A 69,648-nucleotide genomic window follows, 5' to 3' on the forward strand; every position below is an offset into this window, starting at 1 on the left:
ACTTCCATCAACAAGGACCTGGAGAGACAAACAACAGCGCACCCACACAATGGGGTACTTTGCAACCCAAAAGAGAACGAGGAAAAGGTCCACCAGCTGACACAAAGAGAGCCCAGGACACCTGGCTAAAAGAAGAAGACAGCCTGGGGATACAAAAAAGGGTGTACGGGGTACTCAAAAGCAATGGATTATCTAAGAAGGGAAGAGAAAACCATAAATTCTAAAGTGTAAATACATGTATTCTTAAAACCAAAAAATGAACCCGGGTGGTTCCAACAACAAGGAAAGAATGGTGTAGGGAGAAAAGAACAGAGGCTAGATGCCTTCAAACGGATCTTATTTTTAAGATTTTGACCACACACCTATTTTATATAATTATAAAACTAAACTACATTTTTAAAAGAAATTCCTAGGCTTGGGGTGGAGCCCAGGGGTGAGCTTGCACAAGGCCCAGGGTTTGATCCCCAGCACCAACCCCCACGGGGAAAAAAAGAAAGAAAAGGAAAGGAATTCTTAGATCTGTAATCAAAATGAAGCCAACACCCCTGGCTGGGCAGTGAGCTGGCAGCCAAGTACGGAGAGAACGATGCTAAAAGGCTTTGACTATGTGTCCCTCGTGGGACTTGCTACTAGAAGAAAACTACAAAAACAAAATATTAAGCTGCTGCCCAGGTAGTGGAGAGATAGGTAGATGCATAACCAGGCAGGCAGGCGTCCTTGAGCAGCGAACAGGAAAGAAGCAATTCAGATGTAAAAAGCTACAAAATCAAGCAAAAATTCCAGAACTGGATTTGAATTGAAAGTCTCAGTATAAGCACATATTTTTTTGTAAAATACTGATTTTTTTCATCCTCTGAAAAGGTAAAAGGACTCAGGGGTCAGGGAAAGCAGGCTGCCACTGGATCCAAATACAGACCATCTGAAAATCAGTGCAGATGATAATTGCAGCTAATTGGCACACATCAACATATTAATAAATATGAGTTCATAATGATTTAAACTCATTGATCACCTTTGGGGGATGCTATGGTTTTATTTTTATTTTTATTTTTTTTTATTTTTATTTTTTTTTGCAGTACTGGGGATTGAACCCAGGGCCTTGTGCTTACGAGGCAACCAACCGAGCTATATCCCCAGCCCACGATGCTATGGTTTTAATGAGTATCCCCTAAAGGTCTGTCTTAAAGTCTTGGTCTCCAGGGTGGTGTTCTTGGAAGGTAGGGTCGTGTGGGAAGTCTGTGGGTCACTGGGTGGGCCCTTGAAGGAGACTGTTGGACCCCAGTCTCTTTCTCTTCCTGTCTCTCTCTTGCTTCCTGGCTCATGAGGCAAATGATTTACTCTGCTACACGCTCTTGTCATGATGTGTCACCCTCACTGGAGACCCAAAGCAAAGGGGCCATTGGGTCTTGGAATGTTACTTTCAGTACTATGAGCCAAAATTAACCTTTTTTTTTCTTTATAAGTTAATCGCCTCAGGTATTCCATTATAATATTGGGAAACTGATGACTACAGTGAATACTAGAAAACCAACTTACTATTTGAAAAATAAAAAGAAAAACCAAGCATTTTTTTTCTGCCTTCTCCTTAAGAACTACATCTCAGGGTAACCAAATAGCTCACGAAGGGAAGTCCTCTCCATACAAATATCCCACATCATAAATAAAGAAGGAAGGACAGATTTGAGTATCACCATTTTGCACATCCCAATAAGTTAATAGATCAACAGTTTCTAACAAATAGACAGACATTATGCACCTCCAGATGGAAGAACAAAATACCACCTGAAGCATGACTTTGCCAAAAACTATGTCCAATATATCTGATCAAGTCTCTAGATTTAATGGCCAGTTTGCATGAAATTCAGGACACAGAGAAGCATGTTGAAAAATTCCACAAAAATGTAGTCGGCAAGATCCTGAGTGGAACCGGGCACAGTGTTGCGTTCCTGTAATCCCAGCGACTCGGAGGCTGAGACAGAAGGATCACAAGTTCCAGGCCAGCCTGGGCAAATTTTGAGACCCTGTCTCAATTTTTTTTTAATTGTTTAAAAGGGCTGGGGATGTGGCTCAGTGATAGAGTGACCAGTACAAAAAAAAAAAAAAAAAAAAAAATCCCAATGGGGTTGGGTATCAAGAGAGGAGGCAGAAGACAGGGGCCTGGGTGGGGCAGCTCAGTAGCCCAGCAGCAGAGTGTTCGCCTGGCATGTGCAAGAGCTGCATCCCCATCACCAAAGAAAGAAAGAAAAAGAGAGGAAGAAGAGAAAAGAGGAGATGCAGGGAAATCTATGGAAAGAGTTACAATGCATGTTAGCCACTCTGAAATCTTGTTCAGATACTGATTCAAACATCCAATTTTTTTTTAAAAAAAGGACAATTGTCGGACAATAGGGAAATGGGAATACGGACCAGAGTTGACGGTATGAAGGGGTCAGTGTCCCCTGTGGTGTGTTCCAGAAGCAGAGTCGTCCCCTTTTTAGAGACACGTAAACAGATGGCAGGATATTGTCTGAGATTTGCTGCAGAATAACCCAGGGTGGAAAGTGGAAAGTGGGTGAAGACAGAGAAGGGCGGCTGCGGTTGGTGACACGGAAGCTGCACAGTAGGAAGTGGAAATTCACTGGGTTCTTCTATTTTGGCAAGTTTTAGAAATTCCCCATAGTAAAATGGTTTTCAAAAATTAAGTGAGTCCTTAACCAAAGAAGCAAGAGGCGTGTGCACTGAATCCCACAAACACTGTCGGAATAAATTACAGAAGACATATAAATAAAAAGACACCCAGTGGTCATGGATTGCAACCTTACCATCCTTAATGTGCCCTTCACACCCAAAGTGGCTACAGATTCAAGGCAATAATTGTTGAAATCCCATTTGCAATTTTGTAGAGATATTTTTTAAAACTCTTAAAATTCACATGGAATCACCAAGGACCCTGAACAGCCAAAACAATTTTGAGAAAGAACCAAGCTGGAGGCCTCACACGTTCTGATTTCAGAACATGTTACAAAGCTACAGTGATCAAAACAGTATGGCGCTGGGGTAAAGACAGACAGGCCTATGGAATAGAGCTGAGAGCCCGGAAATAAATGCTCACATCTGTGGCCATATCCGTTTTCCCCACTGTGTATCAACGAATGACAAGGACGGCCTCTTCAACAAATGGTATTGGAAAAACTATATATCTATGTGCCAAAGAATGAAGAGGAACCCTTGTCTTATACCATAGACAAAAATTAAGTCAAAATGGATTAAAGACCTTAAGTATGAGAGCTGAAACTGTAAAACTCCTGGAAGGAAATGGTGGGGCTGGGGGCAGGGGAAGCTGCACCTGAGAGGGCAGCGATTTCTTTGATTTCATTTGTTACCATAAGCACAGGTAGCAACAACAACAAAAATAGACAAGAGGACTGTCTCAGACTTGAAAACATCTGCACGGCAAAAGACACAATCACCAAAGTGAGACAGCAGCCAAAGGCCTGGGGGGGAATATTTGCAAGCCATGTATCAGATAAGAGGTTGATATCAAGAACAGATAAAGAATTCCGACAACAAACGGCCTGATTTAAAAGTGATCGAAGAAGGATACGTTGGTTAGCTTACTCCTTTCTGCCCGTGGATGCTGCCGAGAAAGCATCATTGAAGTCTCTGTTCCTGCTGCCGTCATGTCTAAATCAGAGTCCCCTAAAGAGCCCGAACAGCTGCGGAAGCTATTCATCGGAGGGCTGAGCTTTGAAACAACTGATGAGAGTCTGAGAAGCCATTTTGAGCAATGGGGAACATTCACGGACTGTGTGGTAATGAGAGACCCAACACCAAGCGCTCCAGGGGCTTTGGGTTTGTCACTTATGCCACTGTGGAGGAAGTGGATGCAGCCATGAATGCAAGACCTCACAAGGTGGATGGAAGAGTCGTGGAACCAAAGAGAGCTGTCTCAAGAGAAGATTCTCAAAGACCAGGGGCCCACTTACCTGTGAAAAAGATCTTTGTTGGTGGCATTAAAGAAGACACTGAAGAACATCATCTACGAGATTATTTTGAACAGTATGGGAAAATTGAAGTTATTGAAATCATGACTGACAGAGGCAGCGGAAAGAAGAGGGGCTTTGCTTTCGTAACTTTTGACGACCATGACTCTGTGGATAAGATTGTCATTCAGAAATACCATCCTGTGAATGGCCACAGCTGTGAAGTGGGGAAAACCCTGTCAAAGCAAGAGATGGCTAGTGCTTCATCTAGTCAAAGGGGTCGACGTGGTTCTGGAAACTTTGGTGGTGGTCGCGGAGGTGGTTTTGGTGGAAATGACAGTTTTGGTCGTGGAGGGAACTTCAGTGGTCATGGTGGCTTTGGTGGCAGCCGTGGTGGTGGTGGATATGGTGGCAGCGGAGATGGCTGCAATGGATTTGGTAATGATGGTGGTTATGGAGGAGGCGGCCCTGGTTACTTTGGAGGAAGCAGAGGCTATGGAAGTGGTGGACAGGGTTATGGAAACCAGGGCAGTGGCTATGGCGGGAGCGGCAGCTATGACAGCTATAACAATGGAGGAGGCGGAGGCGGCTTTGGCGGTGGTAGTGGAAGCAATTTGGGAGGTGGTGGAAGCTACAATGATTTTGGCAATTACAACAATCAGTCATCAAATTTTGGACCCATGAAGGGTGGAAACTTTGGAGGCAGAAGCTCTGGACCTTACGGTGGTGGAGGCCAATACTTTGCCAAACCACGAAACCAAGGTGGCTATGGCGGTTCCAGCAGCAGCAGTAGCTATGGCAGTGGCAGAAGGTTTTAATACTGCCAGGAAACAGCTTCACAGGAGAGGAGAGCCAGAGAAGGACAGGGAAGCTACAGGTTACAACAGATTTGTGAACTCAGCCAAGCAGTGGTGGCAGGGCCTCGCTGCTACAAAGAAGACATGGTTTAGACAATACTCATGTGTATGGGCGAAAAAACCCTCGAGGACTGTATTTGTGACTAATTGTATAACAGGTTATTTTAGTTTCTGTTCTGTGGAAAGTGTAAAGCATTCCAACAAAGGGTTTTAATGGTAGACTTTTTTTTTTTTTTGCACCCATGCTGTTGATTGCTAAATGTAATAGTCTGATCATGATGCTGAATAAATATGTCTTTAAAAAAAAAATGGTCTAAGGAGCTGCATGCACTAGCACACACCTGTAATTCCAGGGACCAGGAGGGTGAGGCAGGAGGATTGCAAGTTCAAGCCTAGCCGGGGCAATTTAAGCAAGGCCCTATCTCAAAATCAAAACTAATAAGGGCTGGGGATGTAGCTTAGTGGTAAAGCACCCCTGGGTTCAACCCCCAGAACCTAATAAATAAACAGATAGGAGCTAAGAACATGAATTGCCATTTCTCTGAAGAAGACACACAAATGGCCCAAAGCAAGTGAAAAGATGCTCAACATCATTAAGAATTGAGAAACTGCAAATCCAAACCCCAAGGAGACATCACCACAGACCCATTAGAAAAGTTACTATCAGAAACCAGAAAATAACAAGTGCTGATGAGAACGTGGAGAAAGGGTAGCACACACCTGTAGTCCCTAGGAGGATCCTTTGATTCCTTAGTTCAAGACCGGCCTGGCCAACAAAGTGAGACTCCCTATCAAAAAATGAAAACGAACAAACAAAAAACAATTGAGAATGATGAGAAATTAGTACTTTTGCCCACTCTTGGTACATCTGTCCAGTGGTGCATTGCTACAGGAAACAACATAGAGGTTCCTTCAAAAATTAAAAATGGAACAACCCTGTAGGATCCAGCAATCTCACTTCTGAGTATATGTCCAAAAGACATGAAATCAGAATCACAAAGAGACCACCTGCACTTCCATGTCCATCACCCCATTGCCATAACAACCAAGATGTGAAAGCAGCCTAGATGTCCATTGGCAGATGGGGATCTGGGGGTGGGGGATGAAGAAAACATGACATACCATACAATGGAATATTACTCAGCCTTTAAGAAGAGGGAACTCCTGTAATACCCTAGGAACATGGATAAACTCTGAAGACTTCTGCTAAGTGAAAAAAGGCAACTGAAAAAGACAAAGGCTGTATGATTCAACTTACTTACATGAATTATCTAAAGCAATCAGATTCATGGAGACAGAAAGTAAGATGCCATGGTTACCAGGGGATGGGACAGGGAGAAATGGGGAGCAATTGTTCAGGGGTACAGAGTTTCACACAAAACAAGATGAAAAAGTTCTGAAGAGTCGTGGTAGAATGATGTGCATATGGTTAACGATTCTGTAATTTGAACTGTTAAGGGGATAACCTCACCTTGTTTACCTCAGTGGCTTTTTGGTATTTTTGTTTGTTTGTTGTTATTTTGTTTTCTTTGGGCACCTGGGATTGAACCCAGCGTCACATAACCATTGAGTCACAGTCCCTGTCCTTTTATGTTTTATTTTGAGACAGGGCCTTGCTAAGTTGCCGAGGCTGGCTTTGAACTCACGATCCTCCTGCCTCAGCCTCTTGCGCTGCTGGGCTTACAGGCGTGCACCACTGTGCCGGATTTACCCCAGTGTTTTTCTAATGGATTCCTATGCCACGGAGGCTGCTCCTTATCCTCGGGCTGGTTATCCCAACCCTTCCCATGATAACCAGTCCACGAAGAGGAGGCCTGGCTGATGAGGCTTTGAGGAAGAACGGTCTCCAGCTGCAGCCAGGACGCTGCTGGCCCGAGTCCTGGGTGGCCGGATGCACCGTGAGCGGGCAAGCGGCAAATCCAAGAAAGAAGGGAGTCACCGCCCTGGGACTGAGATAAAAATGAGGCTCCTGTGTCCTCTGAGTCCTCAGTGTCCCTGTGCTTTGAAGGAATGGCCTTGCAATGGCACCATCATCTACTGTCACTGAGCAAAGGCTGGATGGAGGACGGAGAGAAAGAGACCAGCTCAGAATCCGGGAGGTCGCCACAGAGGCAGGATGGGGACTGGGGTTTGGAGAAAGGCTTGGTCTTCGGCAGGTAATAGGGGTCAGCTCTGGGGAGGAAAGACTTGAGGAAGGGACAGACATGGGGCCACGCCGAGCCGTGGAACCCCCCAGGGACTAGTGTGCAAGAAGCAGAGTACTGAGGGGATCCCGTAAAGGCAGGGTGCCAGGGACCGGGACCTCAGGCGGCCCCGGCCGGCTCTGCCACCTGTCGGGCAACTGTCTGGCACCAGGCGCAGCTGCTAAGAAGCAACTGCCTGAAAGACAGAAGGGACTAGCTGGGGCACCACAGAAAAGGGAGGCCAGGTCTGGGCCACAACTGCCATGCCTCAGCGCGTTCCTGACTGCTCTGGTTCCAGCCCCTCTCCCTCCCAGTCTGGCCTTTGGAACTCCTTCTGATCAGTGTGAGCAGCTTCAGCCCCTCCGCTGCGGCTGCCAACGTGCTTGCTCAGAGGTCCGGGCCGAGCGGTAGACGCCTGGGCGGCGGGCAGCCTGACCAGCAAGCAGGTGTGGCTGGCAAGGTGGCTACTAAGACGTTTAGATGGAATGTGCCTTAGGCCCACCAGGAGTGCCCGAGGACAGTGCGGTCTCCTACCCGGTGTCCCCAAGGCCTGACCCTGGGCTCAGGGCTGGCTCCTCGCTAGGCATCTGCTGAATGAACAGATGGTTCGGTTGATCCCTCCTAGTCCTTCTCCCCGGGGACAGGGAGGCTGAGATGTGACTCTCACGTCGATCTACCGACAAGCACAGCTGAACAAGGACACAGGTTCCAGTGGGAGAGTTCTTAGCCAGTTTCATCGTCATGCGAGTGACACGGAGCGTCCCTGGCACACCTGGATGGTCTAGGGCCATCATCAACGTGGTCTCTGATGCTACGGAGAGACGGAGTCACGCCAGGGCGTGAGGCAGCGTCCCGTGGCCTACTGCTCTACAGCAAACCTTCTTAAGCAGGAGTCGACCCTAACACAACGGTGAAAAGCAGCATGATACACACTGGCCAGGAACCTGGCGGTTCATTATCAAGCACCACAAGCATTACACACAGTGCGTAATTGTAACGGGCATGCTTTCGACGACTGTCACGGTGCTGGGTTTGTTTATTTTACATCAGCATCACCACAGACGCGCAGGTGATGCCTTTTCACTGTGACGTCACTAGACAATGAGAATGTCTCAGCTCCACTCTAATCTTATGGTTTCACTATCATATGCAAGGGCCTTCCTTGACCAAAGGGTCATTATGCAGCACATGACTTTGGGTGTGTGTGGGGGGTCCACATTTTTCACACATGCTGTTTTTATCCTTGCTACTTTTTTTCTTAACGTCCCCCCTCCACCCTTCTTCTTCTCCCCTCCCCTTTCCTCCTCAGTTTTTACCACTTCTCTTTTGCACGGAAAAAAAACAAAGATAACTGCTTGGCATATACTGCTCCCTGCCCTTTCAGGTATAAACACTGCCATAGAAATTTAATATGGAGGTGCACAAGGTGACTCCAACCTGTAATTCCAGTGACTTAGGAGGCTGAGGCAGGAGGATCCAAAGTTCAAGGCCAGCCTCAGCAACTTAGTGAGAACCTCAGCAACTTAGCAAGACTCTGTCTCAACATACAAAAATAAAAAGGGCTGGGGATGTGGCTCAGTGGTAAAGATCTTCTAGGTTCAATCCCAAGAAAGAAAGAGAGAGAAAGAGAGAAACAAAGGGGGGGGGGGGACGAAGGGAGGGAGGGAGAGAGGGAGGGGAGGAGGATGAGGAGGAAGAAGAAGAAAAGAAAAGAAAGTTAAACCCAGGAAGCAAAGGAACAGCACAAAAGAAGGCTGAATGTGGAGGTCAGAGGCCTTGACTGGGTCACCAACTTTCTGTGCAGTTCAGGCTGGTCCCCTCTTCTCTGTGGGTCCCAGTTTCTTAATTTAGCCATGGCCAAATACAAAGTTACCATTTTTAACATGTTAATTGAATGGCTCCATGAAAGTATTTAATTAGATAGTCCCAAAGGCTCCTTTCTGGCTTAAAAACTCTGTGACTTAAGAAGGAATTAGTTTCCATTTAAATTATTTTTAAAAAAATTTTTTTAGTTGTAGATGAACACAATAACTTTATTTTACTTATTTATTTTTATGTGGTGCTGAGGATCGAATCCAGTGCCTCATGTGTGCGAGGCAAGCGCTGTACCACTGAGCCACAACCTCAGCCTCCATTTAGATTATGTAAATTACAAATTGATTGAAAGATTTGTTGCAAGTGACAGAAAACATGTCTATCCCTGAGTCGGGGGATGGTGGCAGTTCCAATTCTAGCCCACAGCAGGGGTGGAGGGAAGGAAGCAGTTCTCCAGAGAAAAATCTGGATCCAGTATCCACAAGGGGGATGGGCATTAGGGGTGGATATTATGGATCTGGAAAAATCACCAAATCCAGAAAGAAAAAACAAGCATCTGAATTCCTGCCACTGCTCAAACATACCCACAAAATTGAAAAGGCAGGTGGACAGGTGGGAAAGAAGAAGAAGAAAAAAAAAAAAAAATAGAGCTACTTAGTTTCAAGTAATGATTCCAGCTTATAAAAGGTAGGATGTCGGGAAGGGGGTTAGAATATCATCCATGCAGCTAGGAACAGAGATGGGAACGGAAGCAGCCTACAACGGCTTCATTGGGAAGGCGCTGCCAGTCAGACTCAGGCCAACAGGGGTCTAAGGATGAGACCCCAGGATCACAGGAGCGGTGGGTGAGTCCTCCACAGAGAGAGCTCAGGCCCCCACCCGGGAGCTGGCGGAGCTGGCAGGGCCCCATTTGGAGGTGGAGGATCCTACACTCCCCAACAGGTGATCAGCTTCAGCTCCAAGTGCCCTGAGGTTCTGTGGGAAAGTTGGTGTGGTTCTCAGATCCCAAGTGGGACTGAGGAGATCCCCACCCAGGCCCTGGGGCACAGCCTCCCCCACGGGAGCCCTGGCGTTCTGAGGAGCCATTCTTGCTCCCTTTTAACAGCATGCTCCAAAGCACCACCAAGAACGGGCCTAGACCCAGCTGCCCCTGCTCAGGGATGCCACCAAGCAGCCAGAGGTCTCCAGGCTGCCCACTCACCTCCTAGGCCTGTCAGCCATGGACCAGACTCAGGAGGTAACTGGAGGTCAAGTCCAGGGTCTGAGCCTTGCCCTGGAATTCCCCATGGTGCCTTCTAAAGAATTACAAAATCTGCACCAAGCAGATGCCAGTTACCAATCAAGTCAGTCTATTCATTCTGCCATTTTTAAAGCTTTGCCACTAGCAAGATCAGAGCGAGTACTTTTTTCTTTTTTTAACTGAGGATTGAACTCACAAGCGCTCCACCACTGAGCTGCATCCCCAGCCCTTCGTATTATTTCTTTTGAAACCGGGTCTGGCTAAATTTCCCAGGCTGACCTCAAACTTGAGATCCTCCTTCAGCCTATCAAATTGCTGCGATTACAGGCGGGCACCACCACACCTGGCTACACAACAAATATTTTCAAAGTGCCAACTGCCAACCCAGGCGTCCTGAAGTTGGTCAAAGGTGAGAGCTGGCACCCCTCTGCCTGGCACTCAGGGCAGGAGCTGCTTCTCCACCTACTCCATGCAGTCAGCCTCCGTGTCAGCAGGTTCCGGGCCAGAAGACTCAAACACCCAGAGGTGGGAAACATTCGAGAGGAAAAAACATGTCCATTCAGAACATTCACAGACTTTTTCCTCACCTTTGTTCCCTAAACAATATAACGGCGACTTACATAGCACTTACATTGTATTTGCTGGAACTCGCTGCCCCCCATATCAAGAGAGGACTGTATCTCCTAAGCCCCCAGGAACTGGAAACTCAAGGGTCTTCTCCCTCCACACCTCTGGCCCAGTGTCCTGAATTTTGGGATGTCACCACCTTGGCTATGTCAGGGCACCGGACTGTAAAACTTCCCCACAATGAGAATCCAGGTTCCAGGCAGCCTCAGACAAGGCCGTCACCCCACCTCTGTGACATTCAGCTTCTTCCTTTGGAAAGGGACTCTGCTTACAGCACAGACGACCCGCCCAACCTACTCTACAGAGGTGTTGTCGGTTTCAGCCACAAAGGTGTCACCTTGCTTTGCGTGAACCCTCTGGCATGATGCCCAACGCATTATACACGGAATGACAATGACCCCAAGGACACCCTAGTCCATCCCCAGGAAGCACTTGGTGTTTTTCTAGTAGCGAGCTGGTCACATCCATCTGTCGCTACTTCCTCCCTTGGTCCCTGTGACAGTCCATAGACTCCCGCAGTTAAGGAAACACTCTGTGGTCACAAAGGGAACTGGTCATCAGAGTGGTGGAGCCTGTGACCATGGTGTCACTATCCCCATGACCCATCTGGTCCCAGCCCCGCTTGCCTTGTCCTAGGCTCTCCGCGGTGGTGTAATCTCCAAACCACGAAATGACCTGCCCAATCTCTGCATCTTCCTCATGGAAGCAGAAAGAGCTGGTCTTACAGAAGATGGAAAAAACCAACCTATGAGGCAAGTGGGGGGCGGCCTGTCCCTCAATAACAGGAAGGTGAGTAAGTGCTGGACTAGAGCTAAATCCAAGATAAACCTAGCCTCGCTTCTCGGTCGTCAGCCTGGTGCTTTGCTGGGTTCTGAGGAAGGGACAGGAAAGGTACCGCCAAGATGCACAGGCAGGAGCTGCCCTTCCAGCAGGGGAGGCAGGAGCATGACAGGTCGCTGCAGTACCGCGGGGCAGTGGAGACGTGTCCAGAAGCCTGGAAGCCACAGAGAATAGACATTCTCAGCTCTGCAGGGAGCTGGGGAAACCTCACAGAGGCTACTTGAGCTGGTTAGATTTTCAGACAAATTGGGGCAGGTAGGCTGGGCAGAGCGGCTGCACCGAACCCCCAGGTGTAAGGGCAACGCAGAGAGGCTGGAGAGAAGGCCCGGGGGTGAATGGCCTGCAAAAGGGACAGGCCTCAGGTCACACAGAGGAGGCACAATCATGTCCCTGTGAACCTTGCAGGATCTTAACTGAGAAGTGAAATGTTTGCCTTTGTGTCTCGCAAGGCAGGAGAGACACAGGTGATGGAGGGGAAGGCCGCAGAGAGGACAGGCAGGAGGTAGCCTGGGATGTGGGCAGCACCCCAGGCTGGGGGAGGCCTCTTCCATGCCTATAGCAAGGACTTTAGGGTCCTTGTCCTTTCGCAGGACACTCAAGTGTCCCCTCTGTGGCCCATTAAGTCCCCATCCGCTGACCCTGCCAAACATGCTGGTTTGCCTGGACTGCACCACCTTCACTGGTGGGAGGAGAGTCACCTGGCCGCCCACGCCAGCTGCCGCATTCTGTTGACTTCCCACTTGGTTGCCCCAGGCTGCCCTTTGCTTCCACCTGGCTTCGCCCCAGGCTGCCAACCTCGATTCCTATTGAGCTTCTGTGTCTTCTCCTCGCTTCTCCTCCCTACAGCCCGCTGCAAGGGAGTCCGGGATTCCCCACGCCCAGACTGTGCTCGAAGACCTCCCTCACCTTCTCCATCTCCACCAGCCTTCGAAGCACTGGGCTTCCACAGACTCCCTGGGGTGCAGGCTGAGGCAGCCAGAGTTCCTGATCCCACAGGGAATGCTCCCAGGCCTGGCTGCAGACACCCTGCCAAGGCTTGCAAATCACCTTTCTCTTTTAGCTCCCTCCAAGGCAGCCCACTTCTCCCAATCTGGCCAAAGGAGCAGAGACTGGGTGATGTTGGCATGCCCTGAGGCTGGGTACCAGCAGATGGCATGGGATATGCAGTGTGGCAAAGGGGGCACCCAAAGGGGAGGTGCTTGAGGAAGCATGGGCGAAGCCTGGCTCCAGATAAATACAGGAACCAAAGCTCAGAGAGGCCAGGTGGCTTCCTCAAAGCTTCTAGGATATGGGCAGACGTGCAGGGGACGGGGGTCACTGAGAAGGATATAGCATGAGCAAGATCCTCCATGCCCAGGGATCTGTGGGCCACAAGGAGGGATGATCCACTGGGTAAGATGATTCCAGAGGAGAGTCATCCAGGCTGCAAACTGCTGGAACTGGAAGGGCCCCCAGACTGGGCTGGGGACAAAGTGTAAAAAAGAGCTCAAAGTCCAGAGAAGCAAACAAACAGTCAGGGCCCAAGCGATACAGCCTCTGGCACAGGTGTGAGCACTGGCTCTCCAGCCAGGCTCTGAGAAGGCTTTCCTCAGGCAGTAAGGCCTGAGCTGCCTTTTAAAAAAAGAAAAGAAAAAGAAAAAGAAAAAATGACCCTTTCATTCAGTTGTTCTCTGACATTCCAGGTTGTGGATCCCCACCCTTAACCTGGAAGAGGAGGATTCTGGGTTCCTAGACTTAGCATCTACATGTCCTCACAAGCACTCAAGAAATAAAGACAAGCTTTCAGAATGAGCTGGTTGTGTCATCCAGAAATGTACCCGAATCTGATTAAGTGGTGTTCTTTCCAATTTCTTGAATTCCCGCACTCTAACTTCCGGCAACGCTTGAGTGCCTGGGCAATCCCGTGCTTTCACAAAACCGGTTCCTCGGTTAAAATATCACTCGACCCATTCTCCAAACCTCACCTAGATTCCCGGCCCTGTCATTTTTTCCCTTCCTTGTAATCAGTTGGCGGGAACTATTTTGGGCTGTGCTTTTTTGCATCACATTATTCTAGACACACCTCCCGCAACACAGTTAGCATTTCTAATGATCACGCGACATTCCACGCCTGCCCGTCCTACATTTTCAGCTTGTGTTTCAGCCACTAACTCTACGACCTTGAGCAAGCCTCGCCTTCTTTGAGCCTTACCTCCTTATCTGTAAAAAAAACAAAAAACAAAAAACAGTGATTTGGAAGTCCTACGGTCCCTCCCAAACGTCCACCATGGCTTTGCCGTGGAATCCTCAACTGTCCCTGCAGAGGCCCAGTCCCCAGAGGGGAAGAGAGAGGAGCAGCACCTGCTGGGAGAGCAAGTGAGGTGCGAAAGCACAGAGGTAGGAAAAGTGATGTCCCCTTTTTTGCCAAAAGACACCACGTGAGGCCCTGTCAAGGTGACCCAGAGGACCCCTTTGTCCCTCCTCCAGCCTCTCTTTGTCCCTTTATGAAATGGAGGCGCTCCCTCCTCCTCCTTCCAGGCCCTCTGACTTGGCTTCTCTGTGACTAAGCACTTTTGGAGCCCGAGCCCAAGCCCTGGGGATCAGCAGAGTGCTGAGTCACGGTGGGGCAGCAACCTTCCCCGCCACCTCACATCACCACCTCACTCCCCCCCCCCACCCCCACCCACCCCACTCTGCTCTGGAATGAGCTGGTATCCTCCAGAAACAAGCAGTCTGGCTCGTGTGTGGCCTGCCGTCCCTCCCTCTGCTCCTGGCCCTGGGAGGCAGCTGTCCTGGGAGCCCAGCCAAACTCCCAGCCTCCTCGAAGTCAAGAGGAGCCAGGGTGGGAGGAGGATGGGGAGTCAGAAGCTTGGTCAACAAAGGTCCAAAGACCAGGCCACATCTCTGGAAGAAATCTGAAGGCTTGGAGATGGCTTGTAGTTCTGACACCCAGGGTTTGTGAAACGCGGGCTGGAGGTCCAAGCAAAAGCGTGTGCGCATGCACACACACATTTCTCCTCCATTCTTCACAGCTGGCCTCGCTCAGTGACCTTCCACGGCACAAGCTGTCCCTGGTTTTGCTGCGGGTTTACCGCAGCCACGTGGGTGTTTAATAAGCATGGAGTCATTACTGATTCATGAACTCCACTTTCTACAGCAAGCTGGCTTCCTTCCTGTGGGTCCAACTTCATACTGGCTCTATCCACCTGGATGTCCTGAAATTCAGCTCATCCAATCCAAAATCAAGCTGGCTGCCCAACAGCCTTCCCCCAAACCTACATCTCCCTCTGTGCCATCCAACCGTCCAGCTACCCGGGCTAGAAAGTCGTGCCGGGGGCATTCTGACACACTCCCCACCTCCCAGTCCCCATGTTATCCCATCAGCCACCCCACCCTGTCTGTTCTCTCTTCTCCATCTCTCTTAAATCTGCTTTCTGTTTCATGGAGATCGAGGGCCATTGTCCCCCAATGGATACCTAGCCCTCTCGCCTGACTGGAATTCATCCTCCATATTCAACCATACATCCATCTGTTCGTGCAACAAATACTGAGTACCAAGAAATGAGACCCCACAAAATGCTGGGAAGACTAGAGATTCGGGGACAAAGACAGAAGCAATACCTGCCTTCCAGGAGCTCACAACCTGTAGTGGTCAGAAAACCACCATACGGCCCTTACGAAAGGGAGTGACAACACGTTTGTAATAGAGCCATGTGCACTGGCAAGTGTCTGTGATCCGGCCGTCAGGGGGCTGAGGATCACTCAAGCCCAGGAGTTCAAGATCAACCTGGGCAACAGTGTGAACCTGTTCCAAAACAAAACAATGGGGATGTAGCTTAATGGTGGATCGCTTGCCTAGCATGCACGAGGACCTGCATACGAACCCCAGTACTGAAAAGGAAAATAAAAGCACATAATATAAAATCATACATATAAATACATATCATGGCTTTCCATCTTGTTTAATTTATCAATAACATCAACCCAATTTGTCACTTCTATTTTAATTTTGTTTACATCTTGTTTTCCAGTTTTTCATTTTTAGGTAGTCAAATCTGCCAGGTGTCTTATGGCTTCTGACGGCTTCAAAGGGACATTCCATATACCAAAATTGTAAAAAGATAATCTTCTCAAAACTTCATGTTTTTTTCTAAGGATTGGACTTTAAATTACTCTAGAATGTATTTTTAAATACAGAGTGAATCATTTTCCACATGATTATCAATTCTTTCAACATTATTTGTTGAATCCATTCTTTCTTCCCTAATTTCAAAAGCCCTCAAGTTCCTGTACATATGTCAGCAGGGCTATTGTGTTGGTCTAGTCACTTCTTGTGCAATAAAGGAATCAATGTGTTCCTTTATTGTGATAGATATGTATATTATATGTATACTTCAGCATTTTATATATAGGTATAGATATATAGATATAAAATCAGGGAAACAAATCCACCCTCACACTTTTATTTTTCCCAAGTATTTATCAGTTATTCTACACATTGACTTTTCCAAATGAACTTTAGAATCTTTTTATCATGTTTCTACCACTACCAAAAATACACTGCATTTTATGAAAATTGCATTGAGTTTATAGGCCTATTCTGGGAGAACTGACATCTTTACAATATGGAGGCTGACCATGAAGGAGATGGTGCTTCTTCACTTACACTAGTTGCTTTGTTTTTGTTTTTTCCTAGTCCAGGAGTAAGCACACCGTTTTCTTCATACTTCTTAACTTTATCCCTATGTGCTTTGAGCTTCTGTTGCCAATGTAACTGAAGGTTTCTTCTTTCCTTCATCATCTTCTCTTTCATTACATTTTCTCACTGACGGTTATTGTTATAGAATAACCTTTTCATCCCACTACTTCCCAGGCCAAAATACTTTCTTAAGCTACTTTGAACAGGTCATCTATTTCCACACCTTTATAATGTGGCACATAATTCGGCTGTTCCCTCTGCTTAGAATTCCCTTCCCCGTCTCCCTCTTCCCCTTGGCTTTCCACTAGGAACTTTTCCTTCAAAGCTCAATATCATTTGTAGGGAAGCCTTTCCTAACCTCCTCTCCCAGGTTAAGTAAGGTATCTCTTGGCCAGCAGCATCCTCTTGCTGACTTTATTGTAACTCTAGCACTGCTCAATTATTTTTTTCTGAAATAACATACTTTGTTTTGAAGATGAATGTGATAAAGACCTGAGAAAGAGGCATCATAATTCTCTCCGCAACTTGTTTTAGTATTTTAGTAGAGTTGCTCAAAATGCAAATAAGTTTGGAAGTCCAGCTCACAGTTGCACATTTGTGAATATCCCAAAAAAAGGTCTTGATGGGTCTGCCACATGTGTGTCAAAAGACCTGACTGGAGAAGAGTAGATGTGGAAGGCAGGACTTATCTAGGGGAGATGGCCTACCCTCAGTTCTGCTACCCACGAATGCACATCCACTTTGCACCTGGGACAAGCCTCACGGTGGCTTGCACCTGTCACCTGCCAGTCAGCCCCATCAGTTTTTCTCCAAGGACAACCCCAAGGGCGAGGGGGAAGATAAAAGGCCATTTTGAAAAGGCCTGAGCATCAGCTTCATTTCCAGATCCAAGTCACTTCTCCTTTCTTTATAACCCGGAGATCTATCTTTGAGTTTGAAGCGTCACCAGATTTTCTCAGAAACCCAGGTGGCTCAGCCCCACGACTCCGGGGGGGACTCCCAGAGGAAGGCGGGCTCTTGGGAAACACGACCCGCCCAGCCTTTGTTGTTTAAACTGCACTCGGAGCCATATTTGCTTTCAGCAAAAGATGCCATGGTCACTGGGATCAGAAGGGTAGGACAGGCCCGAAACCGGCTGTGGGCCCCCACTTCGCGATTGTGCTCTTTCCCAGACTTTGAGGAGGAGAAAGTGTGCCCTTTCCCATCCCAACATCTGACTCACACCCACCCAGCCCACGTTTCCATCTTCCATTTTCCACTTTGCATTACGAGGTAATTACTTCGGGATGTGGTAACTGCTTCCCCTCGGCCAAGATTTTTAACAACATGCCCTTGGCCGAGAGCCTAGGTGTTGGCTTAGGAGCTAAGAATCACCCCGTTCCCTTGCCTTCTGCCTCCTTGGTTCCAAGCCCCAGGACTCCACGGGAGCCGGGGCCCCAAGGTGGGCTTCCCGTCCCTCCTCCAGTCTCCCTTTTAACCCCACTAAACGGACCCCAAAAGCTCAGAGACGCCTCCCCTCATTGCCCCGGCGCCAGGCACAGCCTTTGCTGCAAGTCCTGCCTGAATGCGCCACGGGGCTCAAGGATGGGGGCGGCCGGCCAGCACCCCAATTCCCCCGCCCCGCCCGCGCGCCCACAGGAAGGGGCGGAGCTCTGCAGGCCGGCGGCGCTGATTGGCCAGGGCCATCCTGACGCCGAGTCCCGCTATAAGAGCCAGGCGGGCGCAGTCTGCGCCAGACGTTCTTCGCCGAGAGTCGCCGCGGTTTCCTGCTTCAACAGTGCTTGGACGGAACCCGGCGCTCGACCCCCACCCCGGCCGGCCGCTCAGAGCCAGCAGCCCTTCGCCACCTACTCACAGCGCCCTCGGACCCCGAGGTCTCCGCCGCCGCTCCAGCGCCGCGCAGCCGCCGCGCCTCCCAGCCGCCCGCCATGACGACCGCGTCCCCCTCGCAGGTGCGCCAGAACTACCACCAGGACTCGGAGGCCGCCATCAACCGCCAGATCAACCTGGAGCTCTACGCCTCCTATGTCTACCTGTCCATGGTGAGCGCCCGCGGGCCTGCGGCGGGGCGCGGGCGGGCAGCGGGGGCGTGGCCAGCCGCGGGCTTCCCCGCCTCCGTGCGCCCTTCTGGAAAATGGAGGCTGCGCGAGGTCTCCCAGGACTTGGCTGGCGCAGAAAGGCTGGGCAGGTGGCCCTTTCCAGCAGCCCCTGGGAGGGCGCCCTCCTAGACAAGGCTCGCCTCTGCAAACCCCTCTCCAAAGAGACTGGCAGCCGGTACCATCGGCCTCGCGGTTAGGAAAGTGGGTTTTTGCACTGCTTTCCTTTTTCTACCTCCACCTCTGATCACGTGATCCATGGTCCCTCAGTTTGCTTGGGTGTCCAGCTCCCTTCCCCCTGGTTACCCAATGGCGGGGCCTGCTGGGTAATGGTGTCGAATAGCAGCAGCAGCAGCAACCTTGGGGTTGATACAAAGTAGCTTATCTTGTGGGTTTACCCCGGCCTCTTTCTGAACAGCGGTCTCCACCTCTCTGTTCTGCTTATCTCGAAGACCCACTTGCGTTGAAGCATTATCGCTAAAAATCTCCCTTTCTGCAGCCATGGAAGTGTCATCCGACCGTGCGCCTTGGGATACTTGCCTCTGGTTACTTAATGCCTTATCCTTTTTGTGCCAGACAGTCGTGGAGTTGTGACCCATTAATTGAACTTGTAGTTTCTGGATAAAGTCCATCAACAGTTATTGAGCAAGGAAGTTTTCCACCCAGTGGAATCTGTTTGCTCCTTACTTAAGGCTGAGTAGTAGGAGTTAGTGTCTAAAACTGGAAATCAAATTTTTGATTTCTACTTGTAATATAATTACAAGAATATATTGTCCTCACTTGTCATGTGGTGTGGTGCTTTATAGGTCAGCAATCTGTACAGCTGGCAAACTGTTTTTGTGGTTAATCAAGGAGAGGGAAAATAGAGTAAATATTCCAGCACCCTTGCTTCAATCATGTTTGGCCCTGGCTTAAGAAATTTCCTTTACACTAATAACAGATCTTTAAGACATTCTGCTGGAGTCAGTTCCTGTGATATTCTAAAGGAACCTTTAAGACATAAACTTTAAAGGATCAAGTTTCAGTTTTCTATTTTAAAATAGAAATTAATGAGTTCAACCCAGGAACACCTCGACCCTTCTAAGGCACTGGCCCCTTCTTGCTGTGCTTTGAGATCAGCAGGCTTGGGTAGCAGCAAGCATTTTTACCTACTGTTTATAACTACTTGCCTCTGGGAATCCTTAACCTAACATCTTCACGTTGCACTTTCAGTCTTACTACTTTGACCGTGATGATGTGGCTTTGAAGAACTTTGCCAAATACTTCCTTCACCAATCTCATGAGGAGAGGGAACATGCTGAGAAACTGATGAAGCTGCAGAACCAACGAGGTGGCCGGATCTTCCTTCAGGATATCAAGGTAACCAAGGGTGTCAGGGATGTCTTATAGACTAGCAGTTGCCCTTAACTTATAAAATGGTGACAGACTGAGCTTCTGTTTTTTGTGCCATTTTAGACCTGCCATTTAAAGTAGGAAAGCAGTGGTGGGCAAGAATGTTAAAGCAGAAGCTGTTGTCGGGGCAGACTTAAACAGGCCATTTGCCAAAGCACAATGGTTAGCTGTTAGGAGCTTGCTAACTTGGGCAACCATTGGTAGAGACTGCAGATGAATTGACCTAACCTCCTCTCCTTCAGAAACCAGACCGTGATGACTGGGAGAGTGGGCTCAATGCAATGGAATGTGCTTTGCACTTGGAAAAAAGTGTGAATCAGTCACTTCTGGAACTGCACAAACTGGCTACTGACAAAAATGACCCCCACGTGAGTATTGGAAGCCCAGGGGGTAAGTGGAGGGGATCACTGGCCATTGGGGCTGGGAACGCTAACCAAAAACTTCTGATTCTTTTTTCTAGTTGTGTGACTTCATTGAGACTCATTACCTGAATGAGCAGGTGAAATCCATCAAAGAATTGGGTGACTATGTAACCAACTTGCGCAAGATGGGAGCCCCAGAGTCGGGCATGGCAGAGTATCTCTTTGACAAGCACACCCTGGGAGACAGTGATAATGACAGCTAAACCTTAGGCTGACTTCCCATAGCTATGGAAGTGACTTCCCTGGTCACCAAGGCAGTGCATGCATGTTGGGGTTACCTTCACCTTTTCTATAAATTGTACCAAAACATCCACTTAACGTTCTTTAATTTGTACCATTCCTTCAAATAAAGAAATTTGGTACCCAGCTCTTGTGTTTGAATTTGTGGGATGGGCCAGAAATCTGTCTTCGTATTCTTTTCAGATTCCATAAGCGGGGCTGGGGAGATAGCTCAGCTGGTAGAGTGCTTGCCCTGAGTTCGATTCCCAGTACCACAAAATAAATAAATAAATAAGATTCCATAAGCGTCACAGTTCAATACCAATCCTGCTAAACAAAGACTTAGGAGAATACTTGAATTTATTAGACTCCTTAGTTTAGGAAAGATACCAAGGTATGGGTGTGTTGAATTCAGCTGGGACTGAGGACTCCTGATTCTGAGTTATATGTTTCCAGTGGTTCATTCTAGTTTGTACAGGTTTTATGTATAAAAAGACATTTATAGGCTGAAGTGGTTCTGGACTAGTTCATTTTTTTTATCCATTAAGCCAGCTTTTTAGTTCTGGCTGTCATGGGAACATACTCCAGTGTGGACAACTGTGTGGGCATGACTGGATCAGTGTCCCGTTGATTACAGGCAGGTGAGGACCAGGCTGGTGAAGCATTCCCCTTGGGATACAGGCTAGGAATTCGTTTCACCCCTATTGAGAATTTGAGAAAGTTGATATGAGTATGGAAGGTACTTAATTTCAAGACAGTTCTGTAGTTGCAGGGCAAGTGTTGAGACCCATCTATAATAGCATTCTTAAGTACCCGTGATTTGTGAGGGTTCCTGTCTAGCCCTAGAAGCAAGAAAATTGGGTGTTGTAACCACAAAAGAAACTGAGAATGTAAAAATGGGAAGAAGCCAGACTTCCTCTTCATGTGATTGGGGCTAGAGCAGGATGTTTCCAAGTGGGCAAAAGTATTCAAAAAATCTTGAATAAGGGGAAATACCTTGGGTTTGGGGCAGTTTGGAGCTTCAGGAAGCGTGAAATTTGGACTTATTTTTGTGAGATTTCCAAAGCAGTGAGGAGATGTACCTTGGGGACCTTGGATCCTGTCTTCCCCAACACCTCACCATCTGCCAGTTCTGGGGGTAAGGCAGCACCTGCCACCCTTTCTTCCAGTGATTGGGTCCCAACATGAAGGGCCCTGGGCAAGTGATCATTTGCCATCTCTGAACACTGGGCAGTGAGTCAGGTTCTGCCTCGTTTTTTATCAGCCCCCACTGCACGTCAAACCTAACCTGCCAACCCTCCCTCCCTCCAGCATTCCTCTCTAACTTCATCTTCCTTCTGTGAGTCCCAGAGAAGTCTAGTGACTGAATCTCTTGGGTGAAATGAGTGTGAGCCCTGCCCCCCACCCCCCCCCAACACTCCTGGGCTCCTGTGTATGCTCCCCGCCAGTCAGGGCATAGCTCCCCCATACTCTGGCAGTAATGAACCCATGGGAAACTAGGCTCAGAGCAAGGGAAGCTGGGGTGGGGATGAGGAGGCACACATGGGGATATCATGACCCTGGTTTGGGCGAACAGACCTGTTTTCCAAGGCGTGATGGGGAGCGGCATGATCTTTGAGTATCGTGTGTATACTGCTTGGCAAACGTTCCGAATGTCCTTTGAGATGATCTTCAGGGTGCTTTGTTATGTCCTGCAGGTTAAACTCAACAGTTTTCCTCCTTGCATGATGGACTTCCGGGTGCTCCCTCAAGGACCCATCATCTGGGAGCGATTCAAAATGGTTCTTGGCCCCAGAAGTCACAGGACTTGGGCTTTGGTCATTTGTGTCAGTGCCTGTGAGGCCATGAAGCCCTGAGGGTGCCGACTGTTCTGGAGGGAAGACCATGGGTGTGCGACTGAGGGGTGTCTGTGGGGCACTGTGGTAGCCTGGCCTCTCGTAGAGTGGAGCATCCTTGAAGGCATCCACCACCTTGAGCTTCCAGGCCTTGGGGTCTTCCTGGTCCCCAGAGTTCTGTTTGGCTTTACCAGGTTGACCCTCGTAGAGGTAGGGCTTCCTCTTGGACCACAGTAGCTTGGTCTTTGAGTTTGTCCTGGGAGGATGGTGGTCATGGGACTGCAGCCCTAGGAGGTGACCAATGACGCCCTGGTGAGTGTCCTCCTCATCCTCCTGATTTGGCTGAAACTCCATCTCTTCTTTCTGCAGACTGGAAAGGACACTGAGGGCTGAGTAGGGAGGACAAAGGACCAAACCCTGACCTTACTTTTCCTTCCCTCCCTCTGTCCCAGCCTTGCGCGTGATGCCACGGCTCTGCCTCTCTCCTGACCTGTCCTGCGCCTCCAGTGAGTCTCTCAAGGCCCAGCTCACCTCACAGTTCTTCGGCTCCCTCTTGCCTACTGTTAATATCCAACCCCCCTCGCCTGGCATTTAAGGACCTCCTCCTCACCCTGGCTCCCTCCCATTAAAGCCTCTTTACTCTACACCATCAGAACTACTGGTCCCCAGTATGCGTGCTTCAGATGAAGCCTAGGAGTGACTACAGGCAAGGCCAGGGATATGTGTTCTCAAGTGTGGAACAGCATCCACCATGAGAGAAGACTGGCTTCCTGGCCGCTTCTTGGGGCCCAAGACCTTTGCAACAGAGCTTACCTATGCCAGAGAGGGACTTGCCTTTTCCTACCTCCAAATTCTCCCATGTTCCAAGGCTTAACCCCAGGCCTAGATGGACACTGCCTTCCAGGCAGCCAAAGATGACCTCTGCTCTTATGTTCTATCCTTTTCCAAGGCATCCCAGGGTTTGGGTTGGAGTTTGAGCTCCCTTGCTAACTTGAGTATTCCTTCCTATTTTTCTGTTATCCACCTTCCCCCACCCTGACCTTCAGATGCAGGGATACAGAAAATGTAGGGCTCAAATTCATCCTCCAGAAATGTTCCTGAGTGAAACAAGTCACTGGCCTTCATTTGATGGCTTTTCCAGCCCTTCTTCACACTAGCTATGGACGCCATCCTAATTACAGCCTAGTAGGCTATTTGGTTCTTAAAAGAACAATGAGAGAACAGTGCTGGATACTGTGGACAAGGACCTTGATATGGATCCTGACATGAGCCAAACACTCCCAAAGCCCTCTCTGTCATCCCAGGGACAGGGTTTTCTGGGACAGTCCTCCAACCCACTGCAACCAGGAGAGATTCAGACCACTCGGGGAAATGGGACTGTGCAGGGGAAGCTTTGGTTACTGGGGGGTCCAGGGCTTTTACTCTGTAGGACAACCTACTCAGGAAGTACCTGTGGTGGCCTTGCCTTCTGCCTGGACATGCTTGCTGCCCCTCCCCTCTCCCAGAGAACCCCACTCTGCTCTCCATCCAAACACCCGAGTTTGCAAGAAGTAAGTTCTAACGTCCCACTGCATCACTGATCACCGGCTGCTCTTAAATTCCCTTTTTCTCTGGGCCTCAAATTCCAACTCCAGATGAGGAAGGAGAGTACCAGAGCTTCCCAAGAGCCCTTCTAGCCTAAGGAGTCCTGTCACAGCTCAGCTGAGAGTTAAGCACAGGGTGGAACCTGACAACTGGCTTAGATGTGCCCTTTGCTAGCTACGTGATGGTGAACTGGGCAACCTATAGCCCCTCTGAACTTCTGTACTTAATTGTCTGGAAACTAACAAAGCAGGGTTATTGGCAAGGAAAAAAATAGTTAAGATGTGTGCAGAACCCTGCACCCGAGATGTTTCCCACCCAGTTCCCTGGCACTGCCCACCTGATGTTGAACGTGGAGCCCCAGAAGGAGGGTCTCCGGAACTGGGAAGCAGCCGCTGTGTAGGGAGGGTGAGGTTCCATCTCATTCCAGTACATGTCCCGCTCCAGCGGGGGCAGATCTTGGTGCATCTCATCCACAGACAGCAGGGAAACCTGGTCACCAGGAACAGAGGAGGAAACCCAAGGGAAAGGTCAACTTGCCGGGTGACTTGGCGAAGTCACTTCCCTCTCTGTGGACCTCAGTTTCCCTGCCTGCGAATGGAGAGGTTGATGCCTACCTGCAACCTCCAAAGTTGAGGTGAGACTGGTAAGTGAATGGTCGGCTGCAAAGTGGGGTGTGGCGGGGGAGGAGGATTCCCTGTGACACTTCCCTGCAGAGCCTCAGGGTCCCCCTCCTTGGTTCCACGATATGGCTCCCTTCATACCTGCAAGTGCCTGTCGATGATCCAGTTGGTCTCAAAATCGTCGTCATCCTCTCCAAAAGGGTTGATGAGCTGTTCTGCCACCTTGGGGAAGGGTGGGACTCTGGGGGCCTTCAGGTAGAGCTCCTTGAATCTCTTGCTTCCCTCCCTCAAGCCTTGGATCCTGCCATTTCCACACCCCCACGACACCCTTCCTGCCTGACAACTGTCTGCGGTTGCCACAGCATAAGGCACTAGCCCCCCACAGATGGGGCCACCCACAACATATGCCCCTGCTCTCTGGACCCTGAACCTCTCTGATTCTCCTGAGCCAGCTCCTCCCTGAAGACCACAGCTGTCCCTAAATGTGTCACTCAGCTGAGTCACCACCTCTGTCTCATCTCCCATATCTTACCTGGAGTTGCAGAATTTTGCTTATTCATTCATTCATTCATTCATATCTTCAAACATTCACTTACTCATTATTTGTTAATGGAACTGAGATACATGCTGAGGTTGTGTTGATTTAAAGAGTAGTCTAGGCGGCCAGTTTCCTGGATGCTAACCCCTAAAATACCCTGACAAGTCCCCCAGAGAGGTGATGAGCAGCCTTAGGATCCAGGGGACATCTTGCAAGCCACTGGGGCACCTTGGTCAATTTCAAGCATGAAAGTGGTGTGACCTGGTTGGATCTTTAGAAACCAAAGATAACTGGGGAAAAATACAGGGGAAATAGGCACGTGTGTGTGTGTGTGTGTGTGTGTGTGTGTGTGTCTATCTCAGAGAGAGAGAGAGAGAAAGAGATAAGGACGAGAGGGAGAAAGAGAGTCCCCTGCCACCATTACCAAAAACAAATACATAAAAGAAGAAAGGAGAGGAGGGAGAATGAGTAGGAAGCAGACAGAATGAAAGACCAAGAGACAGACAGCACTTATTCCAATAGGGGTCCTGGGGTGCTAAGGAGAGGAGGGATTAAGGTGCCTTCTAGAGCCAGGGGGCGTGGTCAACCTCACGGCTTTTGTTGTAGTAAGCAGTGGGGGCAAATTGGAGGACTGAGCCAAATCAGTGGGGACAGTGAGAAGTTGCTGGACCAGCAGGGCCCGCCACTGCCACCTTATTCCATGAATTCCTCCCGTTCTGGACAGACATGGAAGAACACTCTTGAGGGGCACCAAATGGTTAGACTGACGGAGCTTTCCCTGTGTCTCTCTTGCCCAATAAACGCTTGTCCTTGGGAAAAGCCCTGGAAGCAGGCACAGACCTCGAGCAAGTACCACTGCAGTCTGGGTCCCAGCTTTCTCCTGTGTAAGAACACGGGTGTGGCCGGGCCTGGAGCCCTACCCTCATTTCCTGGCTCTACACCTCGTCCCAGGCAGCTGCTGGCCATGACCCCTCCGGCCACATCCCCAGCCCGGTGAGTCCTGCACTGGCTCACCTTCAGCCAACCCATGTAGAAGAAGAACTGCAAGAACGTGAAGACGGGCACTACAAGGTCCATCTCATGGCCTGGGTAGGCCTTGGCTGGGTCCAGAAACTGCCGGCCAACCAGGCAAGCCAGGAAGAAGCTGTACACTGCCACGGTCACCACCTGGGAGGAGGGGGTGGGGAAGGTGGCACTAGGACTAGCAGGAACCCCAGGGTCAGGAAGCTCCCAAGACTAGGAGTCTAGGACCTTGCTCTGACTTTCGCACTAGTGTGCTGGGTCTCTGCTTTCTGCTCTCTAACAGGTGTGATCACACCGCCTCTGCTGGGCTGCACCAGGCAAGAGCCTGGGTGCTTTGAACGTGGCTCTAGACAGAACTTTCAAAGTGGAGACTCAACTCCTGGGGTGACCCTTTTGCTCAGCCTCTAGGTCAGTCTGCTTCCTAGGTCCTCCTGGCCTTCATTTCCCAAAGGGTAGCCTCGCCAGTCCAGGGCTCACCTGTGTGTACACCAGCGGGATACTGATCCAGTCATAGCCATACAGCTGTCCACACTGAGTACGCAAGGTGCTCATCTCCTGGGGAACACAAGGAAACGAGGGGGTTCTGACTATGGCTGCTTCCCCAGGTTCATCCCCACCCTTTCCCCAGATACCCAGGGGCTGGTTTCTTGGTCCAGCCCCACCTTGTGGTCATGGGCAGCTCACGAAACCTCTCTGTGCTCAGTCTCCTCATCTAGCAAAAAGGAACCAGGACCTCACAGGCTCACTTACAGAGGGAATTGAAGGGATCTTGGGAGAGGGTACCCTGGGGGCTGTAGAAACTTGTTGGAAAAGATCCTCCACCCCAACACAGGCTCTGGGAAGAACCGCCAGGGTCCCAGCCTTCCCTTTGTAGGAAACCTTGTTCTAACTGGGGCACAACCCTCCCTACTGTGTACCAGCCCCACCCGTGTAGTGGGCTCACATTCAACAGGCTCTGGAGCAGGACAGGGTCCCGGATGCGACCTGTAATCCAGGCCTTCGTGGACAGGTTGGCAAACCACACCCAGGGCACCCAGAACATATTGTGTGGTAAGCTCAATTTTTCAAACTGCTTGTATTCCGCCCGGGTCATAAAACCTGCAGAGTAGAGAGAAGAAGGCAGCAGGTGGGAGAGCCTGCAGCAGAGGTGGCCAGCACCAGGTGACCAGGCCAAGCTTTGCTGAGCCCTTGGGCACCTTAGGTTGAGTTCCTTTGCTATTGTCTTGCTTTCAACAAAAAATTACTGGATGCCTACTACGTGCAGTTAAGGACTGAGCATGTGGGAGAAGTACGTGTTATTCATCAGAGACAGGTCAGGTATGGGCAAGGGCAAGGGGGAGGCCAGAGACGGATGTCGCACACCCCCGGACAGGAAACTGGAGATGAGGACCAGACGGGCAGAGGGAGGTTAAGACCTTAGTACCTCATCGGTTCCCAAGTCCCCAGCCCTTCCCTTAGCCCTCAAGGATCTTTGGCCCTACCTCAAACCCCTGTCACCCGAGGGTATGTTCTGGCCTCATCCCACCTTCAAGCACCTGACCTGTGCAATTCTGTCCCCAGGTCTCCCCCGACCCAATGCTCAAGTTCAGAGGATTCTGGCTCCACCCATCTTCGCTCCTGCCACTCCCGGTCTGGCTCCGCCCACCTGCTTGCACCAAATGTTGCAAAGTGGGAAAGCGCTTGTAGACCGCAGTGCTGATGCTGCGCAGCATGAGCACGTTGCCCAGGTTGACGTAGCGGATGAGCGTGCGCCTCAGCAGCCGGCCGTGCTCGTCTTTGCCCTCGACGAAGCCCGACACCTGGCTCATGATGCGGTCGGGCCACGGCAGGTTCTCGTACTGGTTCCACCAGCGGGTCACGACCAGCGTCACGTAGAAACCTGGGCAGGAGGGGCGAAGGACGAGGGGCGAGCGGCCGGGCTGTGGCCAGAGGCCAGCGCCGGGTGATGCCTCGGCTTCTCCAGCTTTCTAATGCGAGCGGGCCCGGCCCCGGCGCTCCTGGGAGGCTCTCGGGAAGGGAAGGCAGTTGGAGCCTCGCACGGAGGCGCGAGAGCCTCCAGGGTGATCTGCCCGGATCCCTGCCAGCGGCCGCAGCCCGCTCCCTCCCGCTCCCCTCCTGCGCAGAGGCTCCCGCGCCTCCCCCGGAAAACCGAGTCTGGAGTGGCAGCAGCAGGAAGACCTCCCCCACGTCTAACTTTAGTCTCCCTAGTGCAGTCTGCACGTGACCCTGGACTGCACAGAGCCACCCCTGCCACTGGCCTGCCTCTCTCACTCGCAGCTCCTCTTGGTCTGCCCTGGGTCTGTCGCGCGCCTGGGGCGGCCACGGGACCCCGCACAGCCGGAAGGGGGCGCTCACCCAGCACGAAGGAAATGGGGATGAGCTGGATGTAGCTGTCGCAGTACAATGCCAGCTTCTCAAACAGCAGTTGCTGTTCCTCGGAGAGGGCCAGCCTGGGGGGCACGGAGATGTGGACGCCGTGAGGAGGAGGCTGAGGCTGGCCCCAGGTCCAGCCCGGGCCAGGCCACCTCTGGCCTGAGCCAGGACAAACCCGGCTAGGCTAGAGGAGGTCTCGACTAACCCCTGGCTGAGAGAAAGGAAGGAAGGACTTGCTGTAGGTCCGTTTTAGGCATCACTGACCCTTGTAAAGGAACCCAGGGACAGTTGTTGAAAAGCAAGTTGAAACAGAGTGTTTGGTCTTTTTTAAAAGTATGGTGGGCTGCGTGTGGTGGCACATGGGTGTAATCTCAGCAACTCTGGAGGCTGAAGCAGGAGGATCTCAAGTTCAAGGCCAGCCTAAGCAACTTAGAGAGGCCCTAAGCAACTTCTCAAGACCCTGTCTAAAAATAAAAAATAAAAATGGCTGCGGATGTAGCGCAGTGGTAAAGCACCCCTGGGTTCAATTCCCAGTACCAATAAAAAAATAAATAAATACCAAGCTTTGTTATGAGTATACACTTCAGAAATTTAGGGGCCTATTAAATATAAAGTCCTGCGTTCCATCCCTAATACCATAATAAGACGTACTTTTAGTAGTTGATATTTTTCAATCCATTGTAGTCATTAAGGGTTTTTCAACTAAAAGTGCTATCGTATATTCTGCAAAGGTCTCTGTCCTACATTTTATTGTTTAAACATTTTAATTGAAATATGCTTATATGTTTGTATACATGAACTGTGTATGTATGTGTATGCACATGTGGGTGTGGGTGTGGCTTTGTGTTTAATGTTCAGTGTAGGCCTGAGAGCCTGTGTGGATTCAGTAAGACAGGCCGACAGAGTGGGACTAAGACCTGAGTTCCAGGGCCCTCCCAGGATTGGAGCAAAGTGTCTGAGATGCTCCAGTCCTGGGTTGAGCTGAGCTGTCCTCAGTTTGATTGTGTGTGTGTGTGTGGTATTGGGAATTGAACCCAGGGCATCGCAAATGCTCGGCAAGCCCTCTACCACTGACCTGCACTCTCCCGCTCAATCTGATTTCTTTTCTCTCCCCAGGCCCCAGCTCCGGCCTCCAGGTCCTGGCCCTGACCCCAGTTCACATTCATAGTTGACTGGCACACTGGTCCCCTAGTGCACTGGGAGGCCCTGAGGAGTTCCAAATCCATCTCCGCCCTCCCAGGTCCTCGCCCTGTCCCCAGCCCTGCCACTGTACCTATACACGAAGCGGATCGTGTAGTAGCAGAACAGGAAAATGAAGAACTCGCTGTAGAGCAGCTTGTAGATGCTGCCACGCCAGCACAGCAGGAGGCGGGAGAAGGAGCCTAAGCGGGCATTGGCCACTTGGCTGGAGTAGGTGATGGTCATGGCCAGGCACCGGGCTACAGCAGGTGGGCTTGGGTCCTGGTGAGCAGGCAGAGAGAGACACAGATGGGATGGGCCGGGAGGATCAGAGGCCTTAGTTCTGGACTGGGACTCACGTGTGACCTTAGTAAGGACACTTTCCTGCTAGGGGCCTCAGCTCTCTCACCTGGACACTGGGAGCAGGAGAGGTGGGATAATCTGCAAGGCCCTCCCAAATCTGACTGCCTGCGGGAGGTGGGAAGCCAAGAAAGTGGCTGCCCCCAACCTTGGCAGGGAAGACACGGCAGGTCTGTGTATTGAGGGCATGTGCCCTACTTCTGCACTGTGACAAAGACATAACAGCAGCGTCCACACTGGGCTTGGGTCCTCTGAGCCAGGCAGTGTTCTGAGCTCCTCTTGTTCCCCAAGCTCCCTCAACTACTGTGGAATGAGAAGTAAGAAAGGGACCCAGGCAGCCCGGTTCACTGCAGGTGACCCGTTCCCGGAACACAGCCTGATTGGCAGGGATGTTCCAATAATGTTTACTGAGTGCTGGCCCCAGGGCCTTTCCACCTGCTGATCCAGTTGCTTGGGGGATGCTCTTCCTGAGTTAATTGCATGACTCATTCCCACTTCACCACATCTCAGCAAGGATGTCCCCAATGGTCCTCCTACTAGAAATAGTGTCTCATTGCTACCAGCAGTGTGCTCCCAGCTTGTTTGACTTTTCCACCTAGCATTTATCCCTACTCGAGCATGGATTATATAAGAAACCCGCTGCTCGCTGCCTCTTTCCTCCTCCAAATGGAAGTTCCTGTTGTGTTCTCATAGCAGGTGCTCAATAAAAATTTATTGAAGCAGCAATTGGCTCTCCATCCTCCCCCACTTGTTCTGATGCATCCACAAACTGTGTCTCTGTGCCTGGTGCACAGCAAACTCACTCCCACCTAAGGGTCTTTGTACAGAAGTGTGGGAGTCCACATACCTGCACCTGTACTCTGTATACATCACACACATACTCGAGGACAATCATCCACCCCTGTGGGCCCTCAAAGTCCCAGCCCTGTCCACATGGGGCACCCCCTACTCACAGGCGGGGCTCCAGTCTGGTCGGACGATCCCTTGAAAGTTCTGGTCACTGGACTGGTGGGACTGTCCGAGACCCTATAGCCTGTGCCCCGGGCCACACTTGGAGGCTGGTACTGCCCACGTACATGTGTGCTGAGCGGATCACTTGACTCCTTAAGCCAAGGCCTCCACAAAGGAGCCCTTGTCTTGGTCCCGCCCTATAATCTGCTCAGAAGCAGCCGCCCACTCCGCCTGGCCAGGTACCCTCTAATTCCTTCCTGCGGGGTCGAGCTAAGAGCAGGAATCTGGGGCACCGTGGCCCTAAAATCCAGAGGTCGAGGGATCTGCTCCACTAGCATCCGACCCCTGAGGTCTTGCAAGGAAACTAGGGACAGGGCTGAGCCTCATCTTTGCTTTCCAGGAGCTACCCAGGGAGGCAGGCTCTGTCCAGGCCCCAGGGAGCTGCGGAAAGAACACCGGGCTACAGTAAGAAGTCCTGGCTTCTAGCCCTGAGTCTGCCGTGACCTTCGTGGTGACCCTGGATAGGACTCTGCTCCTCTTTCGCTTCAGCGTCCCTGTCTGAAAAGGGAGGTGTTGCACTGGAATTTCATCATCTCCGTAAGAGTGACAGAATTCTGCTTATACTGGTGAGGAGTTCTGATTGGCTGCTGGTGACGTCATAGGCTGTGATTGGTTGGCAGGACCTGTTTGTAGGTGCTTCACAGCTAGGGAAGGAGAAGGGGCTGGGCTGGGCTGGGAGCCCAGGCGTGGACACCAGGCCTGCGGGGAGTTGACAAAGCCATCCTGGCCTTTATGCCGCTGGCTTCTAGCCAGCCTGGGCAAAATGGGAGAGTGTGCCCAGATCCCCAGAGGCTGCTGGTTAGAATCTCAGCAGCTGATCTCATATATTTTAATACATCAATCCCTTCCTACGCCCTTTTGAGCCTCTAGGCATGATGAGTATCTACCAATCTACTCAGATTATATTGCTAAATGAGAAGAGCAGAATTCCAAGCAGCAGTGACTCTTGGTCTTCAGTGGTGGCAAGAACTGCCCAGTGTTTACTAAACGTGCAGGAGATCTCAGGATCTTTCTCCAGAGTCTAACTCTGTTCCCTTGGAAATGTTGCATTTTTATCAGGTACTGAGGGGATTATGATGTGAGTGGTATTGGGACCACACTTCCAGAAGCCCCAATTACAACAGTGACCTTGAGTCTTAAAATAAATCCACTCTCCCTCCCTTCCTCACCTCCTCCCTCCCTGTCCACCTCTTGGACTTTACTCCCTAAGTGTTAATGATGCTGAGCTTGCGAGATTTTTGGACACACTACTTTTGCCTTTACAATTCTCCGTCCCTGATTGGAGTGGGGAAGTGGTGGGGTGGGGGTGGGGTGGAGGGACAACAGAGAGGACAACAAAAACCTGTTTGGCAATGACCTTGGCAACCTTTCCAATCACAGCAGGCAATAAAGCCACATTGTTGTCATGGGAGCCTCTCTAGGAGATTGGGCCCAGCCTTGCAGGAGTACTTGCTGCCTCCTCACCTCCCATGGACGTCCTTGTCTAAAACAGGGAAAGGAGCCATCGTGGTGTCTCACGCCTATAATCCCAGCAGCTCGGGAGGCTGAGGCAGGAGGATTGCAAGTTCCAGGTCAGCAACTTAGAGAGGCCCTGTCTCAAAATAAAAAATAAGGGCTGGGGATGTAACTCAGTGGTTAAGAGCCCCTGGGTTCGATCCCCAAAATAGAAAAAGAAAGAAAGAAAGCACAGGGAAGGGAGAGAGTTGACTTGAGCCTCAGTATGCTCATCTGCAAAATGGGACAATAACTTGTGCCTCAGTGGCCAGGTGAGAATAATGAATGACAAAAGCGTTAGCGAACTCTGAACTCTCCAAGCCAGCGTTCTCCTGCCCAGTGATTAGCATTTCCAGGGGAACAGCGACAAATCACTAGTACCTGTGCCCTACCCTACAGTTGCAGACTCTGTCAGCTCAAGAGTAGGATTTTTTCAGGTAGTTCCAATGCACAATCTGGGCCGAGACTGCAGCTGCCAGGGGTTATTTCTCTACCTTGTCTTTCCTCTTCACCAATGCATACTGGGTAGAACTTTCCACCTGCCAGATGATCAATACATATATTCTTAGTTAAACCTGTGTCTGGCACAATGCCTGGCCCGGGACACTCACTGTGTAAAGAATAAATGAAGATCCTGCCATTGGGCCTCCCCTCTGGTTGCCCCTAGAGGGCGCCCTTGACTAGCTGACTTTGGGAAACCTGGTTCACCAACCACCAACCCAAAGACTGTCATCTCCCTGACCCTGACCTGCAGCTGTAGAGCCCTGAGAGGGAGCGGGGAGACACTGAAGTCCTTCCTCTCTTCCCTGAACCCCGGGTTCTCTGGCATTATCCCAGAAATTCCACTAGCGTCCCTTGACAGTGCTGTTCCAGTCTCCCTGTCCCTTTGAGATTCCCCAGAATGTCCGCAGAGTCACCTCACAAGTCATGATCTTCTCCCACTGGGTCTCAGGCATGAAAATGCCCCCTGTCAGCTGGGCACAGCTTAAAGCCACCACAGTCACCAGGTGACCCAAGCCATGCTCTGCAAGAATGGTGCCCAACCCTTTCCACAAGGTAATCATTCAACAAAGCATCTCTGATGCCCAAATGGAGTCTACCCTGTCTCCTGCCTCCAAGAATTCATAGTCAAAGGAAAACACTTAAAGAGCTCTAATGGAACTGCAAGGCCTTGGATCTGTGCCAAGTACACAGGGGTCGGGGAGACCTTCACAGAGAAGGGAGCATTTGAGCTGGGACTTGAAGTTTGTGTAAGAGTTCACTGAACTGAGAAAGATGGAAGAGTTTGAGATATCAGGGGAGTGGCCCACCAGAGTCACAGGCATTATTGAGGAACAGTTTGGTGTAGCATTCTTATCCATATTTTACAGAGGACTGAAATTCAAGGCATGCCTTGGTTGTGATATGCAGCTATGAATGACTTGGCACTGAACTCTGTCTTCCAACTTTGGATTCTGGGCCCTTCTGCTCCCACCATGACCTCTGCAGTGGAGGCTTAGGGTAGTGGTCTGTTGGGGTGGAAGGGGGGGTCTGAGGAATGGGGTGTGCACACAGGAATCTTCGACTAGAGCAGAGCCCATGCTCTCGAGCATCCCAGCAGAGATCCATGTTCGGGGCAGGCAGGGCAGAGCTGGGCAGATGGGTGCAGGTTCCAGATGCAGAACGCCACAGCATTCTCTTCTAGGGTCGCCCTGGCAACAGCATCACAGAGAGCCTGTCTCAGCTGGGCAGGGAGAAAGGGACCCGGCTTGGCTGGGGGCAGTGGCAAGGGGTTCTGGGGTGGACCAGCCAGGTCCCATACTGCCTCCAGCCTCTGCAGAGGGTGCCTGCCAGCTCACAGCCCTCTTTTGAACCAATCACACAACAAACAGGGCAGAAGCCAAGAGAGAAACAGAGGGGGCTTTGCACAACTGGACAGGGAAGAGGTACTGCCCATCCAGAAGTAGCCAAGACCTGGAAGGCCGAAAAACAACAGCTATACCCTGAGGTCAGGCATCTATACCCTGAAGGCTGGGGAGACTCAACATTCACACAGATGAACACGTGACCTCTGGCCACTACAGAACAGCCACGGGGAGCAGGGGAGGCAGGCCACAATGGGACTCACCTGGGTCCAGCTCCACCAAGCCTCGGGCTGCCAGTGACAGTGGATTAGTATGGAATAGGCCAGAGCTGGCTGAAGGAGAGGTGAGAGAAGTCACCTGCAGCCTTGAGGAGAACTCCGGGATCCCCAAGTCCTCCATGGACTCTGCCCTGCTGAGGCCAGTCAGGTGAGGACTGACCCACCCTACCCCATTGCACACTAGCACTGGGGCTAATGGGCAGGTAAGGAGGAGAAACTGCCTGGGGCATGGGACAACCTGGCCGTGGTCACACACCTCAGTTCCTCATTTCAAATGGGCATTTAAGCTTGACATGCTGTGAGCAAATGTCAGCCATTTCTCATTCAGTTTCTCATCTTGCAAATAAAGAAACAGAAGAAAGAGAAGGAAAATGACTTACTTGGAGTCCGAGGAGTTGGAGCTGGGGAAGGTCTCTGGCTGGGTCAGCATGGAGTCTCGGAGGCTCCACTGTGCTCAGCACTGCCCAGGGCATTGTGGGAGGGAGAGAGGGGAGGAAACCCTTGCTTCTCCACCTCCTGAGCACTTACTGGGGACAGGCCACCCTGAAGTGCCTTTGAGGAATGATGTCATCTCACTGTTGGTGCACACCCCTGGGGGACAGGTAGGGCTGTCTGTCATCACAGGAGGACAGACATGGGGGAGGATGGACAGGGGCAGGTCAGAGGAAGGGTAAGCCACGCTGCCATTCTCTCAGATCAACAGGACACCAAGCCAGGCACTGTGGCACATGCCTGTCATCCCAGCTGCTCAGGAGGCTGAGGCAGGAGGATCACAAGTTCAAAGCCAGCCTCAGCAACTTAGTGAGGCCCTAAGCAACTCAGTGAGATCCTTTCTCTAAATAAAATACATCAAAGGACTGGGGATGTGGTTCAGTGGTTAAGCGCCCATGGGATCAATCCCCAGTATCACAAATAAAAACATCACCTTTACCAGCTGGGCACAGTGGTGCACTCCTATACTTCCAGTGACCTGGGAGGCGGGGCAGGAAGATCACAAGTTCCAGGACAGCCTGGGCAACTTAGTGAGACCCTGTCTCAAAATGAAAAATTAAAAAGGCTAGGCTGTAGCTCTTGCCTAGCACACGTGGGGCCCTGGGTTTGATGCCCATCACTGCAAAGAGAAAATGAAAAGGAAATTGCCTTTACCTACCTCCCACGCAAGCCGGCCGGGCTGCCAGGCCTCTACCCCTCTCCAGCCTAGAGCTTTCAGACTCAGCAGACAACAGGACAGTCGGTTAAATGTGAATTACTCATAAAGAATGCATAATTTTTTTTTTTTTTTAACCCAGGACCTCACACAAGCTAAGCATGGGCTCTACCACTGAGCTACACCCCTAGCTTCTACAATAAAAAGGTCTTTAGTGAAAATATGTCCTGCATGATATAAACTCCAGGGGGGAAGGTTCTAGAAGCAACAACTTCTTCTCTTTTGGGCCTCGGCTTCAGTGAATTGCTTCATCAGTCTCTGCCCTCCTGCTAACCAACTTCTAGAACCTGGCTTCTCCAACTGAGGTCTCTGGCTCAGTAGTATCTACACTATTTGGAAACTTATTAGAAATACAAAATCTTGGCCGGTTGTGGAGGCGCATGCTGGTAATTCCAGCCGCTTGGGAGGCTGAGGCAGGAGGATTGCAAGTTTGAAGTCAGTTGGGCAATTTGGCAAGACTCTGTCTCAAAATGAAAAGAGCTATGGTTGCAGCTAGGTGGTATAGAAAAAACAACACAACACAAAAGTACAAGTGCGGAATCTTGCCCCCGACCCCAGACCTCTTCAATCAGAATCTGCATTTTAATAGCTGATGCAGGTACACATCCAAGATGCCAGCTTCAGACAATGACAAGAGAGCTCGAAATTTACTATTGTTTCCACTTCAAAAGTACATGTTGTTATAAACAATCAGGAAATTACAGAGCTGTAAAGCAACAACAGCAACAACAACAACAAAACAAAACACCAGTGGTGATTCTTTTGATATACTTCCTTCTTGTCTTTCTAAAAATTATTGCGGCAAAATTGCTATACTATGGGCTGGGGAGATAGCTCAGTCGGTAAAGTGCTTGCCTTGCAAGCACAAGGCCCTGGGTTCGATCCCCAGCACCGCCAAAAAAAAAAAAAAAAAAAAAATTGCTATACTATAAAATTCATCTTTTCCATTTGTTTTCTGGTTTTATCTTAAACTCATGGAATAGGTGTGTAGTGGCCTCTCTGTGGCTTAGGGCTGCATTTCCCAAGAAACAAATGATGGGGAGCATCTTCTCCTTTACTTACTGGGCATTTCTGTTTCTTCACTGGAGAAATGTCTGTTCAAGACTTTCACTCATTTTGAATTTTCACTTTTTATTTATATTTATACTAATTTATTACAGTACCGAGGATTGTATCCAGGGCCTTGCACATCACATCTTAGGCATAAACTACCACGAAGCTACATCCTTTTTTTTTTTTTTTTTTTTTGAGATGGGATCTCACCAAGATGCCAGGCTGGCCTGGAACTTGCGATCCTCCCGCCTCAGCCTCCCAAGTTGCTGGGTTTACAGATGGAACCCACTGTGCACCCTCTCTTTGCTCTCTTGAGGAAGTTCTCTGATGCATTTTGACCTTGCAAAGTCCGGGGTCATGAAAGATTACCCTTGCGTTTTCTTCTAAGAGTGTTACAGCTTTCGCTCTGGCACTTAGACGTCTGACCCACCTTCAGGTCACTTCTTTTTTTTTTGGTGGTGCTGGGGATTTGAACCCAGGGCCTTGTGCGTGCGAGGCAGGCACTCTACCAACTGAGCTATATCCCCAGCCCCCGCTTGAGGTCACTTCTGTGCATCATCGCAGAGGTCCAGTTTCCTTCTGCTGCACTTGGGTGTCTAGCTATCCGTGGGACACTCTTCCCTCGCTGCCTGGTCTCAGCACCTTTGTTGAAAATGAATTGGTGGTAGATGTGTGGTTCTCTTCTGGACATCATCCTATCACACTGATCTGTATGGTTGACCTTACGCCAGGACACTGTTTTGATTGTGTAGCTATGGAAAAAGTATGAAGTCAAGAAGTGCGTGTTCCTCAAATTGTTTCTTTTTGCTCAAGATTGTTTTGGCCATGGCTGGGGTGTGGCTCAGTGGCAGGTGCTTACCTAGCATGTGCAAGGCCCTGGGTTCCATCCCTAGCACAGGAAAAAGGGGGGAAAAAAAGAGTATTTTGGCTATTCAAGATCCCTTAAAAACTATATGAATTTAGTTGAAACGTTCACATACAAAATACAAAAATCAGGGGCTGAGCATGTAGCTCAGTGGTGGACCCTTGCCTGGCATGTTTGAGACTCTATGTTATATTCATAATACTACACACACACACACACACATCAGAGCCAGGCACAGTGGTGCATGCATGTAATCCCAGCAACTCAGGAGGCTTAGGCAGGAGGATTACAAGATAGAGGCCAGCCTCTGCAATTTAGCAAGAACCTGTATCAAAATGAAAAGGGCAGGGTATGTAGATTAGTGTTAGACTACAAACCCCTGGGTTTAATCCCCAGTGTTGCCAAAAAAAAAAGGCCAGTTTTATTTCTATACACTAGCAATGAACAATCTGAGAATGAAAGTAAGGAAACCATTCTCTGGGGACTAGGAGTGTGGCTAAGCCATACAGCTCTTAGTGACATGTGTGAGGCCCTGGGTTCACTCCCCAGCAATGGGAAAGAGCAACAACAATTACAATAGTATCAGAAAGGACAAAATGCTTACAAATATTTTATATTGACTTTGTAGTTTGCTCTACAATCTGTTATGGTTTGGATCTACAATGCCTCCCAAAAGGCTTGGTTCCCAGCTGACGGCACCACTGAGAGGTTGTGGAAACCTTTGGAGGTAGAGCCTGGTTGGAGGAAGGAGCTCACTGAGGTGTGTGTGCCTTTGAAGGACATAGGAGGACCCTGGCCCTTCTTCTCTGCTCACCCCTGACTTGCTCCCTGTCTTGATATTCTGCCTTACCACAGGCCCAGACAAAATGGAGCAACGTGACCACAAAACCAAAACCTCTACAGCTACAATCAAAAATAAATCTTTCCTTCCTTAAGTTGATTATCTCAGGTATTTTGTCACAACAAAGTAAAGCTGACTAATGCACCATCTTTATAATATTGTCTTCCAATCTATGAACATGGGATACCTACTCAGTTAGTTTCTTTAATTTCTCTCTCTTTCTGTGTGTGTGTGTGTGTGTGTGTGTGTGTGTGTGTGTGTGTATTTTGAACCTAGGGTCACTCTACCACTTAGTTATATTCCCCAGACCTTTTTACTTTTTATTTTAAGACTGGATCTCACTAAGTTTGCTGAGGCTAGACTTGAACTTGCAATCCTCCTGCCTCAGCCTCCTGAGTCACTGAGATTATAGGCACATGCCACCACATCCTTCTCAATAATACTTTATAATTTTCAGTATATAAATTTTGCACTTCCTTAGTTAAAAATATTCCTAAGTCTTTTGTGGGGGGTTTTTTGGATACCATCATAAAAAGAATTATTTTTTAATTTTATTTTTAGATTTCTCATTGCTAATGTATAGAAATATAAAGGATTTTTGTACATCAGTCTTGTGTTCTGCAACTTTGCTGAATTCATTTACTAACTGTGGTAGTTTCTGTGGGGATTCTTTGGGATTTTCTATATATAAGATAATGCCATTCTCATTTTCTTCTATGATTGCCCTTGCTAGGATGTCCAGTAACACATTGAGTAGGAGAAGCAAGGCTAGTCACCCTTATCTTGCTCCTGATCTCAGGAGGAAAACTTTGTCTTTCAACTAAGTATGACATTAACTGTGGGTTTTCATAGACGGCCTTTATCAGGTTGAGGAAGTGTCCTTCTCTTCTTAGTCTTATGAATATTTTTGTCATGAAAGCATGTTGGTTTTGTGAAATTGTTTTTATACACCAATTTTGATGAGCATGTGCCTGGTTTTCTTCATTTTCGTAAGACAGTATGTGGCACTGATTGATTTTCACCTGTGGAACGGTCCTTGCTTGTGTGACCAGGATAAATCCTACTTGACCATGATGTATAATCCTTTTACTATATTTCTGGCTTTAATCTTTTAGTATTTTATGGAGGATATTTGCACTCATATTCGTAAGGGATGTTAGTCTGTCATTTCTTTCCTTGTGATGTCTTTGTCTGACTTTTGATGCAGGTAATATGCATAACTCATCACAAAAAGAGTTATGCAGTATACTCTCCTTTGAATTTTTGGAAGAACTTGAAAAAGATTGGTCTTGTCTTTTCTTTCTTTTTTTTTTTTTGTGTGTGTGTTTGAGAGAATTCACCAGTGGAACAATTTGGTCTTCATTTTTATTGGAAATTTTCGATTACTGATTCAATCTCATGTCTGGGGCTATTCAGGTTTTCTACTTCTTCTCGAGTCAGTTTTGGTAGCTTGTGAGTTTTTAGGATTGTGCCCATTCTATCTAGATTATCTACTGGTGCCACACAATTGTTCACGGTATTCTCTTATAATCCTTGTTATATGTGTAGGATTGATAGCAAGTTAATTCCAAATTTTTTCTTGGTCAATCTAACTAAAGGTTAATTGACTTGACTTTGGGGATTTTGTTGTTTGTTTTTGAGACACAGGGGTTTTTATTTAGGAAAGCAAGGGGTACACATTCAAGGGAGAATGCAGGCTTATCTCAAGAGGAAGGAACCCAATTTTGTTGAGTTTTTGAAGAACCAACTTTTATTTTGCTTCTCTGTTATTTTTTTTTTTTTTCTCTCTCTCTCTCCTTTTGATACTGGGGATTGAACCTAGGGGAGCTTTACCACTGAGCTACATCCCCAGCTCTTTTTAGTTTTCATTTTGAGACACATCTTCCTAAATTGCTTAAAACTTTGCTAAGTTGCTAAGTTTGGCCTCAAACTTGTCATCCTCCAGCCTCAGCCTCTCGAGTTTCTGGATTCAGGTGTGCCTGGATTTCTGTTGTTTCTGTCTTCTCTATTTCATTGATCCACTCCAATCTTTATTATATCTTTCATTCTGTTTGATTTGGGTTTAGTTTTTTTCTACTTCCTCGTGTTGGAAGTTCAGTTTATTAATCTGAGATTTTTCTTCTTTTTAATGTAGGTGTTAGCAGCTCTAACAATTCTAGAATTGAATGAGTCAGTTCTCACTCTCATTTGTCTCATCTAATTTCCCTTGTGATTTCTTCTTTAATCCATTGGGTGTTTAAAAATGTGTTATTTAATTTTGACACATTTGTGATTTTTTTTCCAGTTTTTCTTCTGTTACTAATTTCAATTTTTTTTTCTATTTTGGTTAAAGAAGATACTTCATATGACTTCGATCTCTTTCAATTTTTTGAAATCTGTTTTGTGGTCTGACATCTGGCATGTGCTGGGGAATGTTCTATGTGCCCTTAAGAAGAACGTATTCCACTATTGTTGGGAAGAGTTGGGTCTGTGTTTTAGTGTTGTTCAAGTTTTACGTTTTCTTATTTTGTGTCTAGTTGTTAGTTGTTTATCCCTTTATTGAAAGCGGGATGTTAAAAGTTCGCAGCTCTTCTTGCTGGTCTATTTTTCCCTTTGACTCTGTACACTGTTTACACTTTGGTTTTTGTTGTTTTTGTTTGTTTGTTTGTTTGTTTGCAGGATGAGGGATAACACCCATGTGTTAGGGAAACGGCTGGACCACTGAGCTACACTCTCAGCCCTGATTCCATCCATTTTTGCTCCAATTTTGGGGGGAGCTCCATCTTTATCTAAGTACCTATTTATCATCGTTCTGTCCTCTTGGTGGACTGAGTCATTTGTCATTGCGTGACGTCTCTCTCTGTTCCTTGTAACAATCATTGCCTTCAAGTCTACCTCCTTCTGATGTTAGTATAACCCTCCGAGCTGCCTCTTGCTTAGTTTTTATGGAAAATCTTCTCTGTCCTTTTGCTTTCAACCTATGTGGGTCATTTGATCTAAAGAGAAGCTCTTGTAGACAGCATAGAGTTTAATCATGTTTTTAAAAAATCAGTTCTGGGCCGAGTGTGATGTGCAAAAGCCTGTGATCCCAGCACCTTAGGAGGTTGAAAAAGGAAGATCACAATTTCAAGGCCAGCCTAGGCAACATAGAGAGGCCCCCAGCAGAGAGGCAAGACCCTCTCCCTCAAAATAAAATATAAAAAAGACTGGGGATAGAGTTTGTAGCCCCTGGTTCAATCCCTGTTACCAAAAAAATAAAAAATAAAAAAATAAAACATGAGTTCTGCTAATCTTGATTTTTTAATTGGAAATCTTAATCCATTTGTATTTCATGTAATAAGACTTACTTCCATGTTGCTATGTGTTGTTTTTAAAGATATTTTTGTAGTTGTAGATGTATAGCATGCCTTTATTTTATTTGTTTATCTTTATGTGGTGCTGAGGATGGAACCCAGTGCCTCACACATGCTAGGCAAGTGCTGTACCACTGAGCTTCAGCTCCAGTCCCACTATATGTTTTTATATGTCTTATATATATTTTTTGTCCTAAATTCCTGTTACTGCTTTCTTTTGTGTTAGATATTTTCCCTTTTTATGGGAGGGGGTGTACTGGGGACTGAACTCAGGGACACTCAACCACTGAGCCACATCCCCAGCCCTATTTTGTGTTTTATTTAAAGACAGGGTCTCACCGAGTTGCTTGGTGTCTCACTTTGCTGAGGCTGGCTGTGAACTCTCAATCCTCCTGCCTCAGCCTCCTGCCTCAGCCTCCCGAGCCACTGGGATAACAGCGTGCACCACCGTGCCCAGCGTCTTAGATTTTTAATAGTGTACCATTTTATTCTGACTTTGTTGGTTGGTTTGTGGCACTGGGGATTGAACCCAGGGCCTCACAACATGCTAGGCCACTGACATCCCCAGGCCTCCTTTTCATTTCTTTTACTAGACTATTTAGTTTTTCCTTTAGTGGTTATCCTGGGGATGACCATTAACACCTTTTTTTTCTTCCTTACAGTATTAGGGATTAAACCCAGGGGCACTTCACCATTGAGCCACATTGCCAGTCCTTTTTATTTTTTATTTTGAGACAGTCTCCTTGAGACTGATCTTGAACCTGTGACCCTCCTATCTCAGCTGTCCACATCCACTCATTTTTGTGTATGTGTTTGCTGGGACTGAATCCAGGGGTGCTTTACCACTGAGCTACATGCCCGGTTCCTCTTAAAAAAAAATTATTTTGAGACTGGGTCTCACTAAATTGCTGAGGCTGGCCTCAAGTTTGCAATCTTCCTGCCTCAGGACTTTACAGTCCTATAACTTCATTCCCTGCGCTTTATGTTCTTATTCCCGTAAAGTACATCTTTATGTGTTGTATGTCCATCAACATAGATTTATGGTTATTGAAGTTGCCTTTTAAATTATACAGGGAAAAAAGAGGAGTTAATAGCTAAAAATATATTAATACTGACCTATATTTCTCTTTGACCTATATTTCAGCTTTCCATCACTGCGACAAAATACCTGAGATAATAGACTTATGAAGAAAAAAAGGTTGTTTGGACTCCTGGTTTCAGAAGTTTCAGTCCATGGTTGGTTGGCTTCATTGCTTTTGGACCTGTGTAAGGCGGCACATTATGGTGCCGTGTGTGGTGGAATGAAGCTTCTCACATCATAGCATCTCGGAAGTGAAAGAAAGAGACAGGAATTGCAGGTTTCCAATCTTCCCTGTCAGGGCACACACATCCCCAGTAACCTAACTTACTTTCAGGATCCCTTCCTACTTTTACCTAAGTACTATATAGCAGTAGTACCACAGGCTGGGGACCAAGCCTTTAGCACATGGGCCTTTGGGGACATTCCAGATCCAAACTCTAGCCTGATGAGTATTTACCCTGATGGTAACCTTTAGTCATTGGTGTTCCTTATTTCTCCATGTGATTTTGAGTTACTGTCATATCCTTTAAAATCGGTCTGAGGATAAGGATGGCTCTTTCCCTCTGAAGGATAGTTTTGCCGGGTATGGAAATTGAATCTGATCTTTATGTTCACCAGCACTTTTCCAGTATATCATCCCATTGCCTTCTGCCTCTGGTTTCTGATAAGAAATTTATCACGGATCTTATTGAAGTTAATTTATATGTGATGAGTTGCTTTTCTCTTACTGTTTTCAGGATTCTCTTTTTGTCTTTAGTTTTCAATAGTTTGCTTATAATGGATCTTAGTGTTGATCCTTGAGTTTATCCTATCTGGGGTTCCCTGGGCTTCTTAAATGGGTAGATTGTATCTTACAAAAAAATGTGGAAGTTTTGGGCCATTATTTCTTCAAAAATCCTGTGTACACCTTCTCATTCCTCTTCTCCTTTTGGGACTTCCATTTTGCATGGGTTGCTAGGCTTAATCATGCTCCACAGTTCTTTGAAGCTCTGTTCATTTTCCTTCATTCTTTTTACCTTTCTGCTGCCCTCGGCTGGTTAATCTTAATTGCCCTATTTTCAAGCATGTGGTGTGCTAATTCTGTCTTCTGCCAGCTCAAATCTACTGCTAAACTTCCTCTGGTGGATTTTTCACTTTAGCTATTATGCTCTTCAACTCCAGAATTTCTGTTCCTTTCCTTTTTATAATTCTATTTATTGTTATTCTCTATTTGATGAGATATGGTTACTATGGTTTCCTTTAAATATTTGCATGCGGTTTTCCTTCAGTGTTTGAATATATTTTAAATAGTTGATTTAAAATCTTTGTCTATGGGATTGAATATCTGTGCTTCTTCAGGGATATCTCTTTTTTCCTCATGTATAATCCATAATTTCTTGTGTCTTTGAATGCCTCATATATGTTGTTCTGACCTGGACTTTTTTTCTTTTCTTTCTTTCTTTTTTTTATAAATCAGTACCAGGAATTGAATCCAGGGTTCTTCACCACTGAGCCACATGGCCAGCCCTTTTTATTTCTTATTTTGAGACAGAGTCTCTCTGAGTTGCTGAGTTTGGCCTTGAACTTGTGATCCTCCCACCTTGGCCTCCCACATAGCTGGGATTACAGGTGTGTGCCCCCGTGCCTGGTATCAACTGGACATTTTGAATATTATAATCTAGCCACTCTGGAACACCAGATTCCCCACCACTCAGGCTTTGTCGTTGGGGACTGTGGGACAAAGTCCCATTAGTGGCTTTTCTGAACTCCTTTTGTAAAGTCCGTCTTTTTTGTTGCATGTGGCGAGCGTCCGTGTTCTGTTAGCACAGCGACTGTGGAGGGACCGTCTGCGTGTTAAAACACACCTTGGGCGCTCAGCCAGGCATTTGCAGCTTTGTCTTGGCTCTTACTTTCTGCTTGCACAGAACCTGAACATCAGCTGGAGGCTGGAGAGCTGGTCCTGCTCAGTTCTTCTCCGTATGCACCGGCCCCAGAGATTCATGTACACTTCTATTCCCAGGACCCCGGAGAAGCTTTTCAAAGCCCTATGAACTTCTGAAGTCCTCAACGCTGCCATTTCTACTAACATCTGGTCCTTTATTTTTATTTACATTTATTTATTTGTTTGGGTTTTTTGTTTGTTTGTTTATTTACTTTGCAGTGCTGGGGACTGAACCTAGGGCCTTGCACATACTAGGCTAGTGCTTTAACACTGAGCTAAATCCCCAGCCCTGTTTTTTATGTATGTATATATTTTGTCGTTGTAGGTGGATGCAACACCTTTATTTTTATGTGGTGCTGAGGATCAGACTCAGGACCTCATGCATGCTAGGCGGGCACTCTACCACTGAGCCACAACCCTAGCCCCTGGTCCTCTATTTTTAAACATAGAATTTGCACAGAAAAATAATGATTTGCTGGGTGTGGTGGCACATGCATGTAATCCCAGCAGCTTGGGAGGCTGAGGCAAGGAGGATCTCGAGTTCAAAGCCAGCCTCAGCCAAAGCGAGGTGATAAGCAACTTAATGAGATCCTGTCCCTAAATCAAATACCAAAAAGGGCTGGGGATGTGGCTCAGTGGTCAAGCGCCCCTAAGTTTAATTCTCCATACTCGTTCCCAAAAAAGATTCAGTATATAAAATTTGCATTATAATTTTTCATCTAATACTATATTGCAAGATTTTCTGTTTACTTATATTAGTCTTCATAAATGTACATTTTAAAATTCATCCTTTCAGCAATGATTTGTTGAGTATCTTTTACCTTATAGTCATTCTTCCAGTCATTGAACATACAGCAGTGAGCAAAACAAGGCTCTGATCTTACGACCTAGAAGGAAAAGAAATAAAAGTTATAAAAAGGAGCATAGCGTTGTGATATAGTTTTCTAACATCATTTTTACTCAAAATGATGTCCCTAAGACTTATCTATAGTTTAGGTAGCCATAGCTCACTCATTTTTCCCCATTATATAATATTCCATTTCATGAACCTAATTGGGAGCAGGAAAATGCTCCCCAAAGATATCAGATCTCAATCTCTGAAGCCTGTCCTTATTCCCTTATACAGGATCTTTGCAGGTGTAATCAAGTTTCAAATCTTGAGGTGGGGAGATTATTGTGGATCTTTAGGGTGGGCTCTAAATATTCCCTTACAAGAAGAAGGCAAAGAGAGATTTGACACAGAGCAAAGAAAAGGCCATGTGAATTCAGAGGATGGATGTCGCCATCAGCCAGGAACTCTTGACACTCAAGAAACCAGAAGAAGCAAAGAGAAGAGGGTTATTCCCTAGAGCCTCTGAAGGGGCACTAACCTACCAACATCTTCCTTTCAGCCTAGTACTATTGATTTTGGACTTTGGCCTCCAGAGTGGCAAAAAATAAATTTCTGTTGCTTAAATTCACCTCATTTGTGGTCATTTGTTACAGTTACCCTGGAAAATTAATATAGATTTATTTTGGAATGAAGAGTGGGGCACTGCTGTAACAAACATCCAGGAGTGTGGAGGTAAGCTTTGGAATTGGGTAATGGGTGGAGGCTAGAAGACTTCTTTTTTGGGGGGTACTTAGTTGCTAAGCCACATCCCCAGCCCTTTTTATTTAGAACCTGGCTAATTTGCTGAGGCTGGCCTTGAACTTGCAATCCTCCTGCCTCAGCCTCCTGAGTTGCTAGGATTGTGTTTGTGCACCACCCCGCCCAGCAAGGCTGGAAGAATTTTGAGAAGCATGGCAGAAAAAACTCATTGGTAGAACTATGAACATTTAAGTCTGTAGTAGTGATGATGCTGAACAAAATGAGGAAACTGTGACTGGAAACCGGAGAAGAGATCTCTGTCCCAGAGTGTCAGGAAGTCGAGTCGAACTGTGCCGGCTAGTTGTAAGGAAAGCAGAACTTGTAAGTGATGAGCTTGGATCTTTCGCTGAGGTGACTCGCATGCAGAAGTTGCAGGTGCAGGCTGGTTTCTTTTTGTGGAGTGTAGTAAACGATAGGTCACGAGAGGAGCTGTCGAGCCAAAAAGAACCAGCACTTGATGATTTCAGATATTCTCCGCCTAGCAGATGCTAACATGAGACGGTTCACTGTGAGGGAGGGGTGAGCTGAGCAGGCTGGGGGTGAGGCTCAAGAGCCTTTTGCTACCGTTGAGAGTGTTAGGTGCCTGACTCCCAGACCCACTCAACCATGTCAGCACAAGCCAGACAGAGCGGATTTTCCAGGAAAGATCTGGGGAGGACCCTTTTCTTTAATGACGCAGAGCTCTGCGGCACACACGGGAGAACGACAAGATTTTTAAGAAAGTTATACCAGCAGAAATGCTGGAGTTTCAACTGAGAGAGGAAGAGACAGAATGAAAAGAAGGAAGAGTGATGGACTCCAAAAATTCTACAGGCAGGAAACAGGTTTATAAAACTCTTCCGCTCCAAGCATGTGCTGCCCTTTAAGAACAGGAACAATGAGCTGGGTGTGGTGGTGCCTGCCTGTAATCCCAGCTACTTGGAAAGCGGAGGCAGGAGGATCAGACGTTCGAGGCCAGCCTCAGCCATTTAGCAAGACCCTGTCTCAACGTAAAAAATAAAAAGGACTGGCAGTGTAGCTGAGTGGCAAAGCACCACCGGGTTTAATCCCCAGTACACACACACACACCACCCCCCCACACACACACCACACCACACCACACACACACACACACACCACACACACACACCACACACACACACACCACACACACACACACACCACACACACACCCACACACACACACACCACACACACACCACACACACACACACCACACCACACACACACACACACACACCACACACACACCACACACACCACACACACCACACACACACACACACACACACCACACACACACCACACACCACACACACCACACACCCCCACACCCCCACACACACCACACACACACACACACCACACACACACCACACACACACACACACACACACCACACACACACACACCACACACACCACACACACACACACACACCACACACCACACACACACACCACACACACATCCCACACACACACCACACACACACCACACACACACCACACACACACACACACACCACACACACACACACCACACACACACACACACACACACCACACACACACACACACACACACACACGCAGGCAGGGGGTGGGGGCAAGGGCGGAAGAAGGAAAAGAAAAAGGAAGAATTTCTCAGAGGGACAACTTTCAGACTGAGGTCACAACCACAGGTGCAAAGGCTGAAACTGAGGGTCACAGAGGATAAATGTCCTTGAAGCCTAATGGAATTTGCCCTGTTGGATTTTGGAATTGCCTGGGACCCATGACTCCCTTCTCTCTTCAATCTTCTCTCGTTTGGAAGGGGGATATCCATAACTGTTATACTATGCCAATCCAACATTGCAGTTTAGGAATGGATGCCTTGTTTTTCTAGTTTCACAATTCCAGAATTAAAAAGGAAATTTTCACCCGAATGGATTCTACCAGTCTCTCGCCCATACGTCATTCAGATGACAAAATTCCCAAATTAAAAATTAATTAAAATTAATTATATTTAGATAAGATTTTTTGGACTTGAGTTTCTTTTCTTATTTATATCTTCTTATTGTCTTTGGTTTTCAATAGTTTGCTTGCCGAAGTCTGAGATCAAGGTGTGAGCAGATTCAGTGTCTGGTAAGAACTTCTGCTCTGCTTCCAAGATGGCACTTCTTGACGCCTTCCTCATATGGAGGAAGGGACACAGATGGAAGGGCAAAAGGGCTAGCTGTTCCCTTCAACTTTATTTATAAGGCTACTAATCTTATTCAAAAGGGCTCCACCCTCATGACCTAATGACCTCTTGAAGTCCCCCTCCTCTGCTCCGTAACACTATCACTCTGGCAATTAAGTCTCAACATAAGAATCCGAAGGCCACATTGAGACCATAGCATCACCCTTCAGCTTTTTAGAGAAATGAGATGTTAAATTTTTTGAGGTCTTTCTTGGATATATAAAAATCCCTTTATTCTCTGCTCATACTTGAATGACACTTGGGTTGTCATGGAATTCTAGGTTGGAGACACTTTTCCTTCAGAATTTGGAAGAAATCCTTTCCTTGTCTTCTTGCTTCTAGGGTTGTTGTGAAGTCCAAAGCCATTCTGATCCCAGATTACTTCCATGTTTATGGGGGGCTTCTCACGTCTTCTTTTTGTCCCAGTTTCATCAAATTCTATACTGAATTTGAGTGTTTCCATTATCTCTCCCAGGCACGAGATGAGTGGGTTTTTTCATTTTGAAAACTCACATAGTGTCAGTTCTTGGAAATGATCTTGGATTGTTTGCTGCTCTGTTCCTTCACTTACTTCTCTTCTCTCTTGTGAATTAGATATCGACCCTCCTAAATTGATCCTCTGATATTCTGCTCTTTTCTGTATTTTCCATTTCTTTCTTTCTGCTTGTTTTTTGGATATTCCATCAACTTTGCCTTGCAACCCTTCTTCTGAGGTTTCCATTTCTGCCTTACCTTTGAAAAATATATGTGAATTTCAAGAGTTCTTCCTGTTCTCTGAATGCTTACCTTCCTAGAACCCAGTTCTTATTTCATGAATACAACATGTCAGTTGTCTCTCTGAGGATCCTAAAGCTGACTCTTCCCTCCTCCCCTCCTCCTCTCCTCCTCCTCCTCCTTCCTCCTACAGAGCCTCTGTTTCCTGCAAGTTGCTTTTTCGTGCTTACTGGGTTTGGTTCCTTTCATGTTAGAGGTTCTCCTCGGTCAGCCAGCAATCCTCCGTTGCCTGCTCATCAGGAAGAATGGGAGTTTTAGCCGGTTTGGTGGCGCACACCTGTGATCCCTGCTACTAAGGAGGCTCAGACTTGGAGGGTCCCAAGTTCAACACCACCTTGCATTAACAGATCCCCGTTTCAAAAGAATAAGTATGCGGCAGGGAGGGCACTTAACAAGTGATGGGACGCTGTGAAGCATGTTGACTTTGAGCTTCACAGTATGATGTTCTTGGCTGGATATTTGCTGAGTAATACTAATCTTAGGTCTCCCTTCCTGGGCTGGCCAGAGGCCCAAAGAGGGATATCTGGAATGTAAAGTTCTGCCCCCATGCTGGCCACTAAGTAATGGAAGAGGTTTGGGGGTCCGTTTTCAGCATGCATTCAATTGCTTAATCTCTAGAGATGACCCAAAGACACTCTGTTTTGCAATCTATACAAAAAACTGTCCAGTCTTATGCTAAACTCAGAAGGGGCAGATCCGCAGTGGCATGCAGTAGGGAAGAGGACCTGAGGATTGAATTCTCCATTAGCTTTGAGCTAATGCTCCATATTTTAACCTTTATTACCAGTGCCAGGGGTTTCTATTGCTGCCAGCTCTGCTATTTTGCTTCCCAGCTCTGTTAGTGAGAGAGGTTCATTGATATTCATAATATAACAGTAGATTTACCTAATTTCTTCCTGTAGCTCGAATGATTTCTGCTTTACATATTTTTAGGCATGAATTAATTAGAATTGTAATATCTTTTGTGAATTTAGCTTTTATTTTTAAACATTGTCATCCTTTTATTAGTATTGTATAGTGACCAACTCTGCTCCTAAAAATATTTCTCTCTTAAAGTTCAGCTATTGATATAGGTACACCACTTTTCTTTTTTTCTGTATTTTTCTGCTGACTTTTTTCAATCTCTATTCTATACCTGTTTTAGTCAGCTTTTTCACTGCTATGACTGAAAGACCCGAACAGGACAACTTGTAGAGGAAGAAGAGTTTATTTGGGGCTCATGGTTTTAGGAGTCTCAGTCCATAGGCTATGGGCTCCATTCCTTAGGGCTCAAGGTGAGGCTGAACATCATGGCAGAAGGGTGTGGCCAAGGGAAGCAGCTCACAGGATGATGAGAGAGAAGAGAGAGAGACTACTCATCAGATACAAAATATATATTCCAAAGGCACGCCCCTAGTGACCCGCCTCCTCCAGTCACACCTTACCCACCTTTAGCTACCACTCAGTTAATCTTATCAAGGGGATTAATTCACTGATTGGGTTAAGTCTTGGATAACCCAATCATTTCTCCTCTGAACCTTCTTGTATCGTCTCACATGTGAGCTTTTGGGGGACACCTTACATCCGGACCATAACAATACCTATGCTTAACCTTCTTGTATCGTCTCACATGTGAGCTTTTGGGGGACACCTTACATCCGGACCATAACAATACCTATGCTTAATGGTGTCAGAAATGTCTTTTTTTTTTTTTTTTTTTCCAGACACAGTGGTATATTCTTGTAATCCCAGCAACTAGGGAGGCTGAGGCAGAAGGATCACACCTTCCAGCCCAGCCTGGTCAACTTTGTGAGACCCTGCCTCGAAGTAAAAATTTAAAAAGATCTGGGGTGTGGCTCAGTGGCGCAGTAGCCACCTCGCATGTGTGACAGGTCCTCCACTCATTCTCTGGAACTACCAAAAAAAATTTTAGCACTTTAAAATGTGTAGTTTTGTGACATTAAGTATGTTCATACTGTTGTGCAATTCATCATCCAGTTCCAGAAACATTTTTCTTCCAGATTGAAACTTTGTATCCATGAAATGACCATTATCCCCCATTCTCTATTTCCTATTCATAGTTCATAGATCTTATAAGTGTATGTTCTGTGTTTCTTTTAAACTATTTGTTATTTTAAATTTCTGTACGTGCCTCTTGTGCGATTTTCTAATTGTTTGGATATAGATTCCAGGGTTCTAAGTCTCTCTCTAGCTGTGTCTAATCCACTATTTAACCCCTTGTTTCAAATGTAATGAATATATATATATATATATATATATATATATATATATATATGTATTCATTTGGTCATTTAAAAAATCTGCTTGGTTCTCCTTGATAATCTTATTGCTTATTCATCTTAAATTCATACGTGACCTTTCTATATTGTATATAGGACTGCAATATCTGGAGTCCTACAGCATCCAGATCTGCTGTGTGTTGTTTCTAGAAGCTGATTCTTACCCATCATGGCTAGCATCTTTATGCACTAGTGATCTCTGGGAGCTCACTGCTCAATATTAACCAGTGGGAATCTCATACATAACTTAGATGCTTTGCTCCAAAGAATATTTATGTCTGCTTCTATCAGGATCCAGGGGGTGCCACCAACAAGGAACACTTCAATTTTCCTTGAAGGTCCTAGTCTACTGGAGGTGCCCCAACCTCCCTCTTGGTCAAACTCCCAGCTTTATGCTCACTCTCCTTTGTGAGTAAGGAAGCAGCTATTGGAGATCATTTTTTTAAATTTTTATTTATGTTTTTAGTTGTAGATAACACAGTGCCTTTATTTTATTTATTTTTATGTGGTGCTGAGGATCCAACCCGGTGCTTCACACATGCAAGGCAAGCCCTCTACCACTGAGCTACAACCCCAGACTGCTTTTGGAGATCTTGGTAGACAACAGACCTCACAGAATCATGGCCTCTCTTTCCCTAGGATATTCCGTGTGCGTGTGCTTGCGCATGCACCATGTTTCCCAGGCCTCTTAACCCCTAGGCTCAAGTGATCCTCCTGCGTTGGCCCCTTTGTAGCTGGGGCTACAGGCAAACCCACTGTGCCCGGCTTAGCAGGAAGAGTCCCCACGGCTCCAAGGCCACCCTATCACGAGGAGCACAGATTCTCCAATCCATCCCACACCCATCCGTTGGAGCCATCTTTTGGACATATAAATCTAATTACATCACACTCTTGTTTAAATCTTCCAGTAACTTCCTTTTGTCCATAAGTATAAAATCTGAACTCTTAGCATTCAAAGTCCCACATGATTTTGTGACCGATTCTCATGCCAGCTCCTTATCTTTCCATAATCCCCTTTCCCACTCCCAAACTCTCCCCTCAGGAATTTTTTCCAGACCCCACATCCAGGTTGAGCTCCTGGATACACTTCCGGAACACCCCACCCTCCCCACATCCTGACCCGCCACATGCAGCAATAATGAGATGTCCGAATCCCCGCTACACGTGACAACCTTTCAAACCACATACTTCCCAACTGCAGAAACTCCGTGTTGTTTACTAACCTACTATCAGCGCCTGGTGCTGGGCCCATGAAATAACTGATGGAATGAATGAATGAATGAATGAACTGGTCTCCTGGTGTTTTTCTTATTGATTTTTGCCAGTTCTTTCATGTGAAAGATGTTGACACCTTGCCATTGGTTGAGAATATTTTCTCTTTGTTATTTGCTTTTTTTAAAAAAAATTTTTTTAGTTGTAGATGGACACAATTCTTTTATTTTTATGTGGTGCTGGGGATCGAACCCAGCGCCTCATACACGCCAGGCAAGCACTCTACCACCAAGCTACAGCCCACACCCTTGTTATTTGCCTTTGAATTTTGGTTATTTGTTTTCTATGGGGTGAGGAGGAGCATAAAGAACTTTTACATGTCAACATCAGCAGACTTATTGATTCTTTTCTGTTGAGAGCTCTTTAAACACTTCCAAGTTGAAGAAAGTCCCTTACTGGATACTGGACAAGTAAATGTCCTTCACTTCTTTTTTCTTTGTTCTTTACTGCTAGCAGAGCTTCGATCATTTTTCTCTCCTGCTAAAAAAATGTTTAACAGTCTCCTTAGAGCCTGTAGAATAAAGTCCAAATTCTTTAACTTGGTCTCCAAGGCTCCAAACCTAAACCCAGGGACACATGACCACTGAACCACATCCCCAGCTCTTTTTACTTTTTATTTTGAGACGGTCTCCCTTAGTGGCTGAGGCTAGCCTCTTGCCTCAGCCTCCTGAGTTACTGGGATTTGAGACCACTGTCCTGGGCACCCACCCCCCATTTCTAAATAGATAATGAAATCTTGCTTATTCTTTAAGCCCTACTTTCTCTGAAAAGCTTCACCTTATCCTTCTTCCCGAGAGGGTGAGTGGTGGAGGAATAAGAAAATAATCTTTCGAGCCCGACAAACCTGGATTAAAATCCAAGATCCTTCACTTTGTAAGCTATTGGCCAAATCCTTCCATCTGTCAAGTCTCTGTGGCTGTCATCACTTCCACCTTTATTATTTTTTAGCACTGGGTGTGTATCCCGGGGCCTCAGGCCTGCCTGGCAAGCTCTCTACCACTCATTCCATCCTTAGACACTCCCGCCCCACCCCCAGTCTTTAAAAGGGGCACAGAGAGCAGCAAAGGACCACACTGCAGAGGAGCAAGGGCGATCCCAGGGACCGAGCCCAGGACAGTCCCTGCCGCAGCCCACGTTCTGCCATCTTGGAAGGGAGTCTCCAGCTCAGGGTCGAACCTCCCCCATGAGTCATGTTTTCCCTTGAGGGTTTGGTTCTCGGATTCCATTAGGTGGCCGAGCTTTCCTACCGGGCAGACAGGAGTGAGCAAACAGGCTTCACCTCGGGGAATCCAGTCCGGGCCCCCAGGCTCCATGATGTCACTCCCAAGCCTATTTCCCCCTCCTTCCTTTCTTCATTTGAGCTTCCAGGGGCTAAGTCTCCAAAGAGGTCTGCCAACACCCCGTGATATAATGGCAAAGCCAGTACAATAAAGATAATTCTCCAATTTTACTTGGGTAAACCGGGGTTCAAACTACATCTGCATCGCTGGGTCTAGAACTTGCGAGGTTTTGCAGTCAGGGAATGGATTTACTCCAGGGGCCCCCGGAGGCCTGGGCGGCTGGGCTGGGGACCTGGGAGGGGCTCTGGCCCCAGCCTAGGACATGGGACAGGAATCCCTGCTCTGGGGCCTCTGCCCTGGCCCTGGGAGGGAGGGGGGCGCAATGAGAGCATGAACTACGGACTGGGGACCTCCTGGACGGTCAGAGGAGCAAGCCTGGTTTCGGGAGGCCTGGTTGCCACCCAGCCCTACGCCCTGCACTCTGGTCACCCGGGCAAGGGCCTGACCCTGAGGAACCCCGACTGTCCTATCAGCAAAATGGGGAAAGGTCTCTGCCCCAGGATCTTGGCGTTCTTAGCGTCGTTCTCAGCGCTTTCCTGGGCCCGGCCCTTCTCCCAGCCAGACTGTCCCCAGGGCCTGACTTCACCACATTGGCCTGCCCAAATCTCTGACACCATCGCGGCCTCCACCCTCGGCCCTGCCCTTCCCCGAGGAGCCGGGCCTGACTCCAGCTCCGCACCCCAGCCGGGCGGGTAGCAGTGGTCTCGGTCAGGCCCGGAGGCCCCCCCCGGCACCCACATTTGACGTCCAGAGTCTCTTGCCCTCTCCCTCCACAGGCATCCCCTCCTCCCTCCCTCCCTCTTGAAATCCGAGCTGGGATCCTGAGAGAATTTTGGCTACAAAACATTCCATCCAGTTGTCCAAACACTCGGCACAGCTGGAGGAGGGAAGGGTGGCCAGCAGCGGCTCAGGGAGCCCTTGGGCTGCTGTTTCCATGGAAACAGGCAAGGGCCGACCCTGGCAGCCCTGAGGGGTCAGAGGATTGAGAGGACAAAGGAAGAGTCCCCCCACCCACCCACACACACACACACAGGGTGCTTAAGGCCACCCGGCCAGGTACCCAGGCCTCGCTGCCTCAGTCTGCCCAGCCAGGTGTGCATGCTTGCCTCAGCCGGCCAGCCTGAGCGCTGGGCAGCCAGCAGGGTGGCTGACGGGCCCTCGTGACATGACCAGACCAGCTCCAGCAGGGGGAGGGCAGGCGAGAATGCCCCAGACCAGCCCCTGGCTGGCTGGCCCAGACCCAGCTGCCGAGACCCTGGATGAGTCTCTGAGCCTCAGTTTCCTCACCCACAAAAGGAGAGGGTGAGTCCTTTTCTGGTCCTGATTTTTCTGCACAGCCGAGGGCAACATCCTGGCAGCTTGACGTGCAGGCCAGCTGCGTCTCCATGTTCAGAGAGTGGTGCCCCTCCGTAGGGCGGCCCCCAACCCTGACTCAGTTTCCCCGCTGAGGGGCTGGCTGGGGCCCGGCAGGGAGGGACTATCTCCCGTGCACTCTGCCCCGCCGGCCTGGGTCCCTTCCCCTCCTAACGCGCCCTGTCGGGGTGGTGGGAGATGCTCCCCCTTTCACGCATCCTGTTTTCCATTAATAGTTTCCAGGTGAGGCCAAGGTTGACGGGCAGAGGAAGGTGGGGGCTCTGGAGAATTTAGCAGGGGATGAGCCAGGAGCAAAAACAGGAAGGGGGTGGGAGCAGGCCACGGAGAACTCACTGCAGGAAGGGAGGCCAGCATCTGGTCTGCATTAGGCCCAGCGCCTGCGAGCCCCAAGCCAGGGCAGATATTGTTATCCGCTGGGCGGGGCAGCTGGGGGGCTGGGCTCCTCCCAGAGGCTGACAAGAAAGAAGAGGGAAGCAGAAGGAGGAGAGGAAAGGAGACTGCTTCCCTTCGCCACAGAGCAGGCACTTCTCCAGGGCTACTCTCCTCCTTCAGTTCACAACTTCACAGGGGAAAGTGTTCCTTCCCATTTTATGGATGACGGAACTGAGTCCCAGAGAGGTTAAGTGACTTGCCCAAGGTCACACAGCCAGGGAAGGACAGAACTGGGATTAGAATTCAGGCAAAATGAGACAGGGTGACACATTCAGACATCCCGCAGGTGGGTCCACGCTGACCATGTGCCCAGCAAGGGGGTGCTGAGAAGGGTTCTGTGATGAGAGCCCGCTGGCCTCTGCCGCAAGGTTGTCAGGACAGTTCCTAGGGACGTTCGTGACACAAAGCTGACCACGTGTCTGAGGGCTCCGCGGACGAAGCCAGCCATCCACGGGAAGGCCTCCCAGAGGACCCGGTGTGGGCAGAGATGGGGTGGAAATGGCAGGTGGAGGGGAGAGCGTGGCGCGGCAGGCGGCTCGGGCCGTGCCTGGGCATGGCGGCTGGCCTGGCCCCCTGAGAGGGTGACGGCCCGAGGGGCGTGGTCAGGGAAACTGAGGCACAGAGGGGCTCGTGTACCCAAAGGCTCCCAGTCTAGAAGTGGCTGAATGCGCCTGACCCCAGGCCTGTGTTCCCAGCCGCTCACAGAACTGGCCCTCGGTCGTGGTGGCTGAAAGAGTGAAGGGGATACCGAGGCTGGGGCGGCGGGGCGGGGTCTGTCCCAGGCCACCCGGCCAGCAGGCTGGACAGGCTCTCTCCACTGTGCAACCTGGGAGGAGAGCGGACCGCAGCCCTGCGCAGAGGTGAGGCCCCAGGCCGCGGGCAGCCAGGGGCAGCTTCCCACCTCCTTGGAGGTGTCTGCCCTTCCCTGGCCCAGCGCCCAGGCAGGAGGCCCCGAGCCTTCCGCTGCCCGCTGAGCCCAGGAGTTAATAATTACGGGTTAAGGAGATAGAGGCCCAGCTGGGAGGCAGCACCCTCCGGGGCTGCTGCTCCTGAAGATAGCAAAGGTTAGCTGTGGGCTGGCCTGGGGCGGGAGACGCCTGCGGCCACCCGCCCTCCTCGTGAGTCCACAGAGACCCTGCACCGAGCCCCTCTGGTATGAATGCCTCTGACAAGCCCGCTGGGTGCCCTGCCCGAGGGACATGCCCGGTGTTCCTGGCCATGAGCTCGGGGACTGTCCGCTATGCCCCATCAGGCCCGGGTCCTGCACTTGGGAGGAGCCTGGGAGAGGAGCCGTGGGGCACAGACAGGTGAGTAGGGACCTGGGACATGGAGCGGGGGAGATCCTGCCGCTGCAGGAACATAGGGCATCGGGAGCTGGGCTCGGGCAGGGTGCTGGCCTGGACCTGTGAGCAGTTTCAGGAGCTGCCTAGAAGGTCACCGCCAGCCAGTAGCCCTGATTGCCTTGTTCAACTCGATGGCTGCACAGAAGTGGAAATGGAAGCTCAGAGAAGGCAAGGCACTCATTCTGGGTCACACAGTGAGCCGAGGGCACACCTAAGTCCAGAATCGGGGGCTGGGTCACCCATGCTTCTCATCTGTCCTCAGCCAAGGCTCTGTGGTTAAGGCTGCCAAGCTGGGGACGGCAATGGCAGGGGCGATACAGGAAGGAAGTTGAGGAGGACAGTGGCTTGTGGGCAGAGGAAGCACCTTTATTTCTCCCTGTCTACCTGCTGGGCCAGCTACCTAGTGGGCTCTCAGTAACCCTCCTGACTGCGGGTGGCTGCAGTGTCCAGTGAGCCCTCGGTTTGGAGGCTGTCTTTTTGGAAATCTGATGTAAGCAGACCGGCCCTCACCACCCCTGGCTGTGTGACATCAGGCAGGCGCCTTAACTTCTCTGAACCCACCCCTTTTTAGTGGAAGAGCAGGGTTCACTGTGCTTCTGAGAAGAGCCATTGAAGCCTGGGAATCCAGAGGAGCCTGGATGCATAGCGGACAGGATATTTTGGTTGGTAATTTGAGGTCAGCATTCCCACACTTGTCCTCTGAAGCCTCTCTCAAGGGCCTCCCTGGTCAAACAGCCCTCCAAGGCTGAGGCCTCTCCTCTGGGGCTGTAACCTCTTCATTCCTTATCTCCCACTAGTCTGGGCTACCCTAATTTATCTCCTACCCAGGCTTCAAAGACTTGGCAGGCTAGGGCTCCTTCTGTGTCTTCTCCTCCTTCTTCCTCTAAAGAGTGAACAAAAATTTCAAGGTCATCCTGGGTAATAGCTTGACCGGACCCTGTCTTAAAATAAAAAAGGGCTGAAAATGTAGCTCACTGTAGATCACTTGCTTAGCATGTGCAAGGGTCCTGGGTTCCAGCTCCAGCACTAAAAAAATAAAATAAGAAAAGGGAAAAAAGGAAGAAAAAAAGTGAACAGAATAAGGAGAAGACAGGAGTTGCTCAAGGCTTAGCTGGTGAAGGAGTCAAGTCAACAAACATGTTGACATCAGTGCTGGACAGGTGGGTAGAGGAACACAGGTCGGAGGAGCTGGTCCCTGCCCTCTGGAAGACATAATCCTGAAAAAAATTACCCTGTACAGTGAAGGACATAGGAGACTGGGGTCAACGGTTCTGAAAAGTTGGAAGGGATGCCATGGAGGGCTGTCTAGGTTGTTCACTGTATAAGGTGTTGGCCAAGCGAGTGGGCAAGGCAGGAAATCCAGCCTGACCTCCACTCACCAAGTCCTGTACCTAACTGTGAGTCTTGCCCACCTGGGAAAGGAGCACCCTTTTCTATTTTGAATAGAGACACCATTGTTTGGCAAAGTTGTGCCCCAGGCAAGTGGCAACCCTGGAAGTGGAGGTCTTTGAGAATATGTCTCCCACTCCCCTATACCCCGCCCCCATTCTAGAATCCCATCAGCAGGGCAAGGTGGGATGCAACTGTAGTCTCAGCTACTCAGGATGCTGAGGAGGGAGGATCCCATACTGGAGCCCCAAGAGGGCTGGTCCTCCAGTTGTCATATGGCCATATGGGGCTCAGAAGGGGTGCTCAGGAGGGGTGGCTGAATGAGTGAATGAATGAAATGTGTCCCCCACAAAGACCTGTCAAGCTCAAGCATGGGCTGGGCTGCAGTGGTAGCTCAGTGGTAAAGAACTCAGCCTGGGCCCCAGGGAGTGTGGACCTGGAAGAGTAAGTAGCCCCCATGGTTCTGGTGGCATCTGGAAGGGGAAGGTACTTCCCTCCAACCCCCAGTCCTTCTCCAGACCCAGATGGCAGGAGCCCCAGTCGCTGGCAAGAGAGAAGAGTTTGCCCTCACTGGCTCCAGTCCCAGACTGAACTTCTGGCAATGGTCAGGGACGGAGGGACTGAGGGGCAGGCAGGTAGGCTAGTGGTCAGGACTCAGGGGAAGGTTGTCAGAGGATGTAGGACTGGCAGGCATGTGTGTATGGTGTTGTCCAGAGGGTAGAGGGTGGGAAAGGGGCAAAGGCAGGGATGGGCAGTGTAACTTCAGTGGCTGGAGAGTGGCAGGGCCCTGTTGGGGGAGGCTGGGGGGGGGGGCTTGGGCCAATGACAGATTACCCCCCCCCCCAGGGATAAAGCTGCGAAGAGTAGGGCGGAGGCAGAATGTCACTAAGGGACAGACGCTAAGCAGAGAGCTCAGGGAAGAAGCACGTGCTTGAGGGCCGGGTGAGCAGGTAGGAGGGTGTCTGCTGGTCTTGAGGGACAATCCGCGGGAGCATCTGCGACCTGCGACCCCAGAGCCCTTGTAGGTCCCTGCGCTGTGCTGGGGCGGAGGGTGCCGCAGAGACAATAGCGGGCGGAGGCCGGGCGCAGCTCTGGCTGCCTGAGTACGGGCACCGGTTCTTTCCCGGACTCCCGCACTCTCCGCCCGAGCGCCGCCGTCCCGAGCGGGGCCCGGTTGGGCCCGAGCGCGTGCGAGCTCAGCGCGGCCCGCGGGCGGAGGGGCGTGGCCGGAGGGGCGTGGCCGGGCACGTGTCCTGGGCCCGCCCCTCGGCCACGTGACCCGCCCAGGGCAGGGGCGGGGCGGGCGCCGGAGCCGCGGTCCCAGGCGGCGCAGACCGACAGACTGGCTGCGGGCCGGACTGACAGGCGGCGGGACAGCCTGCCGGCCCGGGGCGGAGTTGGCGGCGGGCGGGGACGCAGCGCGGGGCGCGGGGAGGACGCGGCGGCGGCGCGGGGAACCGACGCCCGGGCGCCTCGGGCCGGGATGTGGAGCGGGTAGGTCTGCGCGCGGGCGGCCGGGCGCTGGGTCTCGGCCGCGGTTGCCTCCTGCAGGGGGAGAATAGGGGTTCCCCCGGTCTGCACCCCCAGCCCTGCCCGAGGCGGAGGTCCGGCGAGCCGGCGGGGGCCGGGACATGGAAAGAGCCCCCGGGAGCGTTTGGGGTCTCGGGTGGGGAGTGTGAAGGGCGACCACCCAGCTCCTGCAGGCGACAGCAGGGCAAGTGGCGGGGGCAGGGGGAGACGGGCTGATGATCTGTGCATGCCAAAGTAATCTGGGGCGCAGCACTTACGGGAGGGACGCCCCTCCGCTTGCTCTTGGAAAGCAACTCGCCTGGGAAAGGGGAGCTGGGTCTCTCCAAGGTCGCCGGCAAGTTGATGGCAGAACCTCTTGCTCGGACTCAGAGATGTAGAGTGGATGGGACCTTCCTGCAGCATGAAGGGGCCAGCGCAGGCTCTGGGTCCCGGGTTAGTGGCCCCAGGACCCTTGTCTGTTCAGAGCATTGGTTCTCAGGGGTGGTTCCTATTCCTGGCCAGTCTGATGGAGGGACTCCTGCCCTGGGTGCGCAGAAAGGTTGAGGTCTTTAATGGAGTTGGGGAGCACGTCCTCTTCCCCATGACTGGAAAGACTAGGTCCTGAGGGTGTACTCTTGCAAAGGACTGGGCCAGATAAGTGGTCCCAGGACCCAGCTCCTTCCCTGCCACCCCTGAGGAGTAGGGAAGCCCCTGGGGAAATGGGTTAGTGGGATCCATTTTCCTCCCTGGTACTCAACAGAACTTGAGCAGAGATGCTTGGAGAATAATGGGGTTTCATCCCCAAAGGGTTTTGAGAAGGGGGTCCCTGTTGGGGTGAGTTGTGGAGAGGTTTGAGGGACAAGAGAAGGCAGAGTTGAAACAGAGTCTCTTCCTTGGCATGATGCCCTGGAAAGGAGGCTGGGCTTAGGGAGAAAGTGGCTGAGGGGCTTTGTGGTGTCTGGAGAGGTTAGAACAATCCTACCTGGGGATAAATGGGTTTTATCCTAGGGATAGATGTGTCTGAGGAGCAGCCTCCTCTGGAGGAATCTTGTGACCCTTTGTGTTGGGTGGACTGAGGCGAAACACAGACACAGAATTACTGTGTGACCCTAAGGGTATGGCCTCCCTTCTCTGGGCCTCTACGTGAAATACGTAGGTTGTGGGGTGGCAGTGATTCCATCCCGAGAGTGTCCTCCTTTGGAGGCATCCAGGCCAGGGCCGGACAAGGCCCAGCAGATGGATGCTCTTTAGGGACAGAGTCAAAGCGTTTCAGGGTCTTAGACAAGGTCTTGTCTGCCATATCCCCAGGACCCTTGTAGATGAACCAGGCTGCCAACCTGACCCCTGCATGTGCACAGTAACTGTACAGCCCTCTGGGTCCTTTGGGGCTTAGCTGGATACAGAGCGCACACTAGGGGTTTTATAAATGCAAATGGGAAGCTTGGGGGCAGAATGAGGAGCTGAGCATGTAACAGAGTTTGGGGGTTACCTTGAGCACTGCATTTTTATGGACCCCTTGTGGATACGAAGGCAGAGACTTAGGGACCAGGGGTCAAAGTGCCAGCACTCCTAGGGCCTGCTGTCCTAGGAGCTTACCCAGATCCCAGCAGCAGAGGGACTTGAACAAGCACTAGGTGACTTGTGCTTGTGACCCCAGAAGCTCATGAAAACTCGGGAAGTGTATCCTGGACTGGTGATCCTAGACCAGGAGGTGGGCGGCCTGGCTGAGCCATCAGTGCTTCTGGAACTTAGCAACTGAGGTAGCTCTCCTGGCCTGGTCCCATTCCCCGTCCCCTGTGGCCCTGGACTTAGGGCCGCTGTCCTGGGGTGGGCAGCAGTAGCTGGACTCTGCAAGAGCAGGGGAGGGGGAATCCTCTTCCTTGGACTCCCAAGCATGGGCCTTGAACTCTGAACCCAGTGGCGGTTCCAGTCTGACTTGGGAAGCCGCTTTTCTCCCATCTGTCACAGTTTCACGTGTCCATGGCCTTGGGTACCAAGCCTGCTTCAGGGTGATGGGGTGAGGTTGGCACCTAAGGTGCTTCTACACCTGACACAGCGTTGGGTACTTGGGACTTGATCTGCAGAGACCAGAACTGGGTTCTGGGTTGGTTCTTTGCCATTGAGTGGCCACATGACATTGGTGCAGCCCCTTGGTCTCAGTTTCTCCACTTGACTGATGGGGCTAATCATACTCATCTCTAGTGAGAGCTAACCGTTGCTGCCTCCTGGAAGCCCTCCGTGATCTGCCTAGTCTCCTCCTCAACAGGTGTGGATATCTTTCCTGCTGATCCTTTATCAGCACATTTGCATCCCTCATTGGAGTCCTGCTTGTCCTAGACTCTCCAGCATCTGCACCAGATTTGTGCTCGTTAGATTTTGGGAAGGAAGTGAAGTTGGGGGTGGGGGTACAAAATGAAATGGAAGAAGGGGGCTTAGTGATGTTCCCCTGGAATCTGTCCTGTCCTGTAGACTGGAAGGATCGGGGCCCTTGGAGTGCGTGGCACATGATAGGTGCTCACTAGGCCCATGTTAGATGGCTGAGGTCTTGGGGTGTCAATTCTTGGACTGGATTACAGGGATCCCCCTCAGACAGTGCCCTGCCCTATACCATCAGAGAGGGAGACCCCCACCCGCCCAGGCTGGGCACTGGTTCCCAGTGGAGAGACCGGGCCGATTTCCCCTCCAGGCCAGGCCATGCCAGCAGGCCTGTGGCAGTGGCCGGCGAGGCTCGGCCTGGCTACCTGCTCCTCTTCCTGCCAGGACCCACTGCTGCAGGCAGCTCCCACCTGTTTGCCCCTGGTGGGGGGTGGCCGGCCCACCCTGGCTCCCGCCTGTCCCTTTGCACCTCCTTGCCTGGAGCTCGTTGGATCCCCGCCCAGCTGCAGGAAGGTGAGGCGCCTCCTGCCCCGGGTCCCGCTCTGCCCGGAGCCCTCCGTCACCCCCTGGCCCCCTTGGCTGGTGCCTCCCGGCAGCTGTCCTGCCTTTCTCCTTCAGCCACCCACAGCAAGCGCCACTTCCCGGATGCCTCCGCCCTCCCTCTCGTTTCCCTGAAAGACCCTGTCCCGGTTCCCCATTTCCACTGTGGGTACCACTCTTGGCCTCATCCACCTTTCCTTGTTCCCTAATTACCTATCAACCAGTTACCGGGCTGCGCTTTCCTTCTGTGACCCCCTTGTCCTCCCAGGACTCCCCTCAGAGTCCTTGGTCTGTCTGTCCCCCCCCCCCCGCCCCCACCGCCCCACCTGGCTGGTGCAGCAGCCTAGGGCAGCAGCCTAGGGCTTCACCCTCCACCAGCCCCACCCCCTCGGGTACAATCTCAAACTTCCTCAAACCCCATCTGCATCCTGCCTCACTTCTCTGGAACCATTATTCATGCCCTCTCTTCCCGGTGGCAGGTCACGTGACACACTGCCTACACTCCAGATCCGTTCCTATCCTGCTGCTGCTTTGCTGTGTGTTCTGGCCAGGTCACCAACCCTCTCTGAACCTCGGTGCCTGGCCGTTAGAAGCAGGACAGGGAGTTCACCCCCTGCAGCACCATCTTGAGTCTCCACCCCACGACACCCGTGGACTCTCAGTGCGGTGGACTGCTAAGAACATGATCAAAAGCTTGGACACCCTGTGTGCTTACGGGTCTGGTCTGAAGATCTGGCCCTGTCTGAGCTGTGCTGGGCTTGGCTTGTAGGCTGGCGGTAGAGTTGACAGACAAGACCTTTCCTGGGAATGTCCCTGGATACACGTTGTGGCTCTCAGCCTCAGTCCCCTCAGCCTAACGCAGCATCCTGAGTCAGTCCCTGCTGGTCCTGGGCAGGGTTTCTGTGGCTTCCCTGGAGCTCATGCCTGGTGTCCCAGGGCAGGGGGTGCATGCTGCCGCTTTCCCCAGTTTCAGGGCTGTCCTCAATGTCCCCTTCCCTGCTTATTTTGCGAACCCATTTTGTCCATTAGCTCAGAAGGCCACTGGCTCCAGGAGGTGGCTGCAGAGGACACTTTGATCTTGCAGGGCTGGGAAGGTGAAACCCTCAGAGGGCCACACCGGGTCCCACTCAGCCTCCGGCTGGGCTCTCCTGACCCGGTCAGAGTGACGGAGTGACTGGGGCCCGAAGAGTCCTGGAGCCGCCCTGGGCCTCTCAGGGCAGGCCTGGTGGGCTGAGGGTTTCAGTGGCTGCTTTCCCCCTGGTTGTGTGCTTCCTGGGGAAGTGACCAGTGGGGCCTTTCCTGTCTGAGCTGCAGGGTCTCCAGGCTGGGGACCTGACTTCAGAATTGGAGATGCTGGCTGCCCCCCACCTCTCTTAGGAGCTCCCACCCCTAAGCAGAGCCTTCCTGGTGGCTTCTGCAGCTTCTCCCAGATGTAGGACTCCTTTCCTATGGGGATGGGGCCCGAGGGACGCCCAGTGGAACAGCTTCAGTGGTGGGCCACACCTCCTGTGCCTGAGTCCCACCTCCGCTGTTCACACCCAGGTTTTGGAGCCTCTGCTCTCAGGAGGCTGCCGTGTGTGGAGGATCGGGGACTCTGGCTCTGCTGGACCTGGGGGCCTGGATCCCTCCTTCCTCTGACTTTCCTGAGTCACAGGAGCTGGCCTGGCAGCCCGGAAGTAGGAGGGGAGGAGGGTCTGCAGATGGAGTTCCCTTCCAGCACCGCCGGGCCCTCTTCCTCCCTTGCTCCTGCCACTCTGGCCAGGCAAGGGGGAGGTGGTGCCTGTGGGGTGGCCCTCCTGTTCCTGCGCTTCCTGACTTTAGGATTTGATCCCCGGATTTTCCACCAGGGAGAAGAGATGGTGTCATGGAGACCTTGTCTCAGGCCTCCTGGGCCACTGTGTCCTCTGGCTGCAAAATAGGGTCCATCCCCCTGACAGGGAGCTGAAGGGAGAGGCTGCTGGGAGAACCGGTCTAGCCTCAGCTCCAGCCCATGCCCTAAGCGGCTCTCCCTGTGACCAGAGGCTGTGCTGGTGGACAAAGCTCCGTCCCTGTGGGGAAGGACTGGCAGTCTTGTTCTTCTGGATAGGGGTCATGGGTGATGCCGGCTGGTCCTTGCCTTGGGAAGGTGCCAACGCTGGGCGTTTGAGACCTGGGCTCTTGTCCTGTGCCCTCGGCTGTCCTGTGGGTCACCGCTGGCCCTTGGATTGCAGTTCTCGCTCATTCTGTTAGAGTGGGTACCCCCCCCAGTGGGATCTGCTGCTTCCAAGCGGCCTAAATGACTGTGGCTCCCCTTTGCCGCCAGAGGAAACGGGGCTGGGGCCAGGGCTCCCAGGAGCACCTTCCCGTGCCGTGGGCCTGGGTTTCAGCTGAGGCACCCAGAGCCTGGGCAGGTGTTGCGTCTCCGCCGTGTGGGCTGTGGACTGAATGCTGTTTACTCGGTACCATGTCAGGTGACTTCTTATTGACTCCTATAGTGCCTCCTTCGGGGTTAACCCCCACCCCTGGGGGAGCTGGATCAGAGAATTTCAGAACATTTCCAAGGACTCCCGTGTGTGTACCCCAGGGCAGAACCTGGCTGTCCTCTGGCTATAGCTCCCCGCTCCCCACCCCGCCCAGGCTGTGCCTCCTGGAAAGGTGGTTGGGACGGGAAGTGGGTCAGGTTTCCCTGAGCAGCCAGCGAGGAGCATCCTGAGTCTGCCTGGGCCCAGCAGCCCTCCATCCTGAGACAGGCGTGATTCCTGCTCAAGCTCCTCACCCCCCAGCTGTGCCACCTGGTCAGGAAGCTTTGGACCTGGGCTGCCAGTTAGCACCATCCCTGACCCGCCATGTGACCCAGTCGAGTCCCTTCCCTCCTTCCCTCTCTGAGCATCGGTCTCCTTATCTGCAGAATGGCCCATTCTACAAGCACTGTGGAGATTCCTGGCCTTACTCATCAAGTCCAAGTCCCTGCCAGGCCAGGGCCAGTTCCCAGGCAGAGGGCGATCTAGCCTGGGCAGCAGGACAGGGCCACGTGAAGGACTGGGAACTGACTCGTTCTGGGGTCTCTGGGTGCTCAGTGCCTTTGTGTTACCAAGAGGGAAACTAAGGTTCAGAACCTGTCTGGTGGCCCTCCTGGATCCTGAGGAGAGGAAGACGGACAGGCCCCAGACGGGCCTCTCAGCCTTCCATCTCAGCCATGCCGGGTCCCTGTCTCCTTGGCCTTGGCCCTCCTCTCCATGTGGGCCTCACTTCCCCGCTGATATCAGTGGAGGCCCAGCCCCCCACCCTCCCCAGCCCAGCCGCTGCTGCTGAGAAGCTGCTGGCTCAGGAGCCCCCAGCTTTTGCTGAGTGAGCGAATCCAGAGGTGCTGTCTTGGCACAAACCCCTGCCGGCCGGCCAAGCCCTCCCCTCCCTTCCCGCTGCGGGATCCCCTTCCACAGGGGGAGCGTGGCTGGGGGAGGATCCAGGGCAGGGGCCCCACAGCCCTTCGGGGTCTTCGGGGAGGGGAGGGGAGGGTCCTGAGGCCCAGAGAAGGTGGTGTTTTTCTGAGGACACGCTGCAGGCCAGGGGAGAGTTGGAACTGCCCCCCACAAAGTCCAGGGGGCAGGAAGTGGGTCTGTGTGGCCTGGACTATTTGCAGAGTCTTCCTGCTTACCCTGGCCTCGTGCTTCCTCTCTGATACCCCCACAAGGGTAGAGTTTGCATGAACTCTCCTGTTAACAACATCACTAAATTTGTACCAACTGTATTAACGAAGGTGGCGGTCACTTAAGTGCCTCCTGAGTGCCAAGGTTTTGTGCACACCCTTCCGATCCTTGGGGTTGACAGTCCTTTGGCTCGACCCCGCTGTATGATGGGGAGACCGATGCTCGGCCTGGGCACATCCACAGTCACCTGCTCAGCAGACGCAAACTGAGCATGGTCGTGCGCTGAGCATCTGCCGCCCGGCCCGGGCCCTGGGCTGGGGGTTGAAAAGGTGCAAGAACCCTGTCCTTTATGCCTCTGTGACAACCTTGTTATAACCTGTGGTCCCGTTTTCCAGAAGGAAAGGGGGAGGCTCGCGTGGCAGGCGCGTTGCCCTGGGCTTATCCCGGGGTGCAGGTCTCGGGAGTCTGCCCTGTGTCCACTGACGCCTTTGTTTGCCTTGCAGCCCACCCCAGCCAGACGAGGGCCTCCCTCCACCCCTCGCAGCTGTCCCTGTCCCCTGGAAGAACGTGGGCCCCTGCAAGGGCCACAGGGAGTCCCCAGGATCCCTGGTGGAGGCCTCTGCAGGGGAGGAGGCCCAAGGGGAGGAGGACCCCGCAGCCGCCCCGCTGGACGTGTCCCGCCTACGCAGCTCCTCCATGGAGATCCGAGAAAAGGGCTCAGAGTTCCTGAAGGAGGAGCTGCACAAAGCCCAGAAGGTGGGGACCTCGGCTTGGCTCGCTCGGTGGAGCCGCCTCAGAGAGGAGGAGCCGGCCTGGGAAAGCCCAGGGACACGTGACTGACAGGGAGCAGGACCTTGCACTGAGGGCCACCTGCAAGCCAGGCCCAGGCGGCAAATCACCTCGGAACTACAGAGGGGACACGACATCCTGTGTCTTGTTTTTTTTTTTAATTTTGTGGTGCTGGGAACCGAACCCAGGGCCTCGGGGTTTTGTGGTCTAGCTACACTCCAGCCTCCCGGGCTTTTAAATGACTCCCTCTCACGGGACCTTGACTTACCTGCAAACCTGCTCCCAGCTCCCTGCCGAGAGGTGGGGTTTCAGCCGTCTGCCGTGGGCTGGCGGAGGCGTGGCAAGGTGTGGGGCACAGAGGACGTCAGCTGGCAGCCCAGAGCCCCACTCGAGATGGCCAGGTCTACCCAGGGCTGATAGTCCCTGTCTGTCCCCAGGAGCTGAAGCTGAAGGACGAGGAATGTGAGCGTTTGTGCCGCGTGCGGGAGCAGCTGGAGCAGGAGCTGGAGGAACTGACAGCCAGCCTGTTCGAGGTAGGCCAAGTGGGCGGGGTCGGCCCGCGCAGCACACGCCAGGTGACCAGCAGCTCCTGGCCACTCACGCAGAGGCTGCCCTCTTCCAGGAAGCCCACAAGATGGTTCGGGAAGCCAACATGAAGCAGGCAGCATCAGAAAAACAGTTGAAGGAGGCCCGGGGCAAGGTGAGGCCGGTTCCTTCTGCCCAGGCCAGCGGGGGCCTCCTGCTGTGGGGCCCCCACACCCCAGCATTGGCCTGGGCTCTCCCTCTAGGCCAGCGCCACCCCGGGAGCGAGGAGTGTCTGAGATCCCATAGCCCAGTGCCCGGGACTCCACTAGTGTTTCTTCTACACCACGGAGACTTTTCTGGAGGCTTCCAGAGACTGAAAGGACCCTGTGGTCGTTGTAATTCCTTCTCCCTCCTCCCACCCTCCCCAACAAAGCAGAAACCTGGGTCTAGCCACGGAGTGGGCAAGTAGCTTCCTCTCTTGGAGCCTCTGGGATCATCAGGAAAAAGAGAAGTCAAGGCTGTTCCTGACTTCCGGGGACCCCAGAACACTCAGTGGGTCACCAGGGAAGCACCCCGACCCTTGCTGCCAACGAAGTCTTCTTTGCAGTGTGACCTTAGCAGGCCGTATCACCTCTCTGAGCCTCAGTTTTCCAATGTGTAAAATGGGTGACTTGGTCCCACCTCTAGAGCCTCTTCCCGGGGTGGGTAGGTTGGGCGCTAGTTGCTGTTGGGCACAGGCTGCCCTGGGCGGGGCTGACGGGTGGTGGGAGCAGGGCGGTGATGGCCTGGATGGGGTTGACGGCCATCCGTCTGGGCAGATCGACATGCTGCAGGCAGAAGTGACAGCTTTGAAGACTCTGGTCATCACGTCCACACCAGCCTCTCCCAACCGCGAGCTCCACCCGCAGCTGCTGAGTCCCAGCAAGGCCGGGCCCAGAAAGGGGCACTCGCGCCATAAGAGCACCAGCAGCACCCTCTGCCCCGTCGTGTGCCCCGCCGCAGGGCACACCCTCACCCCAGACAAGGAGGGCAAAGAGGTGAGGCGGCAGGCGGGCGGCGTGCAGGGGGCGGGGCGCCCGTGACGACCAGCGGAGCCCTTGCTTGTGGCCTGGCGTCTGGGGAGGGGTCTAACCTCTGGCCTCGAGCGGACAGTCTGGGTCTGATAGCCACCCCGCCGGCTCCAAGCAGGAGGAGGTGGTTTCCGTGCCTGCCGCTAGCTTCGTGGGGTCTGCCCTGGCCTGTGTGGAGACGTACTCCTTGGCTACAGGTCCTGAGGCGGACGAAGCCGTCGGTTAGACTTTAATTTCCTCGTGTGGTCAGTGGGGTGCCACGTTGAGGTCACGAGCCAGCTCAGGCTGCATCCGGTGGACACCGAGACAGGTCTAGTGGGATTCAGCTTCCCGGGCGTCTCATGTCCACCCACCCCGGCTCAGTCCTGTCCTCCCTCTGTCTCCAGAG

General features: G+C 50.6%; 3 protein-coding genes and 1 pseudogene across 7 annotated transcripts in view; 3 read left to right on the forward strand and 1 right to left on the reverse strand.

Moving 5' to 3' along the window:
• The first annotated feature begins 3,613 nt into the window (after positions 1–3,613).
• Positions 3,614–4,780, forward strand: LOC124958825 (heterogeneous nuclear ribonucleoprotein A1-like; annotated as a pseudogene).
• Positions 4,781–17,973: 13,193 nt separating this feature from the next.
• Positions 17,974–20,478, forward strand: Fth1 (ferritin heavy chain 1). Its single transcript, XM_047517325.1, is given in 5 exon segments — positions 17,974–18,244; positions 19,511–19,657; positions 19,933–20,058; positions 20,151–20,244; positions 20,247–20,478. Coding segments are annotated over 5 exon segments (513 nt in total). The 5' UTR covers positions 17,974–18,130; the 3' UTR covers positions 20,279–20,478.
• A 236-nt stretch (positions 20,479–20,714) lies between these two features.
• Best1 (bestrophin 1) lies at positions 20,715–32,422 on the reverse strand. Of its 2 annotated transcripts, XM_047517324.1 has the most exons (11): positions 30,797–31,328; positions 29,578–29,765; positions 28,287–28,381; positions 27,577–27,810; positions 26,875–27,029; positions 26,409–26,486; positions 25,923–26,075; positions 24,512–24,592; positions 24,088–24,239; positions 21,910–22,536; positions 20,715–21,032 (listed from the first exon to the last, which is right to left on the reverse strand). In XM_047517324.1, the coding sequence occupies exons 2-11, from the start codon at positions 29,727–29,729 to the stop codon at positions 21,014–21,016; spliced, it is 1,746 nt and encodes a 581-aa protein (XP_047373280.1). In that variant the 5' UTR covers positions 29,730–29,765; positions 30,797–31,328; the 3' UTR covers positions 20,715–21,013. The 2 variants fall into 2 exon arrangements, with proteins under 2 accessions (XP_047373280.1, XP_047373279.1); XM_047517323.1 differs by lacking the exon at positions 30,797–31,328 and adding an exon at positions 32,319–32,422 and having other exon boundaries at positions 27,577–28,381.
• A 24,692-nt stretch (positions 32,423–57,114) lies between these two features.
• Rab3il1 (RAB3A interacting protein like 1) overlaps positions 57,115–69,648 on the forward strand; it is a 19,493-nt gene continuing 6,959 nt past the window's right edge. Inside the window, exons 1-5 of one of the 4 annotated variants that reach the window (XM_047519482.1) lie at positions 57,115–57,400; positions 67,380–67,632; positions 68,103–68,198; positions 68,288–68,365; positions 69,009–69,227. In XM_047519482.1, coding sequence (XP_047375438.1) covers positions 57,249–57,400; positions 67,380–67,632; positions 68,103–68,198; positions 68,288–68,365; positions 69,009–69,227 — 798 coding nt within the window. In that variant the 5' untranslated portion in view covers positions 57,115–57,248. Of the gene's footprint in view, positions 57,401–60,150; positions 60,320–67,379; positions 67,633–68,102; positions 68,199–68,287; positions 68,366–69,008; positions 69,228–69,648 lie in introns of those variants that run through there. The other 3 variants (XM_047519484.1, XM_047519483.1, XM_047519486.1) reach the window with 3 other exon arrangements.

This window comes from Sciurus carolinensis, chromosome 11 (assembly GCF_902686445.1).
Source record: "Sciurus carolinensis chromosome 11, mSciCar1.2, whole genome shotgun sequence".
In the NCBI taxonomy this organism is placed as follows: domain Eukaryota; kingdom Metazoa; phylum Chordata; class Mammalia; order Rodentia; family Sciuridae; genus Sciurus; species Sciurus carolinensis.

Bases quoted from the DNA above. Each gene is read 5' to 3' on its own strand.
- Best1 (XM_047517324.1), bottom strand. From the start codon at position 29,729: ATGACCATCACCTACTCCAGCCAAGTGGCCAATGCCCGCTTAGGCTCC. The intron at 24,593-25,922 runs GTGAGCCAGTGC...CCCTTCCCCAAG, and splicing joins TCTACATGGGTTGGCTGAAG to GTGGCAGAACAGCTCATCAA. The intron at 22,537-24,087 runs GTGGGCAGTGCC...TGTCCTTTCCAG, and splicing joins GGCTCCACGTTCAACATCAG to TCTGCAGAAAGAAGAGATGG.